The sequence below is a fragment of the Pelobates fuscus genome, chromosome 12 (assembly GCF_036172605.1).
Source record: "Pelobates fuscus isolate aPelFus1 chromosome 12, aPelFus1.pri, whole genome shotgun sequence".
Classification (NCBI taxonomy): Eukaryota; Metazoa; Chordata; class Amphibia; order Anura; family Pelobatidae; genus Pelobates; species Pelobates fuscus.
The window spans coordinates 5,814,816-5,886,904 of NC_086328.1; the positions used below are offsets into that span (position 1 = coordinate 5,814,816).

General features: G+C 41.2%; 1 protein-coding gene across 1 annotated transcript; it reads right to left on the bottom strand.

Moving 5' to 3' along the window:
- Nucleotides 1-11,640: 11,640 nt before the first annotated feature.
- Nucleotides 11,641-23,940, bottom strand: PSMD7 (proteasome 26S subunit, non-ATPase 7). Its single transcript, XM_063438408.1, has 7 exons — nt 23,814-23,940; nt 17,450-17,541; nt 16,129-16,221; nt 14,169-14,266; nt 13,776-13,856; nt 13,110-13,201; nt 11,641-12,561 (listed from the first exon to the last, which is right to left on the bottom strand). The coding sequence occupies exons 1-7, from the start codon at nt 23,885-23,887 to the stop codon at nt 12,129-12,131; spliced, it is 963 nt and encodes a 320-aa protein (XP_063294478.1). The 5' UTR covers nt 23,888-23,940; the 3' UTR covers nt 11,641-12,128.
- Nucleotides 23,941-72,089: the final 48,149 nt, after the last annotated feature.

Sequence of the window (72,089 nt, forward strand, 5' to 3'; positions counted from 1 at the left end):
CAGTAGGACCGTCTACAAAGAGATCAGAGAGCAATTAGAAAACATTTATTTATACTCCCCAGCCCCACCGGACATTGCCAGCCCTTACCTGTAGAGGGAGTGCTCTCTCTCTCTGACCCTTTCTGCTGAACTACACAGGGCAGTGGTGACGGACCTTGGGTTGGTAGATCCCCATTTTCTCCCATGCTGTTGTGTAGTGCATGAAAAGTGTTTCATTGCTGAATGTATGCGGCACTTGATCTTCAGAGAGAAAGAGCTGCATGGATTCTTTAGTGAATTCCGAGCTGTGGCACTTCTACCCTGTGAAGAGCAATGTCCATTGGCATGTAGTGACCTGTGTCCAGGAAGACACAGTGGTGATGGTAACTGTGCTGGCTCCATTTTAAATTGCTGTACGTGTAGCTGATAAACCCACAGTGGGCAGAGCGATGATACGCCTAGTAGGTAGAGCTGCTCAGAGAGATATGTATTAACATTATAGAATCAATTAGAACCCCTACACACAGGCTTGTATATCCATAATTAAACTCGCTTAGATAGGCCTAAATAACTGAAACTGATTGTTTTGCCTGTAATTAAGCAGGTTATCCTAAAATCCAAGCTGTATTATTGGATTCCATGTAATGACACATTGGCAGGGTTTCTGAGCTTAATGGGAGTTTGGCTTGCAGAGCATTGTGGGAATTTTTTTATGCATTGGATTATACCAGAGATAGCCAAACAATAAATCCCATGCCTTTGCCACACTATAACTCCCATGGTGCTTTTGTCTGAATTCGGTCACAGCTGGCCTGGCTCAGTCAGGTATTTCATGATTAAACGTCGAGGTGCCTTCTACACGTACGCCAGGTTTCTAAACGTTTACTCTGACCGTCTGAAGTTGATTTACGTGTGCCAAGGATCAGCGGTTCTTAGCGCCTCCTTGTTTAAGACGGCTAAAATAAGAAATTGTGGTTTGTGTATTTTGCAACCATTTATCAGCCGAGAAATTTAATGCAAACCTCAGGTCAGCTCGCCAAATTCTCTGAGTATTCCTTGCTTCCTGTGCCAGCTCACCGCAGTTTCTAACACGCACAGTCTCCCTTTGTTTAACTTTTTCCTTTTTTAACCATTAGAATTAAAGAGAGATACTGACCTAAAGATAAGAAAATAAAAATATATAGTCTACTTAGTGATTTGACCACACGCACAGGACAGCCCTGGCTTTAAAAACATATTTTTTCAACGCCATTTTATTCTGTGAAAAATCCCCAAATTTTGTGTTTAATACATCTGCTTATCCTACTCAACCTCGGTTTTATCACCATGATGTTTTTTATAGTCCCTCTACAATTGGGCTAATAAACTGAGGATCCTGGGTAGATGACCTAAACTTCGTCTTTGACTATTTTCTTATTACCCAGAGAAGTGTGGTCAGACCAATTCACAGGCGTCTAACCACTATGCTGTTTCTTTTGTTAATATGGTGACATTTGGCCAGGGACAAGACAAGTCTTACCACTGACTGGCCTGATACATCATAACGTTACATAATGGAGAACACTTGTGTTGGAATTTGATGCAACATTCCACCCCAAACAAGAAAACATAATATGTAAAAGCTAAATTTACTCTTACTCACAACCAATGTTCTGATGTCTGGGGACAGTCAATGTCAGCCTGTAGCTGTAGTAAGGTCCATTCTGCGAGGATAGGCAGATGGTACCAAACAATGTGTTCTTCTTCACCTCTCTAACTGGGATCCACCAGTTATTAATCTGCCACCTACAGAGACAAAACGTAAAATATATATATATATATATATATATATATATATATACACGTGTGTGTGTGTGTGTGTGTATTGTATTTATTTATTATTTTTTCCCCATTACTTGAATATACATCAAATAAAATAAAACGTATCTAGCAAGTTGTTGTGAAAAGATATACTCGAAATGAAGACAGGTGGGCTAAGGAGAGGTCCAGATGCAAAGATCTTCTTTAAAGCACACTCCAAACAACTAAAGTGCTTTATTTTGCTGAAGTGCTCTATGTGTGAAGAGTAATTCTTTTTTTTTCATTTGACAAAAATAGCAGATTTCATTATAAAGTAACTAGCTGCTTACTGTTATCTCCTGATTTATGAATAAGGCAGGTTTTTTTTTTGGGTGGGAGGATATATTCACTTACTACCCCAACAACCAGTTAACTGTGCCTTCATATCGAGCCATTAAAATTAATAAGTAGTGATGTCCCGAACTGTTCGCTGGCGAATAGTTCCTGGCGAACATCGCTTGTTCGCGTTCGCCACGGACGGCGAACACATGCGCTGTTCGGTCCGCCCCCTATTCGTCATCATTGAGTAAACTTTGACCCTGCCTGTACCTCACAGTCAGCAGACACATTCCAACCAATCAGCAGCAGACCCTCCCTCCCAGACCCTCCCACCTCCTGGACAGCATCCATTTTACATTAATTGTGAAGCTGCATTCTTAGTGAGAGTAGGGACAGTGTAGCTGCTGCTGATTTGATAGGGAAATTGATAGCTAGGCTAGTGTATTCAGTGTCCACTACAGTCCTGAAGGACTCATCTGATCTCTGCTGTAAGGACAGCACCCCAAAAAGCCCTTTTTAGGGCTAGAACATCGGTCTGCTTTTTTTTTCTGTGTGTGTGTAATGTAATTGCAGTTGCCTGCCTGCCTGCCAGCATATACTGTGCCCACTTGCCCAGTGCCACCACTCATTTACTGATGTCACAATAGCTTGCATTTAAAAAAAACCAAAACCTTTTTGACTGTAATATAATAGCAGTCAGTTTCCTTCACTAGTGTGCGTTTCAGGGCCTACCCAGTGCCACCACTCACTCACTGGTGTCACAATAGCTTGCATTTAACAAAAAAAAACTTTTTGGACTGTAATATAATAGCAGTCAGTTTCCTTCACGAGTGTGTGTTTCAGGGCCTGCCCAGTGCCACCACTCACTCATATCTGGTGTCCCAATAGCTTGCATTTAAAAAAAACTAAACTTTTTTGACTGTAATATAATAGCAGTCAGTTTCCTTCACGAGTGTGCGTTTCAGGGCCTGCCAGGGCACAGTGTCACACCAGTGCCACTCATATCTGTTGTCACAGTAGCTTGCACGCATAGTACCACTAATCAAAAAAAAAATGACAGGCAGAGCAGGCCACCCCGCAGGGGCCGTTGTGGTCGTGGTGCTGTGATTCCCTTTGGCCCTAGAATAATGCCCAGTGTTCAGAGGCCACGTACCCTGAACTTGAAAAGTTCTGAGGACATAGTTGACTGGCTAACACAGGACACCCAATCTTCTACAGCTTCCGCTCAGAATCTTGACGCACCATCCTCCTCCAGCTTAGCTTCGGGCACCTCTCAAGTTACCACTCGCCCGCCTGCCGCCACCACCAACACTAGCACCACAGCCTCTTCACTTGATCTGTCAGAGGAGTTATTTACACATCAGTTGGAAGAAATGAGTGATGCGCAACCATTATTGCCAGAGGATGTAGATAACAGGGATATGTCCCAGTCAGGCAGCATTACACACGTACGGTGTGATGATGATGTTGTACCCGCTGCTGCTTCCTTTGCTGAGTTGTCAGATACAAGTGAAGCGGTTGATGATGACGATGCCTCTGTGGATGTCACGTGGGTGCCCGCTAGAAGAGAAGAAGAACAGGGGGAAAGTTCAGATGGGGAGACAGAGAGGAGGAGGAGGAGACTAGTTGGAAGCAGGGGGAGGTCGTCGCAAGGAGCTAGTGGCACAGTCAGACAGCATGCATCGGCACCCGGGGTCAGCCAGACAGCACGCCAATCAACGCATGCTGTTGCCACCACCAGAATGCCGCCATTGCAGAGCTCAGCAGTGTGGCATTTTTTTTGTGTGTCTGCCTCTGACAACAGCGATGCCATTTGCAACCTGTGCCAAAAGAAACTGAGTCGTGGGAAGTCCAACACCCACCTAGGTACAACTGCTTTGCGAAGGCACATGATCGCACATCACAAACGCCTATGGGATCAACACATGAGTACAAGCAGCACACAAACTCAAAGCCGCCATCCTCCTCCTGGTCCAGCATCTTCAGCCACGTTAACCACTGCTGTCCTCCTTGCCCCCTCTCAACCATCCGCCCCTCCGTCTCTCGCCTTGAGCAGTTCCTGCTCATCTGCCCACAGTCAGGTGTCTGTCAAGGACATGTTTGAGCGCAAGAAGCCAATGTCACAAAGTCACCCCCTTGCCCGGCGTCTGACAGCTGGCTTGACTGATCTCTTAGTCCGCCAGCTTTTACCATACAAGCTGGTGGAGTCTGAGGCGTTCAAAAAATTTGTAGCAATCGGGACACCGCAGTGGAAGTTACCCGGCCGAAATTTCTTTGCACAAAAGGCAATCCCCAACCTGTACTCGATTGTGCAAAAGGAAGTAATGGCATGTCTGGCACACAGTGTTGGGGCAAGGGTCCATCTGACCACTGATACCTGGTCTGCAAAGCATGGTCAGGGCAGGTATATCATCTACACTGCGCATTGGGTAAACCTGCTGACGGCTGCCAAGCATGGAATGCGTGGCTCTGCAGAGGAGTTGGTGACACCGCCACGACTTGCAGGCAGGCCTGCTGCCACCTCCTCTACTCCTCCTACTCCATCCTCTTCCATAACCTCCTCGGCTGAGTCCTCTTCTGCTGCTGCGTCTTGCTCCACATCAACGGCACCCCCCCACTCCCCAGGTACTGTTCCACATCCCGGATACGGCAGTGTCACGCCGTCTTGGGGTTGACTTGTCTGAAAGCAGAAAGTCACACCGGACCAGCACTCCTGTCCGCCATGAACGCACAGGTGGATCAGTGGCTGACTCCGCACCAACTGGAGATCGGCAAAGTGGTTTGTGACAACGGAAGAAATTTGTTGGCGGCATTGCAATTGGGCAAGTTGACACATGTGCCGTGCATGGCACATGTGTGTAATCTGATCGTACAACGCTTTGTGCATAAATACCCAGGCTTACAGGACGTCCTTAAGCAGGCCAGGAAGGTGTGTGGCCATTTCAGGCGTTCCTACACTGCCATGGCGCACTTTTCCGATATCCAGCGGCGAAACAACATGCCAGTGAGGCGCTTGATTTGCGACAGCCCGATACGTTGGAATTCAACACTCCTAATGTTCGACCGCCTGCTCCAACAAGAAAAAGCTGTTAACGAGTATTTGTATGACCGGGGTGCTAGGACAGCCTCTGCGGAGCTGGGAATTTTTTTGCCACGTTACTGGACGCTCATGCGCAATGCCGTAGGCTCATGCGTCCTTTTGAGGAGGTGACAAACCTAGTCAGTCGCACCGAAGGCACCATCAGCGACATCATACCATTTGTTTTCTTCCTGGAGCGTGCCCTGCGAAGAGTGCTGTCTCAGGCCGTAGATGAGCGTGAAGAAGAAGAGTTGTGGTCACCATCACCACCAGAAACAGCCTTATCAGCATCGCTTGCTGGACCTGCGGCAACGCTGGAAGAGGATTGTGAGGAAGAGGAGTCAGAGGAGGAATGTGGCTTTGAGGAGGAGGAGGAAGACCAACCACAACAGGCATCCCAGGGTGCTCGTCGTCACCTATCTGGTACCCGTGGTGTTGTACGTGGCTGGGGGGAAGAACATACCTTCAGAGAGATCACTGAAGACGAGGAACAGGACATGAGTAGCTCGGCATCCAACCTTGTGCAAATGGGGTCTTTCATGCTGTCGTGCCTGTTGAGGGACCCTCGTATAAAAAGGCTGAAGGAGAACGACCTGTACTGGGTGTCCATGCTACTAGACCCCCGGTATAAGCAGAAAGTGCCTGAAATGTTACCGAATTACGGCAAGTCGGAAAGGATGCAGCAGTTCCAAAATCAATGTCACAGCACAACGGGAATCTAACAGGGGAAGAGGTGAAAGTAATTCTCCCACGACCACGCCGGCAAGGACAGGACGCTTTACAGACGTGTTGTTGATGGAGGACATGCAGAGCTTTTCAAGTCCTACGCGTCGCCACAGCCCTTCGGGGTCCACCCTCAGAGAACGACTCGACCGACAGGTAGCAGACTACCTTGCCTTAACTGCAGATATCGACACTCTGAGGAGCGATGAACCCCTTGACTACTGGGTGTGCAGGCTTGACCTGTGGCCTGAGCTATCCCAATTTGTGATAGAACTTCTGGCCTGCCCCGCTTCAAGTGTCCTGTCAGAAAGGACCTTCAGTGCAGCAGGAAGTATTGTCACTGAGAAGAGAAGTCGCCTAGGTCAAAAAAGTCTAGATTACCTCACCTTTATTAAAATAAATGAGGAATGGATCCCGAAGGGACTGACAGTGGGCCATACATTCGACTTAAAAAGGCCTGATGAGGGGGACTACTTAACACACCACTTCTATCTGGTGGCACATTAGATTGCACGTGCAGTGCCCCAAATTTGAAGTAGGAGGACCGACCAAGCATCTTTTTCCATCTCCCGCTTCCTAAAATCGATGCCTTATATACACGTCCCCTGATAGCGGACATAACAGGGATTAAACTAATAAGAATAGTACTACTTAACACACTACTCCTATCTGGTGGCACACGCGCAGTGCCCCAAATTTGAAGTAGGAGGACCGACCAAGCATCTTTTTCCATCTCCCGCTTCCTGGGTGGAGGAAGAGAGACCTTCAATGACATCAGTGAGGACAAGGAACGGGACATGGCTAGCTTGGTATCCAACCTTGTGCAAATGGGGAGTTTGCGGTTGTGCAAATGGACTGTTTGCGGTGGTTTGCGGTGCGTTAAACGGGGAGTCCGGTCTGTCACTGTGAAGCGGCGTAACCCTTACACTACCTGATCGATACAACATCATACCTGATGTTTTAAAGCACGTTATTCCAAACAATTTAGGAATGTTAGGTGATTTATGCCCTTTATGGATTAAAACCAGACTCTGCATCAACTATGTAATTTTCCATGGGAGTTTTGCCATGGATCCCCCTCCGGCATGCCACAGTCCAGGTGTTCGTCCCCTTGAAACAACTTTTCCATCACTATTGTGGCCAGAAAGAGTCCCTGTGGGTTTTAAAATTCGCCTGCCCATTGAAGTCTATGGCGGTTCGCCCGGTTCCCGAACATTTGCGGAAGTTCGCGTTTGCGAACCGAAAATTTTATGTTCGCAACATCACTATTAATAAGTAAAGTCTGTAGTATGACTTAGATTGTGGTGCAAATGTGCAACTTTAATGCTGAGGCTACTACAGACTCATATACATTTCCTGGTTTGTTCATTTCTCAGGATTAAATGGAGTTAGGTGGTTTTCAGCTGCAATTGTAGCCAGAGATTTACTATGTTTATTCCTATTAGATAGCTGTCTTCATAGAGGATAACGGCCCACTCTGTAAGAACAGGGTCCATGCCCTGGACCTCTAGCCACAAGGACTTCATGGACTGCTTTTCCTAGGACGGCATGTTGTCCACCTTGTACATGCTTCCAAGTTTAATGGCTGTGACGTTGTTTGCGTGAGTTGGCTTGGAAACTGGCTGGAAAGTTCTTCGGGACGTTGTCTCTGTCTAGACACCTGCATGAGTTCCACCCATTTTGGCTTCATATTTCTCACAGTTTGGGAATTGGATCCCACATGTGAGGATTCACAAGAACCGTTACATTACTTAGAAGAAAAAGAAAATTTAAGCTAATGAACAAATTTCCTTTTGTATGGTGACAGTCCACTTCTTCCCAGCCCCTGTAATTTGGGTGGCAGAGCCTTCATGTGTGATATAATTGGGTTTATATGAGCAACGTTCTTTCACTGTGATAGTAACTGCTGATCACTGGCTGCATTCTTATTTTCATTTTGCTTATATTAAAATATATATATATATATATATATATGAAAATTTAAAAGTTTATTATCCCTTTACAGGTATAATAGCTGAACAGGCCAAGCATTTTCTGGGTTGGGGCCTGTGGGTTTAAGGTCTTAATAGAACATAAAAAACAGCGCTTGTAACAATAAAATAGAACAGATCCTACATTGTCTAAAAATAGAGATTTCAGGAAAACACAGAACCACAAAAACAAAGCCAACGGAAAGAAAATGAAATTATATTTTCAGCTTGTGTTTGTCCGGCACAAACAGCAAATTGGGTGAAACATTTAATTGGAACGTTCAGGAAAAATGTAATTTTGCAATAAAAAAAAAAAAACTTTTCTTGCGAAGTTGTAATGTCCTTTGCTGTTTAGTGGAAAATAGATTAGGGTTCATTTGCTAAACACCAACGTGTAGTGAATGGAATTGCAAAATTCAAACAATAAATCGCTGAATATGAATAATTTAGCTGTAGTCACAGCTTGCCTGTTTTATCCTAAATTTTGCAATTTAACGGTCAATTTGCTACTAAATGCTTTAGGAAGGTGTGTATTCTAGGGACAGCAGTTCTGCCTGTCTGGATCAGGGGCAGCAGTTTCATACGCATTACTTGATGAGCTCAGCCAATCCAATGCTTTCCCATGTGTTTGTGATGCTATAATTGACCCTGACCCCCACCCACATGTGATGCAAGTCTATAGAACCTTGAGTCTGGTTACTTACTGGCCCTGCATTCAGAGGAGCTATATAATGGGATATGGTGCCAGGTATCTCATCCATGTCATTCAATTCTTGCTCATCCTACATCCATTAATCACCTGCATTTTTAGTTTGCCCTTTTCTCGTTTTAATGCAATATTTATTTTCTTAATAAAAACGTATTAATCTAATAAAAATATGGTTAAAGATCGTACAAGCCAGCTGCCCACATGTTCAATTTACCCCTTACCCACCAATCTGATGAAGGGTACGACAACTCCTATCCCATCACCCAGGGAATAGTGGAGAGAGATCTGTCAAGGTCATTGATATACATATATTGTAATCTTCGAATAGGTTAAATGTAAATTATATAGCCACCATGACCTTTTAGATGAACTACGACTGAAGGAATATGGCCATGTTACTGTAAACAGACCCAATCCATCATTAAAAAAAGTCAGTGTGTCATGAATACAATGTGATTTATAATCTGCATTCAAATGATTTTACATCCCGAGTTCTGTTTCCAACTACCTTCTATAAAAGGTCATAGGACAGCTAGTTTAGATAAATGGCTGCTACACAACTGGCGTCATGTCTTACTATATCTCCCTGTCCATCACTAGAAAACACCAAGGTTACAGGTCAGCTTCATTAAGCATTTTACCTTTAAATGATTCCCGTCCCAAAACCAGCCATCATCTTATTATCTCATGCACATGGTTTAACTGCTTACTTGTTTCATAATAAATGCCAGAGAAAAAAAAAACACTTTATAACCAGCTCCCAATAAAAGTTACCCTTCACCTCAACCTCATTTGTCAGCTCTAGATTGTAAATACCTCATTGAGAGTTTGGTGTAAAGTTAAGCCAAGGTTAGATCAGCGGGCCTGGAGCACTGCATTGGGAAACAAACAGTCCTGGAATCAGGAATGTATCAGTTCTGTTACAATGCGGATACTACTAGCGTGCCTCGAGCCTGGCTTGGGAACACGTGGCTAGGGGCCTTCATTTGGTATCTGGTTCTAGTTAATATAGTATAGTGTTACAGCTGAGCTAGCATTCATAACATAACTAGGTTTGCCATTTAACTCATACAATTATGGCTTCCAATTTGAGGCTTATTAATCTTTCATCCACTTCTGCTCTCACTAGGTGTTGCCACCACCAACACAAAATAATAAAAATGAATTACCACTAATTAAGCTCTAGATATTATTGAAGGTTTTATTCAGAGTAATAAATCTTAAATCTCTGGTTTAATAGGTCTGACAATTTGCTAATTATTTAACCATTGGTGTACTTATACTATGTGGATAAAAGACACCATACATTCACATCAATAATACAGGACATCTCTGTAAACCTATAAGAGCTGAATGCTTCATAGTATAATTACTGCAGCTTTCAGTATAGATGTAGTAATCTGCTGCCACCAAGTGGCCACTGGAGGGACTACTTCAGCTGAGCGAGAACTTCTAACATTACCTTGGATGTGAGGAAGTCAACGTTGGCACAAGGTTTAAGGAACACGTTAATGCTAGGAAAACAAATGCTTATTCCTAATGCTATAGTGCCCTATTTGCCGTGTAGGTGTCTAAACCCCCCCGTGCCAGGGTCAAAAAGTGATTTAACCCCTTAAGGACACAACTTCTGGAATAAAAGGGAATCATGACGGACTATATCCGTCATGTGTCCTTAAGGGGTTAACAGTCTTTTCTCACTTGCCTAAGATTATCAAGATTGATGAGCTCTGCAAATCCAAGGCTTTCAAAAAAAAAAAAACCATTGGGAGGCTACAGCACATGTGCAGTACAATGCTTAGCTGCGCCTGTTAGATGGTCTCTATGAGTCCGTCGGATAGAAATGGTTCACTATTTCACATAACTGCTCTTGTAGTTGTCAGCATAACAGCCACTCAAGACAGGTTAACCCTGCAATGGTAACACTGCAATGATTTTAAATGAAGGGTGAAATAGATCATTAAGATGAAGTGATCTGGGTGTCTATAGAGGCCCCTTGAAAAATTCAAGTTTTGCCACTACAAGACTGAAGTGTCCATTGCACAATCCCCAAAGGCATGTTTCTACGAACCATCGCTGACTTTTCATTTGCCAATGGCTCGTGGAAATTTTGAGCTTTGCGTTGGCAGATATAAATACTATAAATGATTTGTTGTTTTCAGAACATTCCATATTAAACAGACTTAATAGGGTTCTATGTAATTTATACAGATCGAATCCTAAATAAGTTTGGTCCAGAGTCTACCATCCATGCAATGGTTGCATTAGGAGCCATCTAGGACAGAGCAACTTGCTTATCAGAACCTCTGAGCTCACCAATTCATTCACGGTTACAAGAAATATTACTTGTGCTTTTATTAACGCAATAAACTATTGTCAGCTGCTATGAAGCTGCAATTGTTTTATGGTTGTAAAGCAGAATTGACAAAATTATTTCACCATTCTTTACAATTAAACGTAAAAAAGGGAGTTAACAACAAAAATGTACTAAATATAGATAGTAAAAAAAACGAAAGATTATAAATATCGATATGTATATAAAATAATTTACATACTCTAAATGAAACGTATGCGGCAGACATTGTGTGGTATCCCTACTTACACAATATCTTAGAAAACTGATCATTTTTACACTTCCAAGCCGCCACGGTAGAATGAGGCATTCACTAACACACAAAACTAGATTTAGGCCCCCTTCTACCTCTATGGCACCAGTGAGAGGATCCACTCTGCCTCTGGGAGATATTCACATCACAGAGAAGCATTGCTGCTATATGAGAAGTGGTCAATATAAATGATGAATGGAACCGGAAGGTGTTATCAAGGAGAGTCATAAAACTGCAGATTTTTCTTGAAATCAGCTCTTTTACAACATAAGGTTGCAGGAGCACTTTACTAACCCCCTAAACATTTCAGTAAAATGAATTGAAGGGGTTTGGTGTGTTCCTTTTCAAACTATAAAGGGAGTTACTAGTATAAACGCATGACCTTGACTATCGTAGCAATTTAAAGATTAGTTAAGTCAATCCACAAACAAAAATAAATGTAAATAAAAAAATTCAAAACATGTATAAACCAGATGTTTTAATTGTTTTGTAGTAGATGACATTACAATCAGAAAGGCGCTTCCCCACAATACCCTCCAACATTAAAGGAGTATTTATTTTAACTTAAAACACTGCCTTCTCCCACAACAAAATGGAGGAAAAAAACACCCCACTACAAAAACGGTTAATGGCAAAGAATTTAAAGTAGGGAGTATTGTAGATAGTGCCATGCTTCTCTGACCCAGAACTCTCACTAACAATCCAAAGGTGCAGGCGGAAAATGATTTAGTTGATGGCCTGCTCTTAAACCCTTCAGAGGAACTGCAATGCCCAGGACAGGCGATGGACTCTGTGTGATAGACCCTCTCCCACGAGGTATAACGAGGAGAGCCAACAGTGCAGGTTACATGATTTTCCAGTAAAATGTTTACCACCCACCCTCTGCCAAAAACAGAAAGAAAAAAAATTATTAAAAAAACAAACAAACTACTAATAATGGAATATATTCATTTTTTTTCCTTTTTTTCTTCTTTTTTAGCATCACTTTTTTCTTTCTCCTTGTCGTCTTTCCTCTCCTTCTTGCTGTCCTCTTTCTCCTGCCCCTCCTTTTTTTCGGCATCCCTGTTGGCAATCTTGTTATTGATAAGATTGTGCAGAGCCACCACAGAGCGAATCAGGGAGGCAAGATAGACCACAAGCATCTGGTCGTTAGTCTTTAGGTAGAAGGCCTTGACAAACTCCTGCAGATTAACGTCGGGCAGCAAGTTGAAGACGTCCTGTAACTGATAGATTATCTGATGATTGATGGGTAATTTGCCGGTGGCCACTTTCTCCAGATAACTCCTGATGTCCAGCAGCTTGGAGTTCAATCCTTTCAGTCCATGTACCTGGTTTGTGATGCGCTGTGACAATGTTCCCACTGTAGTGTCCTTGATGTCTCTGCGATGACAAGAAAAAAAAAAAGAAAAGAAAAAATAGGGCTTAGAACACTTTGTGGAATTATATTTGCTATCTTCAATCTAAAAAATATATTTTTGCAATCAGGACCCAATTGGGATAATCTAGTCTGACTTTTCTGAAATCCTAGATTGATACTATTTAATGATTTCGCACAAAGCACAAGCCAGAATTCCCGACTTTGGAACCCAAATCCAGGCCCCTTCAATTATTTCAGACAGAGACCATTAAGGGAGCAGGGTTTCTGTAGGCCAACACATAAAAAGTGAAATTAAATCAATCCTGGTAAAAAGTTTGGTGTCCTTTTTAAACTATATGAATACGGTGTGATTGCCGGTCTGGTACGGGCAACATGGCATTCTTGGCACCATATTCACTTCAGTTTTCTGTAGTCTTTATGGTGTTTGGATTGTTCCTTTAAGACACTAAAGCATGGCTGGTTGTAGCCTACTGTACATTTTAGCATTATTCCCTCTTTAAAATATTTGCAAGGGGAAAAAAAATCCCCCCCCCCCCCCCGAAGTGATTACCGTAACAAGTGTTCTACACCAACTTCTTCAGCCTCCTCTGCACCAATTTCACTGGTAACATGTTCAAATGTCTTGGAAGTTGGTGTTCCATCCTGTTTGAGAAAACGCGCATTAAGACAGAATACAGCAAAGAGAAAAAAAAAAAAAAAAAATCCTATCCAAACCATAAAACACACACTACTCCCCAGTAAAAGTAGACACAGTATTGACTCATTCCCCTGGTCACTGAGTAATAACTGCTTCTGGAAGGATACCACGACAAGAGATTCAGAATGGTCACAATGATCAAAATATAACCATTTCCCAAAGCAATAGATTAGAATAACCACCAGACTGCTTTATGTGGGGACCTTGAATATTAGTGCAGAGACATTAACACATTTGGGGATTTATTACTCTAAAATCGAAGTGCACTATTTGAGCTAGAGAAGCGGTGACTAGAGCTACGATAGGGATTATATTCCAATCCATGGCTTAGGGAATAACCCCCTTTACGAAACGTACTTTTCAGTGATTTACGAGTGACATCTGACAAGTGTACATATACTAGTTCTCCATAATGGCACCAGCTAAGAAATGGTCAACCATAGAAGCCAACGGCTATTTTACTACAATGAAAGCAGGAGGAGCCACGAAAGCATAAATAAATGTGACCGCCAAACGTACGTCATGAACTTCCTCTACAGAGATGTATGCCTCAGTGGGAAGGCCAAGATCCTTGGGTTTCACATCGATGATCACTAAAACCTGTAAAAAAAAAATGAAGTTACAAGCATGAATATTATCTACATGCAGCTGTATCTCCCTAAAAAAGAAAAAAAACACAATCGGAGGGTGCAGCTTATTAAAGGGTGAAATTCGGGGCGTAATATTTTGCATTACAGCAGGACTATCCACCCCCCCCCGCCCCTTGCAAAATGAGTATTTAAGAAAGGAAATCTTACCACAGTTATTTTTAAGCCACGGTCATATAGCTTATAAATGGTTTAATAAATGGCAGGCACTCAAATAACATGAAAAACTAAAACAACCGGTGCTTTTCTTTAGCAGGCAACTTACAGAGTTTGGACAATATCTCTTCATCAGTTCGTTTATAGCAATATCATTTTTATGAAGTTTGGGTCCTGTGTGATACCAGCCAACTATCCGTTCCCGTGCTGAAAGAACAGAACACAAGTAAAGTTAGAAGAATTGTGGGTTAATAATCTGAGGGAGAAAAGAAACGGTAAATCATGGTGAAATCAATGATCAATGATACAGAATAAATAATACTGTAATAATAAACATAAAATAAAACGAAACTCTGTTGAGGCAGGTCTGGCAACATGTGCCTGTGCAAGATCTGCCATATGTTCTGATTTACAACATACATGAAGTCTCACCATGGAGTGTGATGCAATGTTCTAACAATCAAGAACAAGAGTTCCCAAAACACAGCACCTCAAGCCATCAAGAATATTCACAATTTGAGAGCAGACGTGTCTGCCACGAGCTCCGGCCAAGCGGACAAAAACGGGGGGCAATATGCCCCAAAGTTCCACACGGTTGCATCACCCACGTCGGGGGTGCCCCGCTGACACGACAGACACTACCCTGGGACCCGTTTGAGCTGACAGCACGGAAATCCAGACGCGGCCTACAGGGGCAGGGGAGAGGCGGCTGCTCTCCTTGGCACCGAGGCCCTCCAGAGACCCAGCTTCAGCCTATCCCCCCCCCTTTGGACCGGTGGGGGATATTCCGGTCCCCGCTGGACGCACCGGCCGGGGCGGACGGCGGACACACTGGCCACATGACAGCCAGGGGCAACGGGCCTAAGCAACACTACCAAGATGGCCGCCCACAACGGAACTCGAGAGCAGAGCGCCCAGAACAAGCCGTCCCCACCAATGCGGGAGACTTTCGACTGGCTCTGTAAAAGTTTCTGGGGAATACTGCACGACAAAGGAGCTACTTACCGCTGTGCAGAAACCATGGTGGCCTCGTGGATCCGACCGGCGAAAAGACGCAGTCACTACGGGCACACATCAAGAGAATCAAAAGCGGCAGTCCGGCAGCGCAGATACCGGCAGTCCATAAAGCGGGAAAAAACACGATGTTTCCGAGACACAGGTACCAGCCGGCGACCACACAAAAGTGAGCCCTCCCTACAAGCGGCATCAACAATGGGCTCACCAAGCAAGCTTCCCTGCGCTCAACACAGCATGACCCAGCTCCCTGCGACCGAAGCCACAAAGCGAGAGACCGAGCGGCTGCATGGCCAGCGACCTCGCCACAGACTGGGTATTGGGTGACAAAAGGCGAAGACCTGCAATGCCTGATTGCATACCGCGGCGATGCTGCCGGCACAGAGGACATTGCAGACCATATTCAATGTGGTGGACTCCAGCTCCTAATCGACTAGTATAATCTCACGTAAATTTTTACAATTACCTAAGACGAAAACACAACCTAATAGATTACCAGTTAAGCTCATAGGCACTGTTAGATTACAAAGCGATGCTACTTTATTTACCAGCATGACATAGCAATGTTTCTTGTTCTTCAGAGCCCTGCAGCCTATGTAGGTACAGCATACCATATCTATCACTAGCCCAGCAGGTCCTACACAAGTAAGACCCACGATCACTCTGTCACAGAAAACTAGACATGCAACATAATGCTTTGTTTATACCATATACACGAAAAGTTAACCCTGTTTATTCCCATATTACTTATAAACCTGCTCAATTACAATCTTATACATGTCTGAGGGAACTACTGATTGTTTAATCTATATGCATGACCTTAATTAACTAGTGCTTATCTCACGTACTCAATCTCCATATAAACTATTCGCAATAGAACTGACCTCGCATAATAATATAAAAAGGTGCAAGTAAGCGTTGTCATATCTTTTTGCACTACAAAAATAAAGAATTTCAAAAAGAATATTCACAATTTGAAATTCTTCACATTGGAAGCTATACTCAAAAAAAACTGTTGCAAATCTTACAGCAAATAAAGGATTGCACCTACTCACCGTTTACTTTTTTGAACATCCCATACATATTCTCCAGATAGTCGTGATCCAGGAACCAGACTGAGTCATCTTTGTCATCTTCATCAAATGGAACTGTGGGAATATGTTACATTACTTAAATCCCAATTAGAAACAGAAATCAAGCATTATGCTTTATTTGTCCCTATAAGCTCCTGTGTAAGGAATCCTATACTTACCTTAGCAGTCCGCTGATCAGCTGTCCCCCCGATAGTCTCCTGGACGTCGGCTGCTGTGCGCACGCCCCTTTTTATGACGCAGCACACATGTGCCGACGTCAGGCGATATTCAGTACTATGGGCGGGATTTACAGACGCCTTTTTACATTTTGGTACTTTCAGTCCAGCCATTATAAGGATCGGTTTAGGTATTTTTAACTATACCTATTGGAGGGTTATTATTCTGTGTGTTAGGTCACTCCTTTTTGGGACACCTGCAGCATTGCAAATAAAAACAGATACAGCAATGCCTGATCCTCTGTCAGCTGTCATTCAGACAACCACTAGGGGCTCTGTACTAAAATAGATGCAATAATTGAATCTACTTTATGCTCAGTAACGGTGTGCACAGTATGCTGATTGTTGGATGTGTGTGTCAAATGCTTCTCCAAGACATTTCTATTAGTTTGAATGCTAAATGGAGTTAAATTAGTGGATTGTGGTGATGTTGCTCATATATAAATGTATATCAATCTTGATTATTTCACAGTTGGAAGATTGGGATAGGGGGCTAATGCAGAGCACATTGGGCCATCCCCATAAGAAATCATTGAATCAATAGGGATTTTACTGATGCTCGCTGTCTTCATGCACAGCGGCAGGATGTCCAGCATCAGTTAAGCGACTGAAAAAGTCGCTAGCAAGCAGGAAGTGCCTCTAATGTCAGTCTGATTGACAGCCACTAGAGGCAGTCTTAACCCTGCAATCTATATTAATAATTAACATTAGAGGGTTAAAGGGACAGGGGCATTGCACAAGTGGTGTGGGTGCCTGTAGTGTCTCTTTAATAGCTTTTTTCCTTTGGGTGAATGTGGGGGGGAGAACTAGTAAACTAACTTTAAAGAAACACACATAATAATAGGACTATTTGCATTGAATGCCAGTACTAGAAACAACTTGCATTTCAAGTAAATAAAACTTTTGCTAGTGAAAGTGACAGTTTAACATTGAAGGGGGAGGCATGGAGCTAGGGAATTCCACATACTGTAACCACTTCAGTGAGATAAAATAGTTATAGTGCCTAGGGTGTCCTTTAAATACCAATAATTTCTAAAATGTATCTGTTCGGAAATCCGATTCCTCACCTGCAAAACTGTTGGATACATCTAAGATTTTCTTGTGCCAGGAACCCAGCAGAACACCAACAACTCGCTTCTGGTTTCCAACTTTGCCTATTCTGCAAGTGACAAAGAAAAGTATGGTGAATTTCAGAAATGGCATCTGGTTTGATTTGAACCTAAAAACGGTAAACTGAATTGCGGTTTATAACATATTAAAAATGGTTTTAGAGCCGTCCCTCTGCGGCAATGAGACAGCCCTGCGCGGCAGAGATTAGCTAATGGAAACTCCCAGCAGGGGCTACTGCTTTCAGAAGAGACTGCTTACAGTGCCAACTAATCTTAACTGAAAGCAGCAGGGCACTATAACCACTTAAGTAGCTTGGAGTGTTCCTACGATGGACTGTCATACTCTTATAATTAAGCTATGCTTGTGAACAGATGTATTTCACACAAATCTATGTAACACAGCTGTCAAGTGTCCAACAACAGCTACCAGCCACAATTTCTAGGGAAACTAAAGGGTAGAACCGTTCTATATTTAATGAATAATGAGTGTACAGGCAGACCCATTCCTAATCCTGAAGAAACTCATTCCAGAAAACAAAGCCCAGCACAGCTTTATGGGTCATTCCTGACACAAAATGTGTGAACCATATTGCTTTACCATATCTTCAAATACCCGAGTTGTGATTTACTTAATGGAAATGAGCAAGTCCCTAAAAAAATGATAAGGAATGTTTATTCAAAATTGGACAACATTTATATTTAAAAAAATCAGAAGTACTCAAGGACTCAAATAATCAGTAAAACATACTAAACCCATCACCTAACAGAAGAAAACATATATAAATATGGAGTCTACTAATCCCAGTCTATGGAGTTATAAACCACAATTGATCCTTAGAAAAATAACAAATAGGACAGTTACAAAAAAATGCTACTAAATTAGTATAGATACTCACTGGGAGTCAGAATATTGGTCTGTCTTGATATAATGATACTAGAGGTAAATATATATCAATCAAGTCTAACACTTACAGTAGTAGTGATTAGGTATACATTTGACTACATAAAACAAATAGATTATGGGAAACAAGGGAATCTACTCAACATTATATCCTTGGTGGTAATTATAACACCCAAACGCTAGCTCTTGAGCAGTGTTACTGTTCTACTACATGTGAGAAAAGTTAATATATATATACACATATATATAAAATTTTAATTTCTATTTTATTAAGTTGGCAGTGCCCTGTATTATATTCTGCCAGTGTCAGGGTGCTCACCCTGTATTATATTCTGCCAGTGTCAGGGTGCTCGCCCTGTATTATATTCTGCCAGTGTCAGGGTGCTCGCCCTGTATTATATTCTGCCAGTGTCAGGGTGCTCGCCCTGTATTATATTCTGCCAGTGTCAGGGTGCTCGCCCTGTATTATATTCTGCCAGTGTCAGGGTGCTCACCCTGTATTATATTCTGCCAGTGTCATGGTGCTCGCCCTGTATTATATTCTGCCAGTGTCAGGGTGCTCGCCCTGTATTATATTCTGCCAGTGTCAGGGTGCTCAGCCTGTATTATATTCTGCCAGTGTCAGGGTGCTCACCCTGTATTATATTCTGCCAGTGTCATGGTGCTCACCCTGTATTATATTCTGCCAGTGTCATGGTGCTCACCCTGTATTATATTCTGCCAGTGTCATGGTGCTCGCCCTGTATTATATTCTGCCAGTGTCCTGGTGCTCACCCTGTATTATATTCTGCCAGTGTCAGGGTGCTCGCCCTGTATTATATTCTGCCAGTGTCAGGGTGCTCGCCCTGTATTATATTCTGCCAGTGTCATGGTGCTCACCCTGTATTATATTCTGCCAGTGTCCTGGTGCTCACCCTGTATTATATTCTGCCAGTGTCCTGGTGCTCACCCTGTATTATATTCTGCCAGTGTCATGGTGCTCACCCTGTATTATATTCTGCCAGTGTCATGGTGCTCACCCTGTATTATATTCTGCCAGTGTCAGGGTGCTCGCCCTGTATTATATTCTGCCAGTGTCAGGGTGCTCACCCTGTATTATATTCTGCCAGTGTCAGGGTGCTCACCCTGTATTATATTCTGCCAGTGTCAGGGTGCTCACCCTGTATTATATTCTGCCAGTGTCAGGGTGCTCACCCTGTATTATATTCTGCCAGTGTCATGGTGCTCACCCTGTATTATATTCTGCCAGTGTCATGGTGCTCACCCTGTATTATATTCTGCCAGTGTCATGGTGCTCGCCCTGTATTATATTCTGCCAGTGTCAGGGTGCTCACCCTGTATTATATTCTGCCAGTGTCAGGGTGCTCACCCTGTATTATATTCTGCCAGTGTCATGGTGCTCACCCTGTATTATATTCTGCCAGTGTCAGGGTGCTCACCCTGTATTATATTCTGCCAGTGTCAGGGTGCTCACCCTGTATTATATTCTGCCAGTGTCAGGGTGCTCACCCTGTATTATATTCTGCCAGTGTCAGGGTGCTCGCCCTGTATTATATTCTGCCAGTGTCAGGGTGCTCGCCCTGTATTATATTCTGCCAGTGTCAGGGTGCTCGCCCTGTATTATATTCTGCCAGTGTCAGGGTGCTCGCCCTGTATTATATTCTGCCAGTGTCAGGGTGCTCGCCCTGTATTATATTCTGCCAGTGTCAGGGTGCTCGCCCTGTATTATATTCTGCCAGTGTCAGGGTGCTCGCCCTGTATTATATTCTGCCAGTGTCAGGGTGCTCGCCCTGTATTATATTCTGCCAGTGTCAGGGTGCTCGCCCTGTATTATATTCTGCCAGTGTCAGGGTGCTCGCCCTGTATTATATTCTGCCAGTGTCAGGGTGCTCGCCCTGTATTATATTCTGCCAGTGTCAGGGTGCTCGCCCTGTATTATATTCTGCCAGTGTCAGGGTGCTCGCCCTGTATTATATTCTGCCAGTGTCAGGGTGCTCGCCCTGTATTATATTCTGCCAGTGTCAGGGTGCTCGCCCTGTATTATATTCTGCCAGTGTCAGGGTGCTCGCCCTGTATTATATTCTGCCAGTGTCATGGTGCTCGCCCTGTATTATATTCTGCCAGTGTCAGGGTGCTCACCCTGTATTATATTCTGCCAGTGTCATGATGCTCACCCTGTATTATATTCTGCCAGTGTCATGGTGCTCACCCTGTATTATATTCTGCCAGTGTCATGATGCTCACCCTGTATTATATTCTGCCAGTGTCAGGGTGCTCACCCTGTATTATATTCTGCCAGTGTCATGGTGCTCACCCTGTATTATATTCTGCCAGTGTCATGGTGCTCACCCTGTATTATATTCTGCCAGTGTCAGGGTGCTCACCCTGTATTATATTCTGCCAGTGTCATGGTGCTCGCCCTGTATTATATTCTGCCAGTGTCATGGTGCTCGCCCTGTATTATATTCTGCCAGTGTCAGGGTGCTCGCCCTGTATTATATTCTGCCAGTGTCAGGGTGCTCGCCCTGTATTATATTCTGCCAGTGTCAGGGTGCTCGCCCTGTATTATATTCTGCCAGTGTCAGGGTGCTCGCCCTGTATTATATTCTGCCAGTGTCAGGGTGCTCGCCCTGTATTATATTCTGCCAGTGTCAGGGTGCTCGCCCTGTATTATATTCTGCCAGTGTCAGGGTGCTCGCCCTGTATTATATTCTGCCAGTGTCAGGGTGCTCGCCCTGTATTATATTCTGCCAGTGTCAGGGTGCTCGCCCTGTATTATATTCTGCCAGTGTCAGGGTGCTCGCCCTGTATTATATTCTGCCAGTGTCAGGGTGCTCGCCCTGTATTATATTCTGCCAGTGTCAGGGTGCTCGCCCTGTATTATATTCTGCCAGTGTCATGGTGCTCGCCCTGTATTATATTCTGCCAGTGTCAGGGTGCTCACCCTGTATTATATTCTGCCAGTGTCATGATGCTCACCCTGTATTATATTCTGCCAGTGTCATGGTGCTCACCCTGTATTATATTCTGCCAGTGTCATGATGCTCACCCTGTATTATATTCTGCCAGTGTCAGGGTGCTCACCCTGTATTATATTCTGCCAGTGTCATGGTGCTCACCCTGTATTATATTCTGCCAGTGTCATGGTGCTCACCCTGTATTATATTCTGCCAGTGTCAGGGTGCTCACCCTGTATTATATTCTGCCAGTGTCATGGTGCTCGCCCTGTATTATATTCTGCCAGTGTCATGGTGCTCGCCCTGTATTATATTCTGCCAGTGTCAGGGTGCTCACCCTGTATTATATTCTGCCAGTGTCAGGGTGCTCACCCTGTATTATATTCTGCCAGTGTCAGGGTGCTCGCCCTGTATTATATTCTGCCAGTGTCAGGGTGCTCACCCTGTATTATATTCTGCCAGTGTCAGGGTGCTCGCCCTGTATTATATTCTGCCAGTGTCAGGGTGCTCACCCTGTATTATATTCTGCCAGTGTCAGGGTGCTCGCCCTGTATTATATTCTGCCAGTGTCAGGGTGCTCGCCCTGTATTATATTCTGCCAGTGTCAGGGTGCTCGCCCTGTATTATATTCTGCCAGTGTCAGGGTGCTCGCCCTGTATTATATTCTGCCAGTGTCAGGGTGCTCACCCTGTATTATATTCTGCCAGTGTCAGGGTGCTCACCCTGTATTATATTCTGCCAGTGTCAGGGTGCTCGCCCTGTATTATATTCTGCCAGTGTCAGGGTGCTCACCCTGTATTATATTCTGCCAGTGTCAGGGTGCTCGCCCTGTATTATATTCTGCCAGTGTCAGGGTGCTCGCCCTGTATTATATTCTGCCAGTGTCAGGGTGCTCGCCCTGTATTATATTCTGCCAGTGTCAGGGTGCTCGCCCTGTATTATATTCTGCCAGTGTCAGGGTGCTCGCCCTGTATTATATTCTGCCAGTGTCAGGGTGCTCGCCCTGTATTATATTCTGCCAGTGTCAGGGTGCTCGCCCTGTATTATATTCTGCCAGTGTCATGGTGCTCGCCCTGTATTATATTCTGCCAGTGTCAGGGTGCTCACCCTGTATTATATTCTGCCAGTGTCAGGGTGCTCACCCTGTATTATATTCTGCCAGTGTCAGGGTGCTCGCCCTGTATTATATTCTGCCAGTGTCAGGGTGCTCACCCTGTATTATATTCTGCCAGTGTCATGGTGCTCACCCTGTATTATATTCTGCCAGTGTCAGGGTGCTCACCCTGTATTATATTCTGCCAGTGTCAGGGTGCTCACCCTGTATTATATTCTGCCAGTGTCAGGGTGCTCACCCTGTATTATATTCTGCCAGTGTCATGGTGCTCACCCTGTATTATATTCTGACAGTGTCAGGGTGCTCACCCTGTATTATATTCTGCCAGTGTCAGGGTGCTCACCCTGTATTATATTCTGCCAGTGTCAGGGTGCTCACCCTGTATTATATTCTGCCAGTGTCAGGGTGCTCACCCTGTATTATATTCTGCCAGTGTCAGGGTGCTCACCCTGTATTATATTCTGCCAGTGTCAGGGTGCTCACCCTGTATTATATTCTGCCAGTGTCAGGGTGCTCACCCTGTATTATATTCTGCCAGTGTCAGGGTGCTCACCCTGTATTATATTCTGCCAGTGTCAGGGTGCTCACCCTGTATTATATTCTGCCAGTGTCAGGGTGCTCGCCCTGTATTATATTCTGCCAGTGTCAGGGTGCTCACCCTGTATTATATTCTGCCAGTGTCAGGGTGCTCGCCCTGTATTATATTCTGCCAGTGTCAGGGTGCTCACCCTGTATTATATTCTGCCAGTGTCAGGGTGCTCACCCTGTATTATATTCTGCCAGTGTCAGGGTGCTCGCCCTGTATTATATTCTGCCAGTGTCATGGTGCTCACCCTGTATTATATTCTGCCAGTGTCAGGGTGCTCACCCTGTATTATATTCTGCCAGTGTCAGGGTGCTCACCCTGTATTATATTCTGCCAGTGTCAGGGTGCTCACCCTGTATTATATTCTGCCAGTGTCAGGGTGCTCACCCTGTATTATATTCTGCCAGTGTCAGGGTGCTCACCCTGTATTATATTCTGCCAGTGTCAGGGTGCTCACCCTGTATTATATTCTGCCAGTGTCAGGGTGCTCGCCCTGTATTATATTCTGCCAGTGTCAGGGTGCTCGCCCTGTATTATATTCTGCCAGTGTCAGGGTGCTCGCCCTGTATTATATTCTGCCAGTGTCAGGGTGCTCGCCCTGTATTATATTCTGCCAGTGTCAGGGTGCTCTGTCATGGTGCTGGGAGCTCCATGGCGGCCTAGTCACAGGGTGGATCCCCAGGCTGGCAGTATGAGGCCTGTGCCGCCCATGAGTCAGCGTTTCCCCCCAGGAGCCCAGCGGAGCCCCGGGACCGGCCCCGTACCTGTTAAAATGATCCACCACACTGAGCAGCACCAGCGGGTGCACCACCACTCGGTCTACGGCCAGCTCCGGCATCTCTCCCGGCTACAATGATCAGCACACCGACACAGTTCGCACTACTTCCGGAGGAGGACTCCCAGCGGACACCGCGCGGCGGAAGTGAGAGCGTGGGCACCGTTAGACGCCATCTTTGTAGAGGCAATCAGTGACTGGAGTCCACTGGCCTTCAAAGAGTGTCATTAATATTACACAATACAGATATGTTCACCTACAGCTGCTCTCTGTCATAGTGTTTAATACAGAGTATATTTCACATTATCTCTGACTGAAATAGTGCTCTCACTGGTTTTAGTTTGATAGGCATGAAATAATCCTACTGTTTATGTTTCAGTATTACAAACGTTTAATATATTTTTCATAATAAATAAATAAATAAACACAATCTAACCTGCATTAATACAGTCTGTACAATCAGCCAGCGAGTCACATATAGACCCCACAGGATAAAATAAGGGTTGCCATGGAGATAGGTTTATCAAAAGGAGAATATGATCAATGACAATACAGTGAATATGTGAATAATGTCTTTGAAACGAAATGTTTTTTTTTTTTTTTTAATGAAAACACAATATTATTTAGTAGTAATAACACAATGCTGCTCCATTCTCCAGGTTTATTAAACATCATAGAGAGTACAATTCACAAGGGATAGGGGAATTAAAAGCCTTTCTATATGTGAACACAGAGGCTCTTCTTCTGATGTATGTCTGATAGGTAGTTTAATTCTAGCCCTTCTGCAAAACGCTGGTTGTGGCCAGCTATGGCTGTGGCCAGGTGTGGCTGTGGCCAGCTATAGCTGTGGCCAGGTGTGTTTGTGGCCAGCTATGGCTGTGGCCAGGTGTGGTTGTGGCCAGCTATGGCTGTGGCCTGCTATGGCTGTGGCCAGGTGTGGTTGTGGCCAGTTATGACTGTGGTCAGGTATTGTTGTGGGCAGCTATGGCTGTGGCCTGCTATGGCTGTGGCCAGGTGTGGTTGTGGCCAGTTATGACTGTGGTCAGGTATTGTTGTGGCCAGGTGTATTTGTGGCCAGCTAGGTGTGGTTGTGGCCAGCTATGGCTGTGGCCAGGTGTGGTTGTGGCCTGCTATGGCTGTGGCCAGGTGTGGTTGTGGCCTGCTATGGCTGTGGCCAGGTGTGGTTGTGGCCAGTTATGACTGTGGTCAGGTATTGTTGTGGCCAGCTATGGCTGTGGTCTGCTATGGCTGTGGCCAGGGGTGGTTGTGGCCAGTTATGACTGTGGTCAGGTATTGTTGTGGCCAGTTATGACTGTGGTCATGTATTGTTGTGGCCAGGTGTATTTGTGGTCAGGTATGGTTGTGACCAAGTGTGGTTGTGGTCAGGTATGGTTGTGGCCAGATGTGGTTGTGGTCAGATGGGGTTGTGTTCAGATGTGGTTGTGGTCAGGTATGGTTGAGGTAAGGTGTGGTTGTGGTCAGTTATGGTTTTCACTGGGATGTCTCACTGTGACTGGCATGTCTCAGTGTGAATGGGATGGCTTAGTGTGACTGGCATGTCTCAGTGTAAATGGGATGGCTTAGTGTGACTGGCATGTCTCACTGTGAATGGGATGGTTCAGTGTGAGTGTCAGTGTGTATGGGATGGCTTAGTGTGACTGGCATGTCTCAGTGTGTATGGGATGGCTTAGTGTGAGTGTCAGTGTGTATGGGATGGCTTAGTGTGACTGGCATGTCTCAGTGTGTATGGGATGGCTTAGTGTGAGTGTCAGTGTGAATGGGATGGCTTAGTGTGACTGGCATGTCTCAGTGTGTATGGGATGGTTCAGTGTGAGTGTCAGTGTGTATGGGATGGCTCAGTGTGAGTGTCAGTGTGTATGGGATGGCTCAGTGTGAGTGTCAGTGTGAATGGGATGGCTTAGTGTCAGCCATGTGGGTGATTTTACTAGCTGAGCTCTAGCCTTCACTGTTTTCACACCTCTGGGCTCAGCACGTGACTCCACGTGTCAGCTGTCAGTTCGCGCGCTTTCCTGCCGTGGTGCCCGCTCTCTCCCCCGCCCACCGGGAGCGCTGGAGGATTTGGCGGGAAGCAGGCCGGGCGCCATGTTGGGCGATGAACGAGGAGCCGGAGAAAAGTCGCCATTTCCTCTTCAAGGAATCCTGTCAGAGAGCTGGCGGTTCGGCTGATACATCACCAGAGAGGAGGAGGAGGTCAGGCAGCACCAGTTTAGTCAGGAGACGGCAGAAAAGGGGTGCTGCCATTACCTGAGCCAGGTATAATATTAATAATAATAATAATAGCAGCACTACACATAGACAGAAATAATAATAATAATAATAATAGCACCACTACACATAGACAGAAATAATAATAATAATAGCACCACTACACATAGACAGAAATAATAATAATTATAATAATAATAATAGCACCACTACACATAAACAGAAATAATAATAATAACATCACTACACATAGACAGAAATAATAATAATAATAATAATAGCACCACTACACATAGACAGAAATAATAATAATAACATCACTTCACATAGACAGAAATAATAATAATAATAACATCACTTCACATAGACAGAAATAATAATAATAATAATAATAATAGCACCACTACACATAGACAGAAATAATAATAATAACATCACTTCACATAGACAGAAATAATAATAATAATAACATCACTTCACATAGACAGAAATAATAATAATAATAATAATAATAGCACCACTACACATAGACAAAAATAATAATAATAATAACAATAGCACCACTACACATAGACAGAAATTATAGTATTAATAATAACACCACTACACATAGACAGAAATAATAATAATAATAATAAAAGCACCACTACACATAGACAGAAATAATAATAATAATAACATCACTACACACAGGCAGAAATAATAATAATAATAATAATAGCACCACTACACATAGACAGAAATAATAATAATAATAATAATAGCACCACTACACATAGACAGAAATAATAATAATAATAATAGCGCCACTACACATAAACAGAGATAATAATAATAATAATAACACCACTACACATAGACAGAAATAATAATAATAATAACACCACTACACATAGACAGAAATAATAATAATAATAATAGCACCACTACACATAGACAGAAATAATAATAATAATAACAATAGCACCACTACACATAGACAGAAATTATAGTATTAATAATAACACCACTACACATAGACAGAAATAATAATAATAATAATAATAATAATAGCACCACTACACATAGACAGAAATTATAGTATTAATAATAACACCACTACACATAGACAGATATAATAATATTAATAATAAAAAAATCACTATACATAGACAGAGATAATAATAATAATAATAGCACCACTACACATAGACAGAAATTATACTAATAATAACAATAGCACCACTACACATAGACAGAAATTATAATAATAACATCACTACACATAGACAGAAATTATAATAATAATAAAAAAAAATCACTATACATAGACAGAGATAATAATAATAATAACATCACTACACATCGACAGAAATTATACTAATAATAACAATAGCACCACTACACATAGACAGAAATTATAGTATTAATAATAACACCACTACACATAGACATATATAATAATAATAATAATAATAGCATCACTTGCATAAAAGGCCAGTGTGCCTCCATTAAAATTGAGTTCCTCTTTACCCTCAACTGAGTCTCTTGTGTGGAGGGGGCAGCTATATCACTACAAGGGATTGCTGTAATCTTTATATTCCGTTGGATTATAGGAATAATAATAGATCATGAGGGGCCCAGGGTGGCTAGATGGTGGTTTAAACCCAATAGGGTTAGGAATATATGTTTGTGTTCTTGACCCTATAGTGCTCCTTGAACCCCCTCTGACCGCCTTCCAGCAGAAGAGCTGGCATCAAGGCAGAGGGCCTCTGCCCTAACTGTCCCCTTACTACCGGGCAGGACTGTGCACCGGTCCCCCCAGCTGAGGTGCTGGCATCTGGACAGGGGGTCACTAGACTCTGTCCGCCCCATCCCTCTTGTCCAGAACCTGTATCCACACCGGCCAAACCAGCAGAAGGGCTGGCATCAGGGCCACTAATGACCCACAGCTCCATGCCTGGGAGCACGAAAAAGATTGGGGGTGACGGACATCCACTCAGCAACCTGGGACATACAGGACAGAGCCCGACACCAGAGGCCACCAGGTCCAGCAATTGTTTGTTGTGGGTAGGTTACTTGACTAACTCAGGCACCGGCCGACAGGAGGTAAGGTACCTGGTTAGTCTACCCTAGGGAGGGAAGATGTGTGACGAAAGAAACTTTGCCACTGGGTTTTGGAGGGGCCTGCTTGCCTGCCTCTTAGTGACTTTGGCCCCTGGGATGTATTGTGTTTAGGGACACTGTTTGGGCCCTCTTCGGCATTTGGAGTTAGCACTTTCAATTTTCAAAGTGGGACTTCGAACTGTCAAACAGGCAGACCACCCGCAAGTGCAGTGTGCTGCTCATTTAACTCCCAGAAGCTGTGGTTAACCACAGCTTAATTGTCGAACGGCTGGGTGGTCACCGTTCATATAGTCGAACATGTTGTTTAGTCGAATGTGCCCAGCTGTGTTTTGTCGTCGAAAGCATGGAACTAAAATTGGACACTCGACCGCACGAACAATGCTGGGACTTCCACCTCCAGTTAGGTTCAACTACAGTTGCACGAACAGAGAACCGTTCGGTAGAAATAATCTATTTTGGGCATGAAACCATGCATGCGGTCGGTCAAAAAGAGACTTCCAGGAATTTCCTGAACTCCTACTCTGATCTTGGTAATATGTTGTTCACCCACATCAGGGCTATCAGGGGAGGCGACTATAATGGGGATATGTTGTGTTTTGGTGTACTTATGATATATGTGTGTTTTTCTGCCTGGGAATAATTAAGTTAATGCATTATCTGCCTTAATTATCTCCCAGGCAGAGGGGAGGTATTGTGTATACTGTATGGGAGTGTCTTACTGTGTAACTCTGGTTTTATTGGTTTTATTGGTGTGTCCCTGTGCCCAACAAGGTCCGCGTGGGTGTCTCCCTTGTTGGGAAATTTGCACAAAAGGCCAGTGTGCCTCCATTAAAATTGAGTTCCTCTTCACCCTTTAACTTGAGTCTTGTCTCTTGTGTGGAGGGGGCAGCTATATCACTACAAGGGACTGCTATAATCATTATACTCCCTTGGATTCTCTGAGCTCTTGTAAGAGCTATTCCTGCTTGACTCTCTGGAGGAAGAGAGGTTCACCCACTGGAACCTGGAGCCTTGTTGTTGGTCCGGGGGGTAGGAGACGGAGATACCCCAACCAAGCTGCGGCGGTTGTAGGGTCTGCAGTGCTTATGGTGTCTAGAGGAGTGCTCAGATTCCTCGGTGAGCACTAGGAGCATCCATCGGCAGAGGCACAGGAAGCTCCGTTACAGTGGTGGCAGCGGTGGGATGGTGTCCTCGTGCGAAGAGTAGCATCCTGGAGACACCGGTAAAGTGGTGATTATAGTGAGGGCAACGCTAGCATTCGTGCAGGAGGTTTCCATCGACTTGGCGCAGACCAGTATGGCAGACTCTGAATCTTGCGAAGATTTGCTGGTCGAGGTGCAACGGCGAGTGGCCTGGTATGGCCCTAATGTGTAAATGGATACCTTCCAGGTGATCTGGAACCAGACCACCATGGAGCAACAAGCAAAGAGGGACCAAGAATTCCTGCTGGTTAAAGCAAGGAAAATAAATCTCCAGCGGAAGGAGGTTTACAGCAGCCAAATTGACTCGACATCAGAGGATGCTAGTCTCTCTTCCCAGAAGCAGCCAGAGGTACCCGAAGTAGGAGACCTCATAGACTGGTCCTGTGAGGAACCCCATACGGCAGGTGGAGATGGGACCGAAGTCTCTCCACGGGCCCTACAGATATGCTGGGCAGCCGTCCCAGATCCCCAGCTGGAGTCACAGGGAGAGGAGACAGCAAATGCTCCAGGTTTTCACCCACTGGAACCTGGAGCCTTGTCATGAGTCCAGGGTGGGTAGGAGACGGCGAGACCTCAACCAAGCTGCGGTGGTTGTGGGGTCTGCAGTGCTTATGGTGTCTGAAGGAGTGCTCAGATTCCTCGATGAGCACTAGGAACATCCATTGGCAGAGGTACCCAACTGTACAGAAAGCTCAGTTACAATAATATTATTAATAATAGCATCACTACACATAGACAGATATAATAATAATAATAGCACCACTACACCACTTTAGCTCCTGAAAGTGTGAGTGGGCATATTTTCCCTATTTTTGTACACTGCTTATTTATATCACAGTATACACTATGTGTGGTTATTTCGCCTTTTGTCTTTAAGGTACTGCATACCTCCATTGCGATTCCTATATTGAGAAATATTTTAAGGTAGAGGTATTGCTCTATATTCCGCACTTTATATCACGGGCTACATATTATCAGCGCTTCACCTTCACCTTCCTACCCAATGTTTTAAGATAAGATTTTGGTGTTATAGCGGCTGTGTTTTGCGGTGTTATACAACAACTACCCATCTTTCCATAGTAGCGCTAGTACACTCTGTTTTCTATATAGAGATAATAATAGCACCACTACACATAGACAGAGATATTAAAAATAGCACCACTACACATAGACAGAGATAATACTAATGATAATAATAGCACCACTACACATAGACAGATATAATAATAATAGCACCACTACACATAGACAGAGATAATACTAATGATAATAATAGCACCACTACACATAGACAGAGATAATAATAGCACCACTACACATAAACAGAGATAATAATAGCACCACTACACAGAGACAGAAATTATAATAATAATAATAATAATAATAACATCACTACGCATAGACAGAAATAATAATAATATCACCACTACACATAGACAGAGATAATAATAATAGCACCGCTACACATAAACAGAGATAATAATAATAGCACCACTACACATAAACAGATATAATAATAATAGCACCACTACGCATAAACAGAGATAATAATAATAGCACCACTACACATAGACAGAGATAATACTAATGATAATAATAACACCACTACACATAAACAGAGAATAATAATAGCGCCACTACACATAGACAGATATAATAATAATAGCACCACTACACATAGACAGAGTTAATAATAATAGCACCACTACACATAAACAGAGATAATAATAACAGCACAACTGCACATAGACAGAGATAATAATAATAGCACCATTGCACATAGACAGAGATAATAATAATAGCACCACTACACATAAACAGAGATAATAATAATAGCACCACTACACATAGACAGAGATAATACTAATGATAATAATAGCACCAGTACGCATAAACAGAGATAATAATAATAGCGCCACTACACATAAACAGAGAATAATAATAGCGCCACTACACATAGACAGAGATAATACTAATGATAATAATAGCACCAGTACGCATAAACAGAGATAATAATAATAATAATAGCGCCACTACACATAAACAGAGAATAATAATAGCGCCACTACACATAGACAGATATAATAATAATAGCACCACTACACATAGACAGAGTTAATAATAATAGCACCACTACACATAGACAGAGATAATACTAATGATAATAATAGCACCAGTACACATAAACAGAGATAATAATAATAATAGCGCCACTACACATAAACAGAGAATAATAATAGCGCCACTACACATAGACAGATATAATAATAATAGCACCACTACACATAGACAGAGTTAATAATAATAGCACCACTACACATAAACAGAGATAATAATAACAGCACAACTGCACATAGACAGAGATAATAATAATAGCACCATTGCACATAGACAGAGATAATAATAATAGCACCACTACACATAAACAGAGATAATAATAATAGCACCACTACACATAGACAGAGATAATACTAATGATAATAATAGCACCACTACACATAGACAGAGATAATACTAATGATAATAATAGCACCACTACACATAGACAGAGATAATACTAATGATAATAATAGCACCAGTACGCATAAACAGAGATAATAATAATAATAGCGCCACTACACATAGACAGAGTTAATAATAATAGCACCACTACACATAGACAGAGATAATACTAATGATAATAATAGCACCACTACACATAGACAGAGATAATAATAATAGCACCACTACACATAAACAGAGATAATAATAATAGCACCACTACACATAGACAGAGATAATACTAATGATAATAATAGCACCACTACGCATAGACAGAGATAATAATAATAGCGCCACTACACATAAACAGAGATAATAATAATAGCACCACTGCACATAGACAGAGATAATAATAATAATAATAATAATAGCACCACTACACATAAACAGAGATAATAATAATAATAATAGCACCACTACACATAAACAGAGATAATAATAATAATAATAATAATAATAATAGCACCACTACACATAAGCAGAGATAATAATATTAACCCCTTAAGGACTGGACTTTTTTTGCGATGTTGTACATTTGCGACCAGGCATCTTTTTGACACTTTTGTGGTGTTTGTGTTTAGCTGTAATTTTCCGCTCTCTCATTTACTGTTCCCATACAAATTATATATTGTTTTTTTCAGGACAAAAGGGGCTTTCTTTACATACCATTATTTATATAATCTCATGTAATTTAATTTTCAAAAAATTAAAAAATATGATGAAAAATTGAAAAAAATACACGTTTTTTGAATTTTATGTGAAAAATCTTTTACTCATCTACAAAAGCGAATGAAAAAAACTGCTAAATAGATTCAAAATGTTGTCCTGAGTTCAAAAATACCCAGTGTTTACATGCTTTTTGCTATTTTTTTGCATGTTATAGGGCTATAAGTACAAGTAGGATATTGCGGTTTCAAAACATACATTTTTAAAATGTATCAATAGTGACATTGTAACACTATTATCTGTCATAAATTGCTAAATAACACCCCACATGTACATATTTTTTTTAAAGTAGACAACCCAGGGTATTCAATATGGGGTATGTCCAGACTTTTTTAGTAGCCACTTAGTCGCAAACACTGGCCAAAGTTAGTGTTCATATTTGTTTGTGTGTGAAAAAAGTAAAAAACTAAATTGAACGCTAATTTTGGCCAGTGTTTGTGACTAAGTGGTTACTAAAAAAGACTGGACATAACCCAAGGTATTGCAAATGGGGTGTCTTCTTTTGCAAATGGTATGCCATCATGGGGGTAATTCTCATTCCTGGGCTACCATACGCTCTCAAAGGCAACGTAACCAACCTGGCCATTTTCAATGTAAAGATATTTGACCCATATATTTGACCCTGTAACTTTCAAAAACGCTATAAAACCTGTACATGGGGGGTCCTGTTCTACTCAGGAGACTTTGCTGAACACAAATATTAGTGTTTCAAAACTGGAAAATGTATCACAACAATTATATCATCAGTAAAAGTGCTGTTTGTGTGTGAAAAATGCAAAAAAAAGTCACTTTCACTGACAATATCATCGCTGTGATATGTTTTACTGTTTTGAATCACTAATATTTGTGTTCAGCGAAGTCTCCTGAGTAAAACAGTACCCCCCATGTACAGGTTTTAGGGTGTCGTAGAACGTTACAGGGTAAAATACAGTGATAGCAAATTAAATTCTCTGGACTTTCGGCCTGGGTTGGCAGGCAGGTCCCTTAAATTGCAATCAATAAAATAACTTAATTATGTAAAAATATTACATAAATACGCACGTAGAATTTAAATATATATGCATATTTATATATTTGAAGTCTACGTGTATATTTATATAATTATTTATGTAATTTTGTATATGGACATATGAATAGTTCGCATTCTTTTTATTTATTAATATATACATAGATATATATACAATTTCATTCTAAGTGTATTTTGATATAAATATATATATTAATATCAAAATACAGTTAGAATAAAATTTCGTATAGATATATAATTTTTTTTTAATTTTTAATTTTTTTAATTTAATTTAAATTATTTATTATTCGTATTTTATAGTAATATATATATACAATATATATAGTTATTATATATATTATATATATACACGTGTGTAAATTAATTATAAGTGTATTTTTATATTAATATATGTACATATTAATATAAAAATACACTTAGCATGACATTATATATATGATATATAGACATATATTATATAGGTATAATATATGTCTATATATCATATATATACACATATATAATAATATTTTTTTTTTTTTATTAACTTTCACTTTAAATTTATTTCTGATTTTACAGCAGCAGGGAGACTGCCTGTCAGCACAGACAGTCCCCCTGCAGGCAGAGACTAGGACACCTATTGTGACCATGTGGTCGCCCTGTTGGGCGATCACATGGCCACAGGGGTCCTAAACCGCCATGGGGAGACTGTCTGGGCTGCAGGCAGTCTCCCCACACCGGGAGCACCGCCGATCGCCGCCGGGTTTACGACGGCGATCGGGTAAGTACATTTTAAATTTAGGACGGTTCAGGACCGTCGTCGGTCGGCAAGTGAAAAATGCTGATGACGGTCCTGAACCGTCCAGCGTCCTTAAGGGGTTAATAATAGCACCACTATACCTTTACACAGAGACAGATATAATAATAGTATTACTAATAATAACATCTTTACACAGAAACAGATTTATGGGATATTTCCGGGTTAAAATGGCTCTTAGTAAGATATACCGACCTGCTCTCCCTCAGGTGATATTAGTTCAGGAGTCCAGACATGTCTCAGGAATAGCAGGTTATCCACTAAAGTGGGAATTCAAAGAGAATTTCAAATTTAAGAGTAAAATTGTTTTTTTGTTTTTGTTTTTTAAACAAATGTGCCTGCACTTTCATTATTGTGGCCTAAAAGTTGAAATTATTGCTAGCTGTAATGGATTTTGAGAAAACTGTTTGCTTTAGTAAATATAGAATCAATCCCAAGTTGACAATTTATTAGGTAATGCTTGCTAATACCCCCTTTAGCAAGCATTACCTAATAAACAAACACTCCATGAACCATATCAGCTTAATTGAAATAAAGTTATTATGGTACCAGGAGGTCCCCAGGTGCTTTCTTATCCATAGGATGTCTCCAGCACCAGATGTCTAATTCCCCCCGCAGCATCCAGCTTCTAGTGTCAGAGAGCGCTGTAGGCCTCCTGGCCCCATAACAACTTAATTTCCTTTCATTAGAATTTGCATTGGGTTGATGAGAGAGTTGCGAAATGCCAACGTTTGCCCAATAGATAATATATTCTAAAAGAATCAGTTAAAGTTAAGATAAGGCCAGGGACTATTTATTTATTTATTATTGCTATTTATAAAGCGCACACAGATTCCGCAGCGCTGTACAATTAGTTGAGAAACGTACAATATACACATACAAATACAAGGGGTAAGAGAGACTAATTCAAAGTATTTCCTATTGAGCAGACTAGATGGGCCGAATGGTTCTTATCTGCTGTCACATTCTATGTTTCTACGAATAGATGAACTGTAGAAATGTTTCATATATGCTCTTGGAGAGTTGGAGATCTTAAAAAAAATTTAGACCAAAAAGAAATGAATAGTTTTTTTTTTAAATTTAAAAACCCTGGCACCAAAAGGCCAGAATGTAGATTTTGACCTTTTTAACTTTTTATAACTTTTTAAGAATTTATCCTATTCCTTTCTATACAATACCTATTTTACCCCCCTTTATATTGTTTATTCTTAAACATATATATTCTAAGTTTAACTCTCAGTTATACACATTTTTATAAAAAAGAAAATAGCTATGATTAACTGTACATACTTTCTCAGTTGTATTGCTTTATATATTTACAGTTTTATATTTAACTGATTTTATATTTATTTTATCATCCTGTATATCCTATAAGTGTTTTTTTTTTTTTTAATTCTTTATTTTTGATATGCAAAAAAGGTCACAAATTGGCTTGCACTGCTACAACAGCATGTGTGAGCCCACAGTTGGTAAACATTTGAAAACAGGCACATAGCAGGTGAGGAACATTGCACATTTTTTTTTTTGTGTAACTATAAACTTAGATAGGTAGCGGAGCATACCAGAACATCAATTTAAGTAATGATATTGAGTGCCAGAGGTGTATCAGTGCTGTGGGCGGGACATTACTATAGTGAAAGTAGAGACCAAAGCAGGTCTAGTTTGGATGTCCTGTGAAAAAACTAAAAAAAAAAAGCAAAACCTATATCGGGAAATAGTGGGTCCTAAGCTTCGTCTGTCCCTTGTCGTTTGAAGATGAGTATTCTATTAGGGCCCTATGTGTTTCATCCCTGTCGGTTGCTCGTCTCGTGGGGTATTTGTTAGTCTCCCAGAGTGGACTTTGAGCTACAAGCGAGATTGTTATGAGGTCACCTATCTGCTGATAACTTTGTTCCCTACCGGGCGCCGGTGAGTAAGTTCTCCTAATGGTTCCCTCGCGGGGGTATGGTAGGTGGGGGGGGGGAGGGAAAGGTATGTGTAGGCCAGTTGGGATATACTAGGTCTGAGGGTTGTGAGCGGACTAGTACTTGAGTGTTTTCACGGTAGTGTGGTAAGTAGTCGGTGAGGACATGGTGACAGTTACTGGTGAAACTGTGCCGTGTAGTTACGGCGGTATGTGTAGAAAAACATAAAAACATTTAAAATATAACATGAATAAAACATTAATGCAGAGGAACAAGAGAGAGTTCTCTTAAAGGCCTGGCAGGCAGCAAACAGTCCAGCACATCAGTTGGACGTCTATGCGAACAAACCATCTCTGGCTCGGACTTCACGGGTCAGGTCGGCATCGCGTTCCGGGTCGGTCTTGGAGTAAAGTCCACAATGTTTGCAGGGTTTATGTGGAGCAGAGTCCCGCTCGCCCCATTCTGGGGGGTGGTGATGTTGAGTGACTGCAGGTGCGCTTCTAATTCTTGTAGGCTCCGTGCCTTGTAGGTATTCCCCCCATGGGTGAAGATCAGTGCTCGAGGGGTGCCCCATCTGTATGTTATGTTATTGGTGCGGAGGAGTTGAAGCTGCGGCTGTAGTGATTTCCTCCAGGATAGGGTACTTTTGGTAACGTCTGGAAAGACTAGGAGCGAGACTCCTTCAAAGTTTAAGGGGGTTTTCCCTCTTATCGCGGCTGAGAAGGTGTTCTTGTCCTGGAGGTTTTGGAAGCGGAGGATGAGGTCCGCCGGTGTTGCTTGTGGTACCTGTGCAGGCTTGGGAAGACGGAACATCCCGTCTAACTTCATGGCTTTGGCCTGTTTGGGTGTCAGCAAAACTTCAAACAGGCGTCTGATGAAATGGGGTAAGTCCTTGAGGCCTACGGTCTCCGGTATGCCTCTAATTTTTAAATTGTATCGCTGTCGTTGGTCTTCGAGTGAGTTTACTCGGTTTTCAGCAGCTAATTGCCTGTCTTGGAGGTCAATCAATGATTTCTCTACCAACGTGAGTCGGGTGTCATGGGCACTGGAGGTGGCTTCGAGTCGTGTGGTTATGGCCTTGACGCCTTCCATGGCGGTTTTGAAGTGGGCCCTGTCCGCGGCCAGATCTTTTCGCAGGTCCGCAAACATGGCTTTGAGCAGGTCTGCCGTCACCGGTTCCCCGGCTTGCAGGGGTTTATCTGCCCTCTTCAACGGTGGGTCATAGGAGGCTCCCTCCTCGAGATCTATGGAGGCCTCGTCGGATGAGTACGATAACTCGTCCCCGAGCGCCATCTTGGCCCATGCAGCCTGCTGTGAGTTACGTAGCAGTTCTCCAATATCTTTGGTAATCGGGCCCTTGTCGGCTCGGGGCTTTTTAGTCTTCCTGACCATCGTCCGCTTTTGTGTTGCGGGCACGGTATGGGGTCGGTTTTGTCCGAAAAACGCCTGTTTTACCACCGTTTCAGCTAGGTAGGGCTCGGAGCTCAGAGAGTTGCGTCCGCTCCGGTCCTCAGTTAGCTCCGCCCCCCCATAAGTGTTTTAAGTGTATATATATTATCCTGTCCTAACGTTTCTAATACCCCACCTCCTATAGTCTGTAAGCTCGTTTGAGCAGGGTCCTCTTCAACCTATTGTTCCTGTAAGTTTTCTTGTAATTGTCCTATTTATAGTTACATCCCCCCCTCTCATAATATTGTAAAGCGCTACGGAATCTGTTGGCGCTATATAAATGGCAATATTAATAGTAATAATGTATATATTTTCCTGTGCAATGTATTCTCAGCTGTTGTTAACCCCGCATATAACCACCACAATGCCTATCCTTATTCCAATTGTTTTGCTTTTGTTTGCTTTGGAGGGATGTGAGGAATTGAACTTGCGACCCTGAAGGTTTGGGCATATTCTGCTGATGTTTCTCCAGATCAAATTTACACTTGGCTACTTTTACATTGAGTGTGCCATTTTACTCTTTTTACGTCGTTATTATTCTTTTATTATTTTATTGCCTGGTATCCTGATTTTTACTCCCAGTAAGAACTACTCAAGAAATCCTTATTTGGGGATTATTCCTCCCTCGCCCTATCCATAGAGCAGTCTGCTCTGGTAAATTTGAGTAATATTCTCTTATTTATTCTTCTGGTTGATTTTATACAGTGAGCACTATTGTTGTTTCTTTTTCTTTTTTGGTCCGCACATCGTTGAAACCATTCTTCACATATCCTATAAATGGGGATTATACCACTGTACGCCTTTCATACTAGAGCTGGTTTAAAGCTCTAAAAAACATGAGTAGGACCAAATATACTTTTATTTCTATATTTTCTGGACATACTGCACCATTATCCTCTCGGACCGCATGTGACATCACAAAAAGAAGATTTTCCTTGAATAAGTTTGTGATTGCTTCTCTGGGAATTATATACCATCATCTTTTTTTGGCTTTCTATCTTGGACTGATATTTAATATTTTATTTTCTATTGATCTTATTTTATATTTGTTTGTTTTTAAGGCATCTTATGCTGGTTATAATATCCTCACCAGTTTCTTTCTAGAGTGGCGCTAATCCTCTCAACTTTTTTTATATTTTGTACTTGCCTCACTACTATACGGATAGAGGGATTCTCTTTCTTTTGGAGGAAAGCTGCCTTGATTTCACTTTTCCCAGTTTGTTCAGTTCTGACCCTTTACTACTGTTTCCAAGGCTTTTCATAAGCTGGAAATGCACTCCCTTCTCTGACATTCTAAAAGGACCCATTCGAAAAATGCCTGAGAACTTTTGGAAAGTCCAAAATAATTTGACCATGCCCCTTGGAGTGTTCCTTTAATTAACAGCTCCAAAAAGCTCCTTGGGTTTTTCCTGTATGTAATTATATAATCTTATCACAACCATTCCAGCAAACCCTTTTTCTGCTAAAATTAACTCAAAGATTTCTTTATTAAGTTAATCTTTTACTATGCTCATTAATTGTGTAGCCTTCCTCTGCATTTGCCACAATAAAGTGGCCTGGGTGCAGTGGCCCTGTAGTTTTAACATGGCTCTGTCGCCTCAAATTTACCTTTCTCCTATTGTTTCCTTTTATTTTCCTCTTTCAGAATCTGTTCTTTATTTCTGTTCTATTTCTCTTAAAACATAACACAAAGTAGGGACTGCTTTATCTTTGGTATTTGTCCTAATCTTGACAATGTTTACATTGCAGGGTTAAACACACCTGTGCGCTGACCGAGTAAAATTCAATGCTTTTCTATGTGACTGAGTAAAATTCAATGCACTCACCACACATATGCATCAGTCCCCACAACTCCTTGCCGAAAATAGCTTTAGATTCGACATCAAAAAGAGAGCCGGACGACAAAGCGCGAGGAGGCAATGGCGTCAGCACTGCAGAATCTCAGTGCTGGAAAAAGGCAAATAAAAAGTATTTTTTTTCTTGCTGAGCCTACTAGTGTCCTGTTGGGTTAGACAGACTGGATTGTAGGCCCAACCAGATGGATTTGTTACCATTCAGGTATGCAAGCATTGTCATCTCTTGATTTACCCAACAGAAGACCTCTACTTCCCTTTCAGTCATTTTCATACTTACAGTCAAATCCCAGACCCCAGCTAAGAAGTCAAACTCTTCTAAAACAGTCTGACTGCTTTAAATTGGGGGGTGCTTGGGCTCTCCTGGCACCATAACCACTACAGTGCAGTAGTGGTTATGGTACAATTGCCCCTGTTGTTAAACGGTTTTACTTCCTACCTGGGGTCTGCTTGGATCCACTCCCCACCTCTACTATAGCTAGTGGAAGTTCCTGCTTAAAATCTTCTGGCTTTCAGGTGATGGCAGTAAAAACAGTGAGCTGGGCCTGATAAACTTCAAGTAAGAAGTCAGACTGCCCAAAAAGGTTTGACTACTCACAATGGGGGACGACGACAACAGAGTGCTCCTCTGGGTCCTATAATCACTTAAAGGAGCTGTAGTGGTTATAGTGGCAGTGCTCCTTTAAAGTGACAGTGTCACATCTGAGTTTCTCTTTAAGATATAATCTTCATGCAAAGCTTGTGTTTCTTTGAAATTCCAAAACAGTTGCAAGAAATACATGAGACATAGGACCGGATCTTTGTCAAATGTTGCAATGGGCAGAGTATTCCCTCATACATCCTGTCAGATCCCATCAGCCGTGGGTTGGGATGACATCATCGTTTGCAATAGATGTCTATTGCATCGTTGTAGCGGACCACAGGTAACCCGACCGGTTACCTTCGCTAGTTCCCAGACAGGAACCACTTAAAATGTACATAGACCCATTTCTTCCCCCCAGTAACTGGACGAGACCGAGTTCTGTAGGTACAACAGCACTTTATTGTCCACACACGGCTTTTATGCAAAACCCCATGCAAGTGGCGTACACCACACAATCACAGTGTCCCCTCCCCAAGTCCTCCCCCTCCCAGAGGTCTTAGCATGACACAGGAGTTCCAGTCCCTTTGTCCCCTGTTCCCGCCACCCAAGTACAGGTTTTCCCACTTCCGGTGACAGGGGGTCTTCTTCCCAAGATTCCCTTTGTCCCCTGTTCCTGCCACCCAAGTACAGGGCTTCCTACTTCCGGTGACAGGGGATCTTCTTCCGAGGATTCCCTTTTCCCCCTGTTCCAGCCACCCAAGTACAGGGTTTCCCGCTTCTGGTGACAGGGGTGCTTCTTCCCATGAGCCTCGGCACCTGGGAGTCACAGTGTGGGAAAACCACCCGCCTCTTTTACTCCCAGTTACAGAAATCCCGCCCAACCCAGCCGTTGTCCCCAAAGGATGCCCACACCAACCCCAGGGACCCACGTAACGGTACCTGTCTCGAACAGCCTTCGTTCGCGGGGTCACTGTGTGAAACCAGGCAAGGAAAGCGTCTCCCTTTGGCATACGAATGCTCCCCCTGGTTGGCGCTCATCTCTATGACGGCAGCCACCCAGGGCAGGAATTTTGCATGAACACACAGGGTGGCACACATAACTGGGGTTCCGTCACAACTGTATTGCTCATGAGTGAGATTATCCAATCTTTTTTTTTTTTCTCTCTGGAATGTGCAATAATATGTGGTTGACCTGGGTTCTGACAACCACCATTAGTTGAATTAAAATGAAGAGGGAGAAGATGGCAACACTGAGGAGAGAGTGGATCAGATGATCATAACTCCGAAAACATTCCCTTCTGAGCACCACCATACAAGTGAACAGAGGGCATGCCAAAAAAATACAAATACTCTACAAATGCCTGTGACTCTTGAGGGATTCCAAGACTTCACTAGACAGGATTGTGGTATAAAGAAAGAACATGTTCTATGTTCTATTCAGTCCATTATATTGGCATTAAAAATATTCAGTACAATAATCTGCTGCCTTACATCTTTCTTGAGTTTTTTTACATAGAGATGTAAGAGTACACCTTATTCTGGCTTATAAAGGACGTGAGTAAATCCTACAAACATTTGTCAACCCTTGCCACATGTGCTGCTCATGGACAACTAATGCCAGGTAATCACAAGAATATATTCTGTGAATCATGAACAAGTCAGGAAACTGACACTTCAAACATTTATGTCTTTGTTACAGTCAAGTCCATTGCAACATGAGACCGATAAAAATAAAGCTGCTAACAAATTGTTAATGGCACCTAATTATTATTCAGAGAAGGAAATCTCTTTATTGGATGATAAATGGAATTTATTCCCGGTAAAGTGAAATACAAGAAGATTTACCAGTCTTTTAAATAAAAAGACATATACGTTATATAAGATATTTACAACTGAGTATTGAAAACAATCTAAGCAGGAAGATTCCTTTTGGGGTTTACACCAGGAGACATTTTTTTCTTGTGGACATACGTAAAGGCCGGTCTTAATTACAGCAACTTATCAAAATGCTTTCAAATAGCAATTAAAACTATCGAAGCTTCAAGAAGTACTGTCATGGATGCTCCTGTGATGGTATTGTTGTGCTGTGTTGCTGGGGGATATCTTACTTGGAAATCATGGATATCCTCGGCACTAGGTGCATGGTTTGCCAGTGACGTGTGAGCAAGGTATGCAGCATTATAGTTTCACATGTGTAAAATGTGGGCACACACCTTCTCTCCCATAAAATCAGCACATCACACACAATGTAACTTCATAATCTCCTTCACAAACATGTTCATGGCTTGCTACCATGCTAACACCAAAGTCTATCTCGTCTCTGGTCCTCCTGAGTTACCGGCCTTTTCAGGTAGATTTAAAAACAGGGAATATGTTTTATCTTGAGCACAATTGCTTGTATGAAGCCAGCCACTGTTTATCTGCACCAATCAGTTCTTTTACGGGCAGATTTTGGTTTACCTGTAAGTTTGAACCAATGCTATGAATTGTTTGAATTACCTCCCACATTGACTGGTTTATAAGAATTGATGACTATTCTCTAATTGGATGTCACTTCAGTATATATCCTCAGATCCACGTTTCACCATAAGCCCAGGTCAAAAATCATCACTCAGGATTTTAATCTCAGTCTTGATGTTTTATCTCGTGGGGAATGCCAGCAATGTTATGATGCGTTGTGAAACACGCTAACTAACAAAGAAATACGGACTATTGATGAAAATGCAGTCATATCTACCAGTTATTCTATCTTAACTGTTTTGGTACTAATGCTGCGTGCAGAGGCAAACATTTTTGTGTATGGTTTTTAGGATTGCAAGATACCACATTTCATGGTGCTTGCATCACAGTTTTTACCAGCGTGCACACAGACTCTTCCAGGCAGTCTGACCATCAGACTCGGTTTTGAACACTTGTAGCTTGTTTTGAGTTCAGAAAGCAAGAAGTGTGTGTTATAGGTGTCCTATAGTAGAACACATGAAATTGCAAATAAGGAAAGGATTTTTTTAAAGCTTTATTGATCGTTGTAGAGGTTTTGACAAACAGGTCAACTTTAAATAATTTAATGACAGTTGTGTCAGATAATTGAAAGTGCTTGGTGAAAAATCAAGTTGGAACATGAATATAACAAACACAATGAGAAGGAAAATTAACTTGTATGTATGTATGTATGCATGCAAATAGACAATTATTATTTTTCATTTTTATACCAGTCACAAAAAATTTATGAAAATCCGCATCATTGAAAATAAAGCATATATCATGTTTATGTTTGCCTGTTCCCTCATTTCAGACCATGTTCCTGTCACATTTTATTCCCTTGTAACTTAGTGTGTGAAAGTGTAAAATTACTGCACGAATACAGTGTTAATAAAGATAGCCACATTTCCTCACAGTTAAATGGATTTTATTCATTGGGGGATAGCTTCCACTAGAGGGCGACATTGATCCTTGAGATGGAATTGTATTGCTATGCTGATTTCTTTTGTCTCTTTTATCAATATACGTATAAAACTCAATGCTCAAATTAACTAGTTCAATAAGTAATTTAGCACATTGATTTTTGGGCATATCCTAAGTGCCAGTACAAGCTACGGATACTTTAAATGCCATTACCTAATAGGAGGAATGTTTTAAGCACCCTTTATTGATTTTATTACTGCTTTATTTTGCTGTCTGGTTTAAAATCATTTTAACCACTTGGTAATCAAGAAGAAATATATTGTTGGTGAAATACAGTCAATTCCCCGAAAACCTTTGACATCGTTAAACAAGGAATTACCGTTGTTAAATTGTGTCAAGCAGTAGCTACGGTACTGAAAGATTTAACATTTGAAGCATTGAACAAGAATACCAGTAAACTGCGTTGACCTTTGCCATGCAGACTTCACATGTGACAATCACTTTCCAGCCCTCTGGTTACTTTAAACTTCACTTAGAAGATATTTCAAATCTCAGCATGCCAGGAAGGCTGTTGAAGAAAAAAAAAATGAGAGTATGATCTAGGGATAAATTAAATGCTATTATAATGGCCTACTGTGCCTTTATGTGAAAAACACACCCTCACTTCACTAATTTGAACTGGATTTTACCGTATTACATTCCCCCCCTTTTCACCAAGGGCATCAAACAGTAGATTGAAAAACAGCTCCTTCCCTTATATCATCTCACACTTATCTAGATATCTGGATATATTCTGATTTATCTCTTAACAATGACATGTCAATCCAGTCGTGATAAAATAGAATTTCTCTAACTCCCTGGTCCCTTACTGGCTAATATAGCACTTTTGTGGAAAACAAAGAGCATGCATCAGTACTTAGACATTTCTCAATACTGCTGCAAAACATTATGTCTTTGGCACAAAACTCTCCGGATCCTCGTCAGAGAATAGCAATTGATATTTTTTTGGTGAAATATGAATTTCTGGATAATTGATTGATATGGGACCTTTGACTGAATTTCGAATTGTACATCTGAAGGAAGAAGTAGATAGATAAATAGAAGGTACCATAAGGTAATCACTAGATGGTGTAGAACAGGGGTAGGCAACCTTCAGCACTCTAGATGTTGTGGACTACATCCCCCATCATGCTCTTGCACACAATGCAAAACATCATGGGAGGTGTAGTCCAAAACATCTGGAGTGCCGAAAGGTTGCCTATGCCTGGTGTAAAACTACAATCCTAAGGCCTGCAAAGTGTAATGGAGTTTTAATTCTATAACATCAGTGGATCTATTTCATTTTTATCAATCATCTAAATTTTGGTCAGTATTTTACAGGTAACCACCTTGGCTATTGTCATAGTAATTTTTCTTTCTATACATCTGATCCCACTATGCTACTCATTATGACAAGTCCTAAAGTTCTGCAAACTGCAACAGTATAAAATATGTGCCTCAGTGGATCACAGAACCTACAGATTGTGGAATTCATTTTATTACGAACACAATCTATGGGTAAACATCTAATGCAAAGAGGACAAAGTGTGTATGGACTGGAAGTGAATGTGAATTGTTTTCTCACCACAGCAACTACTAATGAAAAGTTAGTGCAGTAAAGGTAAGTATAAAACCTCAGCAGAACTACAGGCTCCTGTCGCACTCATATGTGATCGAGTATCTGTTTGGAATGTGCAATACATGCACATGGCACCATGTATGTTTGAAGACATTGATATGTGCTTGGCCTGTGCCTAGCATACAGTGTAAATAAAATGCAAAACAACACAACCCACTTCATCAAGGGACTGTTAAACATTTGTCCACAATAATCATAAAGCATATATCAAATTACACACAATAAGGATGTACATAATCATTTAAAAATAGTACTGTGTGTATTTTTTTTATATATATATTTTTATTTTAAAAAGAGCTTAAAAAGTGATATCATGTGTGACTTGTGATTTTACTTTTAGGTGAATATATAGTGTGCACTTGTGCGTAACTGTCCCTATTGTTTAGTTGTTTGACATTTATATTGTTCAAACCACAAGTATTATTTGTATAGCAGGTATAGCTGGATGCAGCAGTCCCCTGCTCTGTCCCACCATTAATTTTGCGGCTTAAAGCTGAAAGTATGTAGCCTAGTTACCAGGCAACCCATGCACACAGTGTGTCAGGGCGTACAGTCTATCACATTGCTTATCAGATTTTACAACTCCGGGAATCTTAGATAATGTAACAGGTTCAGCATAAAATATTTTAAGATTTTATACACGGTGTGTACTTTACCTTACTTATTTTCTCCATATGTACATTTCCAACATCTTTTACTTTTGACTCTCTAGAGGTTTTTCTGCTGCATCAGATACAGTTTTCAAAGCTCCACTGACAAGTATCAAACAATAGCTCCAATATCATGAAGTTTGCAGTGGTATTGCATATTGGAGGGTATTGCATATTGTATGTTTTCATCACTCTCTTCAATTATTATGAGATTGTGCCTAAAATTAAATTCTTATTTGTAACTTGCAATGTTCATGATCTCTTTGAACAAAAGAGGAAACTACTTGTAAAGTCTTGAATAGGTAAATGTATTAATTTATTGCTTAAAACATGTAATATATATCAGGAACCCCCCAAGCAACACAACTAGTACAGCCCAATGTGTTAGTTATGGTACCAGGAGTGTCCTCCTGGAGTAAATTGTTAAATGTCATGTACAGGGGAGTGAGGGTGTGTCAGGATGGACTAAAACCCAACACGCAGAACTTAAGTGAACACATATACATAAACAAATCAAAATCCTAAAGTAACATATTACCTGGCCTTAGAGTTGCCTGATTTAACAGTAATAGAATAGTAAAGAACAAACCAAGGTCAGGGAGACAGATGATATGTAATCAATAAGACAAGCCAAGATTCAAGGAATACAGAATGTTGAACAGTCTTGGGTACAAGCCGGGCCCGGTCAGTATACAATAGAATCAAATATATCAATGCGCTCTTGGATAACCTCTAAGGGAAACCACAGCAGGGCAATAATGCCAGAAAAGGCTTATATAGTCTAGGAGTGCAGTAATTGGTTGTTCACTTTAGTTACATAGCTGAAAAGAGACTTGCGTCCATCAAGTTCAGCCTTCCTCACATTTGTTTTTTGCTGTTGATCCAAAAGAAGGCAAAAAAAAAAAAAAAAAAACAAGTGTGAAGCACTTCCAATTTTGCAACAAATTAGGGGGGGAAATCCTTCTTGATCCCAGAATGGCAGTCAGATTAATCCTTGGATCAAGACGCCATTACCCTACATTGAAAAATTATATCCTTGAATATTCTGTTTTTGCAAGTATGCATCTAGTTGACATTTGAACATCTGTATGGACTCTGATAAAACCACTTCTTCAGGCAGATAATTCCACATCCTTATTGTTCTTACAGTAAAAAAGCTTACACAAAATCTTCTTTCTTCTAGTCTAAACGCATGGCCTTGTGTCCTATGTAAAGTCCGATTTGTGAATAGATTTCCACACAATGGTTTGTATTGGCCTCGGATATATTTGTATAATGTTATCATATCCCCTCTGAGGCAACATTTTTCTAAACTAAAGAGGTTTAAATTTGATAACCTTTCTTCATAGCTGATATGTTCCATTCTTTTTATTAATTTTGTAGCCCGCCTCTGCACCTTTTCTTATGCCATAATATGCCCAATGATGTGGTCTTACCAGTGATTTTTAAAGAGGATAAATGATATCTAAATCCCTCTGCAGCAAAGTAATGTGACGCCAGAACGTGTATACACAATGTTTGCATGGTGACGCACATTTGCGTTACTAATTGGGTCAAGGAAGGCAGAGCCATTAAATGGCTCAACAGTGGCCGGCATCAGCAAGAATGCCGGATGAGTGAGCCGACACACAAGAGACAGAAGCAGCACCACTGGCATGCGGGTCAATTTATAGGGCCACTCTAGGCTCTATAGACATTTGATCTCATTGATCTGGTTATAATGCCTAAAGTTTCCTAGCTCTGTCCCTCCATTTAGTAATAAGGCTTTTCAAAAATGGTTTATTACTGATTGGAGGGATAGCGCCATGAGACTCCTGGCACTGTACACTAGATCTATGGCTAAGGCAGCGAATATTATTATTATTTTATTATTTCTGTAGATTCTGTGGCGCTGTACACACTTTCTTAGCCATACCAATTCTTACTAGCAACGGACAAGTGTGGTAGCCTGTCAGCAGATACTCTCAGCTAGTCACTGTTACCTATTGCTACCCAGGCTAATGCTTTCTCATTACCCTGACCAGGGCAGAAAGGATAAGCTGCTGGGATCTCCTGTTTAAAAATGGTTTAACACAATGCAAGGACAGCACCAGAGAGCTTAATATAAGAAGTTACATTACCTACACTAGCCATTTAATCTTGAGTCATTGAACTAGATCTGTTGTGATTTATTTTATTTTCTGTTGTCTATTCAGTTAGTAAATAAAGTGTACTTCAGAGATTTAACAATTTTTTCAGCTGAATTTTACTGGTTTGGTCCTTGGTGGATAGTCTTTTTAAGGTATATTAACATAGATAGGTATCATTGACTTGCATTCAGGGCCTGCACAACTGGTAAGAGAATTAGGCAGCCGCCGATGACGCAGAAGCCCACTGAACACAGTCTCTGGGTGACCAGCAGGAGGGGAGTGCACAGCGCTCCCCTCATGCCAGTCACTGCATGTAGCATGGCCAAATCACGAACCACGGTAGAGGAGCTTCTGTATCCTCTACCGGGTCTGAAAGGAAGTGCTCTCTGAGAGTGCTGAACAGCTTCCTGTCATTCTGGGTAGAGGAAACCATAAACTCCTCTACTGCAGTCTGCAGCTCAGCCACGATACACAGGAAGGAGGTGAGCTGACAAGGAAGAGAAACCAGAAAGAGGCCGGGGGGGGGGGGGGGGGGAAACAAAGAGATATGATGGAAGAGGGGTTGGGAGACAAATAGGCACACAGAGGAGCTGGGAGGGAGATCAAAACCAACAAGGATGCTGGGTGAAATTACACACAGAGGGGCTGGGGTAGGGGTTGGAAGAGAGACACACAAAGGGGCTTGGGTAAGAAAGAGGCACACAAAGTTGCCTGTTTTTGTTTTGGGTAGGTGGGGGTACAAATAGTATTCTCGCCTTGGGCACAACATAGTCTTGCATCAGCCCTGCTTGCATTGATGACCCAAATTGAGTGACCAGGTTGTAAGTTGTTTTTGATTATAATAATGTTAAGGTATTTGAGTATTTTATTCTTTTTATGTTGCAATGAACAAATTTAATATATTCTTATCTAATCATTTGAATTCATCAACCTCCTTCATTTCTTATGTAAAAAGTAGTTTGTCCTAATTCTTCCCTCATTATTTTTGGAATACAGACCGAATAACTGTATCTATTAAGTGTTAAGTAGTGAAAACATGCTGCCATCTTCATTATCTGGAAGAAGAGTATAATTTAAAATAAAAAGAAACAAAACTTTAGTTAGTTGAACTGATTCGGTACATAATTTCCAAGTCAGAATGATTATTTTAGTAACCCTTCTTACTTGAATAAAGGATGCTGTACAAACCTGCAACCATTTCTTTATTCACGGACATGATATTTTATATGTTCGAGCAAACTTTGAAAACATTATAAAGCTTTCTTATTACCTGCTGTCAGTGTAGTGATTTACAGTGGCAATAAAAAACTATAGGGTGCTCATTTGTCATAAGGTCCTGCTCACCAGGAGCCATTTTCTGAAGCAGTATAACCAAGTGATAAAATGAGCCCTTTTGTTTCATAAGCAAGACCTATTCCCTAAACTTAAAAATCTACTTGTGCAGGATTGCAGGCTTGCCCTGGTCCAGAGAAGTACCTTCTGCTTGATGAATGAATGAATAACTGAAACACAGATGGTGGTGATTTATCCGAAGGAACAGCAGATCTTATTTAAGAGTTATCATTAATTCTTTCAAAAACCGGTATTGATAGAGGCCTTTAAGATGCATTTTTTTGGAGATTGGAGATTGAAGCACCTTTATTTTTGTTATCAAATTATATAGCATATAATACATTGTATGGTGAAACAGTATTTTATGTCTTTAGACAGCACTTCCCAGGAAGCACCTCTAGTAGGAGTAGCCAGTGGAGTTATCACTAGGCTGTAATGTAAACACTTTTCTCTGAAAAGACCGTGTTTACTCACCAGAACAAATACAATAAGCTGTACTTGTTCTGGTGACTATAGTGTTCCTTTATTGTAAATATTTGGTTCCCCCTTTAATGCTGTGATTTAAATTTTAATATGCTGTAAAATTGAACATGATAATCCTGTATGAAAATTAACAATAATTTTGGGTTGTTTTGACTTCATGAACAAATGTCACCACATCCATTTTATAATGGCTGCCACGTCTTAACTGATGATAACTCATTTTTATGTTTTGTCATACTTATTGCATTTTGGAAAAGGTTAATTCGCTTTCCAGTGTGCTTGGTAGATGATGATTATTACAAATGTAATATTATCAAATGTCCTATTGGGGTATGAAGGTAACACCACAAGGGTATACTGTAACTTGATCAAATTTGTCCTGGTAAGTTCGTTTATTAAGGTGAAGTGATTACAGCCTGCAGAGTTAATTTTAATATGCTAATATACCACAGCAAGTTGGTGACTTAAATAGAATGACACAATTAAGTAAAATTTATGTGCTGCAGAAAGGCTTAGTAAGGTCATCTGCAGATTATATTAACCCTGCATGTAGGCAGTTTGGTTTTAAGATATTTTTTTTAAATTAGTTATACATAGATGGCTTGTGGATTTCAGTGACCTTTCAGCAAGATAGTAAGTCGGCATCTCGTAGCTCTTTGCATTGGTCACTTATGGAGCAATAAAATTTAACTGTTTTCACACGCACCATTTTAGTATGATTGCTATGAGTAAGGTCTATATTTTCTCTTTGAAGCCTGTGTGGTACTGGGTGCTCATCCAGCCATTTGTCTTGCTGAGCATCATCTGAAACAGTGCCAAAGGTTAGGCATTGTTAATATGTTTGAAACCATTGATACCCCTCTCAGCTACTCTACAGCACACAGTTCTAGATAAGGAGCAAATGCCATGGTAAATCGTAAGCAGTAAGTCTGACTTAATAGGTTTAGAGGACTCAAAATGCATTGCCAAAGTATAACTAACATTCCAAAACTATGTAGCTTTGCTAGTACCTTCTTGGAAAATGTTGTCCTTAGCTGCCCAGGAGACATATAGCATTCTAGTCTTAAAAGCTCGGTCGTGTTCCTCAGACTCCATAGCCCCCCCAGCAATGTAAATGGTTAAATAACTCTCTGGATTGCAGTTGGCCTCCTCCAACATCATGCGATGGAGTGAGACCTCATACACATGCGTAACGAGTGACACACGTGCATTAGGCTTTCCCCATAGGAAAGCATTACCTCACTTTTTTCCCACTGACACTGGACGTCCTCATGCAAAGTGTGAGGATGCCCAGCGTCGTTTCACAGAGTCTAACTCTATGAAACTCCAGGAAGCACCTCTATTGCCTCTTTCACTGAGCTTAAGCAAAAGCTAATTTACCCACAATCCATTAGTCAATGGAATCCCACAGAAGGCAAACTGCAGACTAAGTGGAAAACGTTAATTTAAATGGAGACACCCAGGTATTAACAACTGGTGCAGGGAACAAAAGATAATGTATATAATTAAGGGCAAGTGGAAAAGAGGGGAGTATAATAATTAAGATACGAGGGGCATAAGTAAAGGAAAAGTGAAAAAACAATAACACGACAGGGACACTTTATATCACCTTTGTTTTTGTGTATAGCGCACTAGCCACATATTGCCTTGTTGTGACTGGTTTCATTTTCAGTCAGATCAGAGCACAGTGTGTTTACTTTAGACGTTTTTATCTCCTGCTCTGTTAATATAATTTTAATCAGACAAAAGGGACTTCTGCATCCTATTAACAGTGCAAGAGACAACAAAATCTAAATTAAATACACTATGCAATAAAGGAAGTTTAAAATGCAGATCTTTCTCTACAGGAAGTGTGTAGAGAGGCTGTATGAGGAGGTGTGACTAGGGCTGCATAAGCAAAGTGATTTAAAGGGAAACTCCAGTGCCAGGAAAATGATCCGTTTTCCTGGCACTGGAGGGTCCCTCTCCCTCCCACCCCCCAATCCCCAGTTGCTGAAGGGGTGAAAACCCCTTCAGTGACTTACCAGAGGCAGCGACAGGTCCCACGTCGCTGCTTCCTCCTCCCCCGCCGCTCCTCCTTCTGCTTACGTCGGCCGGTGGGCGAGACTGATCTCGCCCGCCGTCCGAGGAGACCTAATGCGCGTGCGCGGCAATGCCGCGCATGCGCATTAGCGCACCCCATAGGAAAGCATTGAAAATGAATTTCAATGCTTCCCTATGGGGAATAGAGCGACGCTGGAGGTCCTCACACAGCGTGAGGACGTCCAGCGACGCTCTAGCACAGAAAACCTGTGCTATAGAGCAGGAAGTGTCCTCTAGTGGCTGTCTAATAGACAGCCACTAGGGGAGGACTTAACCCTGCAAGGTAATTATTGCAGTTTAAAAAAAACTGCAATAATTACACTTGCAGGGTTAAGGGTAGTGGGAGTTGGCACCCAGACCACTCCAATGAGCAGAAGTGGTCTGGGTGCCTGGAGTGTCCCTTTAACTCCTTAATGGCAGACAATTCAGCAGTGAGATTGCAGGTGTATGATCTATACACCAAAACCACTTCTTGCCTAACGTTGCAGGTGCTTAGATTATCCATTTAAGAAAAAAAAGGGCAACAGAACCCATAAAATTAAATAAATGGTAATGGAAAGTTTAAAGGGACACTATAGTCACCAGAACAACTACTTGCTCTAGTGAGTATAGACAGTCCATGCAGGATTTATTTTTATAAACTTTTATTCATGAAAACTGGTGATATATTAACAAGAATTATGTTGCTATATTCTACACACTACCAGAATGCATTTTGCATCTTGCATTCTGGGATACCATGATATCATAAGAGTAGACGGTCAGCTCAATGTGACAGGTCTCTGCTTGAATCATTATATGATCACCAAATCAATGTACAGACAGTAATTAGCACATCATACTTCAAAATATCTCAATTGTAAAAATTCTCTTAGCTTTTTTTTCACCTGAAATTTCCAATTCCCAGCAATCCCTGCCTTAGCAAATAACCCTGCAAATATCTCCCTCTTGCACACTATTAACTGTGAATCAATATCTCAATGTATTTATATGTACTACATAAAATATTCCAAATGTGCACCATTTGTCTTAAACAGGCAACAATCTGTTTAGTGAAATTATGTAGGTTTGTTCATATGCAATGCTAGTATACTAAATAAAATAACATAAAACTTATCAATATCCTTCTGGAGATACAGTCTCCAGTATTGTGCGCAGTACTGGAGACCGTATCCCCAGAAGGATATTGATACTTTAGAGAGAGTTCAGAGAAGGGCTACTAAACTGGTTCATGGATTGCAGGATAAAACTTACCAGGAAAGGTTAAAGGATCTTAACATGTATAGCTTGGAGGAAAGACGAGACAGGGGAGATATGATAGAAACATTTAAATACATAAAGGGAATCAACACAGTAAAGGAGGAGACTCTATTTAAAAGAAGAAAAACTACCACAACAAGAGGACATAGTCTTAAATTAGAGAGGCAAAGGTTTAAAAATAATATCAGGAAGTATTACTTTACTGAGAGGGTAGTGGATGCATGAAATAGCCTTCCAGCTGAATTGGTAGAGGTTAACACAGTAAAGGAGTTTAAGCATGCGTGGGATAGGCATAAAGCTATCCTAACTATAAGACGAGGCCAGGGACTAATGAAAGTATTTGGGTTAGATAATTGGGCTGACTAGATGGGCCGAATGGTTCTTATCTGCGGTCACATTCTATGTTTCTATTATGTGGTCTGCACTCAAAATATAAGCTTTGAAATCCACAGCAATAAAATAAAAAAATAAAAATAACCAATTAAAGAAAAATGAGGAAAAAGTGCACATTTATTGGTAAGATAGCAGCAGTCATAGGCAAAAAAAAAATAGTTATGGCAAAGTTCAGAAAACTGATTACAGGATCTTCATAGATATAGGTATATCCAGCCAAATGTATGAAGTTCAGTTCAGTGACAATGAAATTGTTTCAGGCAGAGATGTGAACATTGTTGCAAACAGATGGAAAGGAAATGATAATACCTTGTAGTTGCCAAACATGAGGGAAAACATCATCACCACTACCTGTCCAAAAATGAGAGTATAACCCTGGATGTGTTTCGCACCCCCCTGGTGCTTTCTCTGTGCTATTTGTCGAGTGCTGGACCATATTTATTTAGTTATGGGTTTTATGTTATTCACTTTATGTGTGGGAAGGTCCAGTACCTTAATTTGCCTTCCATTTCCAGGATGGATTCACCTGTTACTATAATATAGCTTGGTGCTGTGGCATCGTTTTTATGTGTTTTTTTTTTCATACCACCTATAATTTTCTAATATACTAAATAAGATGGTTAAAGCTGAACATGTTTGTGGAATTTTATTTTGCCCAGCAGGGGTCAGAAGAGTCTGAATTTTATTCTTGGTGGAAAATTCATTAAAAATTAATTTTGTGATTGCCCTTGATAATGTCTCTTTGGATGTATGTGAAAGAACAACCTTATTCTTAAGGTTTAGGAGATAGCACAGTGAATGTTTTAATGGTTCGCTGAATGTTCTAGGTAGTACTGGTCATCATTTTTTCCCCTTTTGTTAAAATAGATTTGAATTGTAATTTATTATTGCTTTGTCTGCCTAAGGCATCTCATTTCAACTGAGTCAGGACTTCATGCGTTTTTCTGTATAATGTATCTAAGGTAAAGAGGAAAAAAAATACACTTTATTAGGTAGGCTTGTGGAAAGAAACCTTAGAGGTTATGCCCAAATCATGATTTCTGTTCTAGTTTTAAAAGCATTTCTAAGATATTGCAGCATAAAAACACCTCAGAGTGGTTTTAGATGTACCCGACTACCAGAACGCGTTTCAGGCTTATAAAACGTAAATTACAGAGGTAGCAAAACAAAGCCTAGTGCAGTGCAGCTTGCAAATCACAATACACAATAGCCTTAGCTATATGCTAGTACAAGATACAGGATGTGCTTAACTCAGACGGTAGGATATTTGCTTCGTCTGTACCCTAAAATGATGTACCATTTATATTACACAGTGCATTAGTCTGGATACATCACATATATATTCAGTAATTTCCTTTTAATAGTTTAAGTAAAACACCCGCACCAAATTATACTTAAATATTTTTTTTTCTTCTGTTATAACTTTATAATGATATATGACCATATGTACACTTTCAGATAAAATGCAAACATGCTAGCATACAGTTTAAAGGTGGCATTACATTAAAGCAGCAATGTCACCATATGGGGACTTTGCAGTACTTGGCCGTTAGAGGGAAGGGTGGTTTTACTTACCTGATCCTGTGCCTTGCAGACCCTGCCATCTTCTTCCTGCTGGTCCTCTTCTGAAGCGCCAGGAGCCAACATCACTGCTGTACTATCACAAATGTGCAAGAGTACAGTATTGAGGTCTATGGACAATCCTTACTTTGTCTCAGTATATCTTTTGACTGGGTTGGAATTTCAGTGAAACAGTTTAGCTAACAGTTTAACCCCTTAAGACCGCAGAACGTTCTATGCCGTCCTTATTTTGGTGGCTCTAAACGCCGCAGGACGGTATAGAACGCCCTGCAATCTTTTCTACTTACTCGGTCGCCGGCGATCCCACGTTGGCGATCGCGGTATGGGGGATTTACCTGGAAGTCCCCCTCCGTCCTCTTCGGCCCCCCAGGGCCATGTGATCGCGAGGTCCTTGCGAGGACCCCGCGATCACATGGACGGCATAGCCGTCCAAGGAATTGCCAGCAGGGGGAGTGCCTGTAATGACAGGTACTCCCCCTGCTGTCTGAAAAAAAAATGTTAAAACAGTGTAAAAATAAGATTATATATATACTTAGATCATATATATTTATTATATATATGATCTAAGTACATAGATACACATATACACACATACACATAAATATACATACACTGTCTACGTGTATTTTAATATTAATATATACATAATTATATATATATATTAATATCAAAATATACGTACAATGATATTGATTTAATATATATAATTTTCATTATATATATATTTATTTATATATAATAAAAAATAAATAAATATATAAATACGTTAAAAATGTAAATAAAAAAAATTATAAAAAAATAAATAGATAAAAAAATATATAAACATGCGTAATTTCGTTCTAACTGTATTTTAAAATTAATAAATATATATTGATATCAAAATACATGTAGAACAAAATAATATATATATCTATATACATAAGTATATACTTATATATCACTATATATATATATATATACCTATATATAAATAAAAATAATTAAAAAACATATACATATATATACACACATATATATATACACACACATATATATAATAATTCTACGTATATATTTATGTAATAATTTTACATAATTAGGTCATTTTATTAATTACAATTTGCAGGACCTGCCTGACAACCCAGGCCGAAAGTTCAGGGAATTAAATTTTCTAGCACGATATTTAACCCTGTAACTTTCCAAGACACCATAAAACCTGTACATGGCGTGTACTGTTTTACTTGGAAGACTTCACTGAACACAAATATTAGTGTTTCAAAACAGTAAAATATATTACAACGACGATATCGTCAGTGACAGTGACATTTTTTGCATTTTTCACACACAAATGGCACTTACACTGACAATATAATTGTTGTGATACGTTTTACTGTTTTGAAACACTAATATTTGTGTTCAGCGAAGTCTCCTGAGTATAACAGTACCCCTCATGTACAGGTTTTATGGTGTTTTCAAAAGTTACAGAGTCAAATATAAGGTTTGCGTTTCAGATTTTTCACATTAAAGGGACACTATAGTCACCTGAACAACTACAGCTTAATGTATTTGTTCAGGTGAGATCTATAGCTCCCTGCAGGCAATCTAATGTAAACACTGTATTTTCAGAGAAAATACAGTGTTTACATTGATTGATAGGAATACCTCCAGTGGCCTTCACTCAGACGACCACCAGAGGGACTTCCTATCATGCAGGGCCCTAAAAAGGCCCTGTACACGTCAGACGTTTGAAAATACGTCTGACATGTGCAGGAGAGAGAAGGCACTGTGTGCGCGCCTTCTCTCTCCAGCCTGTCAGAGAGGAGAGGGGGCGGGCAAAGACCACGAGCATGCGCGGTAGTGCGCTCGGACTTCAGAGGGCGGCATGAATGCCGCCCTCTGAAGTACGTGCGCATGTGCGGCGAAGCCGCGCATGCGCACAAGGGAGCAATGACGCTTCCAAATGGAAGCGTCTGATTGCTCCCTGCTCGCGCCCGCCTATTTCGTCATTTTGACGAAATAGGGGGCGCGGCTTCACGAGGCTCCCGGCGCTGGAACCAGGTGAGTAAAACTGCTTGGCTGGAGAGTCCCTTTAATATTCGCCAGGTTGCCTTTGAGACCGTATGGTAGCCCAGGAATGAAAATGATCCCCATGATGGCATACCATTTGCAATAGTAGACAACTCAGGGTATTGCAAATAGGGTATGTTCAGTTTTTTTAGTAGCCACTTAGTCACAAACACTGGCCAAAATTTGCGTTCAAATTTGTTTTTTGCATTTTCAAATATTAACACTAACTTTGGCCAGTGTTTGTGACCAAGTGGCTACTAAAAAAGACTGGACATACTCCATTTGCAATATCTTGGGTTGCCTACTTTTGCAAATGGTATGCCATCATGGGGGTAATTCTTATTCCTGGGCTACCATATGGTCTCAAAGGCAACGTAACCAATCTGGATAATTTCAATGTGAAAAAACTGAAATATGTAACCCCCCCCCCAGCCAAAGTCAACACTTAAGCAAATGCCAGAATTATAGTGTATCTGTGAACCTGGGCTACAGGCACTCCTGAATTGCAGGGTGAGTCTTTCACTGTGTCCCAGTCACATGTAGAGATCCTCCGATTCACTAGGGTAGATAGAAAGGTACAACAACTCCTCCATTCCCTAAGCCCAGGCCGGCTTACAAGCCCTCCGATCAAGCAGTAGGGCTAAAGTCCAGTACGTCCCACTAGGTTGTGGAAGGCTGAAGGGTCTGGTGACCATCTTGGCTGTCGACCCAGAAGTGGAAAAGGATGTTGGAACAGTGCAGGAGGCCTCTGTGATCATGGCTGAGGCGAGTGTAGACTCCTGCTGGTTTGCTCCAAACCCTTTAATTCAACCAGGTTGAAGGAAACCGGTCATAAGTCAGTGCTCTTAAATATAGTCAGTTCATCAAACTCATAATCCTTTGTTTTTTAGATGGTAAGGAAGACTCATTATGTAACACAGTTCTGACCAAGTATGTTCAAAATATACATTATACAGCATGCAAAGCGTAGGTAAACCTCTGTGTTATAAAGATCTGTGTAAAATATGTGGTGTTAATAGCTTACACATTATAACTGGGAGTTAAAATCACTATGAATAAAAGTGAAAAAATAAATAAAATTAATTTTAACAGAAGACAATGGCTGGAGCCAGAATTCTATGTGAAGTGAAAGGTGTCTGCTTAGTAAAGGTTCCCTATGGAGATACGCAGAGCTAAATCCTGCAGCAGGCTGTAGCCTTGCTTTACCGAAAAGCATATTTATATCTTCCAGACTGACAATTAATCACCCAGTAGGGATTTTTTTTTTTGAGAGACTTGTGCTTACAGCGGGTCTTTTAGTGCTGGCGTGAACCACAAAGCATGTGTACAATTAGAAGAGTGATTCAATTTATTACACAAAAGCATGAAATGGGAATGATTATGGGCCAGACTTAAAATAATTAATTTACTTTTTTTAATCTTTATTTTTAAACTGAAGCACATCTTGCTTTCCAAAGTGAAAAAGAGAAATCACTGAGCTCGCCTTTGTTTTAATCTTTCTTAATACATGCATGTGTTTTAATTTATGCAACCGTGCGTTTGGCATAAAAGCAGTAAAAACAAAAAACAACACACAAAAAAAAACACTTGCTTAAGTTACTGAGACAGTAAATACAATTTATAAAGGTTAAATATTGTATTATAGATAATTATAAAGAACAGATAATTTTTGTTATGTATGCCTTGGTGTTTATTCACTAAATATAGATGTAAATAAAATTGAAAACCACATTGTAAAATTCAGGCCAAAGTAGGTGATTATATTAAAGTTATAGATATTTTTCCAAACCATTCCCCCCCCCCCCCCAAATTATGCCATTTAGTGCAATTTGGGGTTTAGTAAGTAAATAATGTAAGTGACACCTTAATTCGGATTCACACAATCTAGTTAAAGGAATACTCCAAGCCCCATAACTAGTACAACTCAAAATGGTGGGGTTCACTGGGTGCAAGTGATGTCGTCCCTGTTAGAAGCTTCTGTTAGCCCCACTGATATAAGCCCTACCATGCGGAGCAGACTCATTGGCTGAGAGTGTCAGTTGAGCACTCTCAGCCAATAAGCTAAGTCCTGCTTTGCTGGGCTAAGCCCAGTGCAAGATCTTCAAAGGGCAAAGGAGTAGGTGACCCTGTAAATCTGATGTTCACCAAGTATATTGTCAAACCATTCTGAAATGTGTCACTGCAAAAATGTATGATCCTTCTGGAAAACCACCCAGGCCACTTCTTCCAGTGGTATATCTCAATAAAATGTTCTGGGTGCCATGCCCCCACTCCCCATTTTAATTCTGGAGCTGAAAACATTGATCTTCTGGAAAATGATCTCAGCCAAGGAGATGGGTCCCATGCTGCAAAGGAGAAAGGTAAGTAAAAGACAATATTCTATCTACAGGTGGGGGCTGGTCACCTTAACGGCAACCAAGATACTATAGCATTAGTAATACACTTGCATTCCTAACACTATAGTATTCCTTTAGCCTCCTATGACCTAAACCATTAACGAGGTGTAAATTGTAAAGACTGTAATGTGAAGAATCCCACGTGGGATCCCACAGCAGTCTTGAGAAGCTGGAGCCACCACTTTTTGTAATTTTGATCATGTATAATCACCCTTTTAATATTTGGTCAGACAGCAACTACACCTCTGTTTGCATACTTTATATGTTGCGCTGCAGCTAAATTATTTTGCTTTGTGTAGTTTTTCATTAAAGGAACACTATAGAGTCAGGAATACAAAAGTGTATTCCTGACCCTATATTGTCAAAAACACAATTAATCCCCCTGGCCCACTCTTGCCCACTTTAAATAAGTAGTTTACTTACCTTTTTTCCAGTGCCGAGCAGGTCCACCCCGACCTGCCTCCATGGCTGAGATCATCAGAATTGACAATCTCAGCCAATCCAATGCTTTTTCGTAGACCTTCGTAGAAAAAGCATCAGATTGGCTGAGATTGTCAATTCTGATGATCTCAGCCAAGGAGGCAGGGCAGAGCCAAATGCCACACTTGCCAAACAGCATCTCCTCATAGAGAAAGGGGAATGTTCAGTATCTCAATACAGAAACCAAAACTGAATACGATATCAAATAACAGGGTGCCACAATCTCTTCAGTTGCCAATAATGATAGGATTCCAATAAAAAAAGGAAACAATCAGTAAAAAACATAACATTTAATTTATTGATAATTAAATAAGAAAAAATTAGGCAATAGTACAACATATGTGCAATTATCGCAGTATATAAGCCAAAATTGGCAAAAAAACCTTAGGGATAGCAGCTTTAATAAAACATGACACCAGATATAGTAGTATAAAGTGCATTTGCTAAAGTGCAAATGATACTATAGGAAAGGAAAGTGCAGGGTTCTTGTCAAGCTGCTTAAATTAGCAGCTAACTCTCACTACTCCTTCACAAACTGTAGTTAAAGAAGCACATATAAGAAAAAATACAACGTACATGTAAAAAAGACTGCTTAAACCAAATAATAGAGTTCTTGATGGGGCTCTACGCATTTCGTCGATCCGACTTCCTCAAGAGCTTCTCAATGCAGAGCGTTGACAGCACTGACACAGAAGGCACCTCTAGTGGCTGTATGAGTGACTGCCACTGAAGGTGTCTCTAGGCAGCAGTGTAAACACTATCTTTTCTCTGAAAAGGCAGTGTTTATAGCAAAAGGCCTGCAGGGATAGACTATAATCAGCAGAACAACTACACAGCAATTGAGCTGTAGTTGTTCTTGTGATTATAGTGTCCTTTTAAGCAGTTGTACATAATAAAGTGGCCATTGTTTTTGATGCATTTGAATGTAGTTCTCCATAAATACCGAAATTATAATACGCAAATTGTTCAAATCAAAGATGCAAATATTAAGAGAAACCGATCTTATACCTCTTGAGTTTTCATGTGCTAACATTGACAAGTTAATGGTGCCTGAAGTCTTGTTTATCAACATCTCTAGCTGTAAAATTGGTGCAAAACTAAAATGAAGAATCCCATTAATTTCTTGTTAAACATGGAGTAGTTTGGTAGCTTGATAGCTGGGAAACTGTTAAATACCCAAAGGATAGTTTTTAGTCTGACAAGTAATTGGATTGAATTAGTTTGTTACTGCATCAAATGCTTTCACATTTTTTCCTATGTATATCAGACATGAATTGCATATTTGTTATAATGACAAGAGCAAATAATAGAAAACCTTAATTTTTTTTTGTGTGTAACTGAACGTTTCTTTATTGATACGTAGCCTTATGAAATGTGTGACTGCATTAAAAGTAAGCTATTATTCTGTTTTTAAATACATACTTTACGATTTTTTTTTTTATACATAACGATATACTACTTCATGCATACCATTCTATGGTAATAGTTATCTGAATTAAGATAATCTCTTTCAAATAGAATATATTTGACATTGTGCCGTGTGTTGAGGAGTTTGTAGCAGAAGAAAGTTCTAAGTAAGGAATGGTCCATTAACTAATGACCTCCCTATCTGTTAATCAGTTTATGTACAATTCTGTTGTTCTCTAAACTAGAGTTTTGTAAGAAAACTTTAGTGCAGCGCAGTGGTTCCCAACCTTTTTCACTAGAGTATCCTTTGATAGCCCATTTTCATAAATTGTACCCCTCACTGCCACACATGCAGATACCCAGACACAGACATACAGGTAAATGCACTGGCACAGATACATAGTCACACAGATACAAACACTGACACACACACAGATACAAACACTGACATACATACAGATACAAACACAATTAAAATCACACATATACAAACATTGACACACATGCAGATGCATAGACACAGATACAAATACTGACACACATACAGATGCACAGACACACAGATACAAACACTGACACACATACAGTTTCGCAGACATATTGATACACACACTGACACACATGCAGATACACAGATACAAACACAGACACATAAACAAACACTGCTGCACATGCAGATAAACAGACACACGGATACAAACAATGACGCATATACAGATACATACATGCAGATACAAACACACACACATGCAGAAACATAGATACAAATAATGGCACACATACAAACACTACATGCAAACAGGTCACAAATTTAGCCACCCTCCAGTTTCCTACATTTTTGGTGCAGGAGGGTGACATGGCTGGTGGGAGTTAGGGGCTTTATTCTCTGCCTGGCTCTCACATCCTTTCAGCTCTCCTTGCAGATTCGAAGGGAGCTGCTTGTGCTATTAAAATGCTGCAATGCACGACTAGGCCCCTGAAGACATATGTCCAACAGGTGGCCAAGCACACCGAGACCTGCTGACTCTGCGATTCCTAACCTGAACCGTCATTACTGAAATGTTTTTGCGTGGACTTATTTAGGGATGGGGTTGTTTATGTATTTGAAGAGTACTATCAGGCAGGCATCTTTTGAAATGCATTATTTGTTTTGTTATTTATTTATTCACGTAATCAATTGGACGTGAAGACATATACATGCGATTAGCTGCCCCATGGAGCCCTTTACTCTACCCTTTCTTTAACCCGTTAAGGACCAAACTTCTGGAATAAAAGGGAATCATGACATGTCACACACGTCATGTGTCCTTAAGGGGTTAAAGCGACTATGTCATTTTTTTTATTTCTTTCAGTTGTCCTTTCCTTATCCCCTTGCATCTTAAAGGACCACTGTTTTTCTAACACTAGTGTCCCTCTGCTTACATTTCTTTAGAGTGATGGATTGTGAGTTATTAACTTAGCAGCTGAAATCGAACTTTCCTGAAGCCCTGACTGTCACAGGTGGCGGTCCGAAGACCGGAATTCCTGTATACCTGATGATGGTAGGAATCATACTGTGGAAATGAACAGTCAGGGTCTGGTGTAGTGTAACCACACGCCTCCTGGTATTGAGCACCAAGGTTTGTGCGGCCACATACCAGGGCCCTGATGCAGTTTCTGTGGATCCTAGGAGCTAGATAAATTGCAGATATGTATCCAGTACTAGAAACAAGGCAAGACTAGAATAGACACCAAACAAGATAACAAGATAACAGACAAGACTAGAAGAACCCAAAACCGGAGCAGGACAGAAAGCACAACCCAGAACATGGACAGAGCAGGACAGGACTGTACATGAACTGAGAATACAAGAGATAAATAAAACAAGACAAGAGATGCAAAGCAAAACAAGAGGAAAAATAAACAAGTACTATATATGTAATAAACATTGAAGATTTAGACATACCTAAATGGCCAAGATGTATGCAGCCCACCAATGCACCAAAGTACTCCAATTACGGTGGGTCCTAACTGCTTAGGTATGCATGATTAAAAGTACAACAATAAAACACACACAGTACTTAACTGCAAGGAAAGGAGCAGAGGGAATGAGACCACTGCTAGTAGGAACAGACTGAAACAAAAAGGATTAATGGCAAAGGAACGGGAGTGGCAACAAAAAACAAACATTTTATGGAATCCAGGAGACTGGGAATTCCGGGAACGGAATAAAGGAATGAACCCAGAAAATCCAGCATAAAGAAAACCAGACATAGAATAAAAAAACAGAAAAAACAAGAAAACTAAACAAGAATTGTAAAAAAAGTACTGGATACCAGAAGCCAAGGCTAGAAGTGATTTGCATACAGGAACAGGATGTGACTCTGACTTTGCTCAAATTTGCAAAATTATTTAGTCAAATAAGGGGGGACCTGGTTAATAGTGTCCAATAAGGAATTAAAAATATAAAAAAGGATTATGGAGAAAATGGTTATTGTAACCTTTTAAAATACTTGTTTGATTTTCATATGTGCGAATGCTAAGTATCTCATGTAGCCAGTTTCTGTGTCGACCTTGCTTTCTCACCTGGTGAGAGGACATCAATGCATCCGATGTGTATGGTACTTTACTTGTTTTCTAACGATGACGTTGTGTCTGGTAATGAAGCCAGATACTTTAAGCAGGGCTTATGCAAATAGATACATATCATGGTAAATCACTGAATGACATGAACACAGCTGTTGTAATATTATAGAATCTGCAATTTATGTTTCAACAATAAAGTTATTTTTTTATGACTTCTAGATGATCTTATGCAGATGGAAATTCTTCACACATCCAGAGAAATTCTTATTCTTGTGATGAATATGACTACATTGAAAATGTTGAATGGCACAGTAATATGATAGACCAGGCACAGTGGAAATCAAGCTCCAGTGAATTATATTGGCTCGACTGTTAAGCAGAGTAAATGTGGACCACCTTCGATGAGAAACGGTAAATTGATTGTTTGTTATTTCCAGAACAGACGTGTGCAAAGTAGGGTTTCTGGCTAGAGAATAGTTCTCAGGATGTTGACAGCCATATCGCATATATGTTTGCCTCAGCAGCTGTCTTTATTCACCATAACAATTCTTCTGGCTTAAAAGACATGTTTAATTGAGCATATAGCATGTACTGTGTTATTGTCCCTCCTATGAGATCAATGTATGTATCTCCATGTGCACAACAGTAGCTAAGTAGGGAGGCTTAGTAAAACATTTTTATTTCTCCATTTCTAAAGTTTGATTCCCTTACCAGAAAAATAATAATTAATTTTGTCACAAAGTGTACTTAAAGGAACACTGTGGGCACCATTACAACATTAATATTGTTCGTCCATTATGCGATTTAACCCAAAGTCTTTGTTACAGTGCTGAATCTCCCTGACTCTCTGTCCTTCCTAAAAATCTCTAAACCGGAAGCCTCTTGCAGAATCAAGCAGTGGTGACGCTGATTGCCTAAGAGCACTCGGCTGACGTTCTTAACCAGCCAGTGAATCCCCATTCATAAAACTGTCTTCAAAAGAAACGTACCTGGTAAAGTCCAGTGCCGATCACAATCGGCAAGGGGACATTCATGGAGAAACGGTCAGAGTCTTTTCAGATCCTGAGGGTCTCCCAATGTTGCTGAGCAGACCTAGAATCACTGTTTCTGAGCAGGATCCCTCTGCCACAAGGATGTAAATAGATTTAAATAGTTGTATGAAGAACTCCATAATATGTACATATGACACAGTGTTTATATAAAAGAGAAAATGCATTTCTGTCTCTTGGGAGCACTGCAGAACAGTTTTAAATTCCTTTATGTGTGGGCTCCATCTTGTTTGAACACTTGGTGGGACTGTTCCTGTCCTCTCAGTTAGGTCTTAATTGAAATGTAATAGCATAAATTCTAGGAATGCACCGAAATTCGGCTGCTGAAATTTTCAGCTGAAAGTGTGCCTATCCCGTTTCAGATGATTATTTATCACAATGAAAGATAGTAATAATAACATTAAAAGTCAAGAATACTGCACTTAGCGGGGTGGAGGGGGGGACATTTGTCATGTCAAATCACTTGATATCTCAGATAATAGGGATGTACCAAAATTTATTTTGGCTGCCAAAAGTTATGGCCTTTCCCATTTTGGCAGAAAATGAGTCAAATCTGCCAAAAATTACCCCCCTTCCCCCTTATGAGAGAGCACAATCCCCGGTTAGTAGCCAGCACTATGAGAGGGCACAATGCCCAGGTAGTAGCCAGCACTACGAGAGGGCACAATTTCCAAACTTTTCTGGCTCTATTCAGACCTTCAGAAGTGTAAGAGAACACAATACACAGGGGAGGAATGAGAGGCGTGTTTATACCATGAGCCGCTGTCCCCGTGCCCTCACTGCTCCTCCTCCTCCTGCAGTTACCGGGACTCTAGTTCCGTGGCGGTCGGTGACTCAAGATCACAAAGCTTCAGCCGCCAAAGTACGCGAGACCCCAGTGTAACCCTCAGGCCGGCGATCCAAAGCACGGGAGAAACCGCATTACCACGGCGACCGCCACGCGACTGCATCCTCTTGATTCAGTCTAGAGTTAGTCAGTGAGTGTTATTGTTGAGGATAGCATCGCCCATTAGCTCGTGCCTGCTGCGGGATTGGATCAAAAAAGTTGTTTGGTGTCTTTGACCAAATCACTGACTAGTGCTATAGAGACGGTGTTTTGCAATTCCTCACCCAGGCGCCACAATTAACAATCTGGTTAATAAAAAGAAAAATAACAGCTGAAAGTTAAAGCTATAATATCCAGGTTGGAAAAATAGGTTTAGTCGAGTCATTCTCTAAATTGTCTTTTTTTTTAAAATTTATTTAAAAATGTTAATAAGTGGCGGAGCCTGGCATCCAGACTGAGCGGTTGTGCTGAACCTCAGCTCCCGCTCCAATCTACTTTTCTGGGGGTAAAACCCCAACAAAAACGGCACAACCGCACACTGGCAGGAAGTCATCATGAAGGGGACACCCGGGGGACTCACCCGACACAAAACACAAGCCTGTAACCCCCCGGGGACCCGACAACAAGCCTGGAGGCCTACCGGAGATCGAGCTTCGGGGAGGCGGCCGCTCCCCGGGCTGACTGACCTGGACACTGGTTCCTCGAGGCTGACATCTCCTACCCCGCCCCCTCTGGACCGATGGGGGTCATCTCGGTCTGCACCAAGCGACATGAGGGGCAATCGCGGGCTGGTGACACAGCTTGACACGCCGCAGCACACAGGCAGCCGAGCACATGGAGCAACCAAAATGGCGGCGGCATCCACATTCGGCGAACTAAATAGTGTACCCGCAGGGGAGACTCACAGCGACATACTGCAGCGCGTGGAAGCTACATTTGCCCGATTCTGGCGCAACTTATACAAAAAGCTGCACGCACACCCGGCAGCCCAACACACCGCCACAAAAAAAAGCAAGCCGAGTCATCCCCAGGTGAACTTGAGTAAAGTATCACTGCACCGACAGACGGAGAGAAAGCGTCGACCCACACAAGGAGGGAAGAGACGCTCCACTCCAGGCAAGGCCGCAGCCCCCAAGCTACCTGCACGACAGAGGCGGTGAGGTGGCATCAGGAAACCCGGCTGCCAAGTTTCTTACAGCGACATAGCCTCAAGACAGGGGGCCCGAGCATGCAATCTCACGAAGCCGGTCGCCGGTCCGACCCAGAACTGGGTGACCTGTGTGCCCGACTCTTATCCGGCAGAACTCCCTTTACAACTCCCACATCACCCTTACCCACCCCTGTGGACACTTCTTCGGAAAACCCGGCGGCCCCCCTGCAGAAGGGGAATTGGCTAAAGAGGACTGCCTGACCAACACCGATCCACTCCCAGCTTGGCTTACAAATGGCATCGGGTAAACTGCTCTCACGAACTGGGACTTACCACAGGTTACCGATCTCTCGCCTTCCATCTCCACGCAGTGTCTGCAGACATAGTACTCTACCAGTTTTCCCCTCCCTGGGGCCAATAACCCCAATAAGCATTATTGTTTTTACGCTGCAGCAGTATATCGTTTGAATTTATCTATGAGAATTTAAATTTGCATGTTTAAACTTTTATTTTTCATATGTATTTTTGTATATTTTTTTATTTTATTTTTTATTATAAGCACAGATGGATCAAACATACTTAAAAATGTGTGATTAATCTTTAATAGTTTATTTTTTTATTATCCTATATTTTGCAATGTGCTAGCCGTTAAGCGATTATTGCCTGCTCCTCCTCTTATTACCACAGATAGATCAAACATAGTTCAAAAAATGTGTAACTACTCTCTAACAGTTTCATATCTAATATTTTGCTATGTGCCAGCCGTTAAGCGACTATTGCCTACTCCTCCTATTATAAGCACAGCTGGATCAAACATACTCGAAAATGTGTGATTAATCTTTAATAGTTTATTTTATTTTTTTATTTTTTATTTTTTATTTATTTTTTTAAAAAAAAATTTATTATCCTATACTTTGCAATGTGCTAGCCGTTAAGCGATTATTGCCTGCTCCTCCTCTTATTAGCACAGATAGATCACACATAGTTCAAAAAATGTGTGACTACTCTCTAACAGCTTCAGATCTAATATTTTGCAATGTGCTAGCCGTTAAGCGACTATTACCTGCTCCTCCTAGTGTTAACACAGATAGATCGACCATGTTTCAGAGCCGTATACTCACGGACCCACACTTTGCATATCACTTCGGTATTATAATATCTATAAAAATGTGCAGAAATGTTACTTGCCATGTTTGAAAATGTTTGATTTTGCGTGTAACTGCTGATGTGGCAACACACGCGAGTTGATAAAACATGCACAACAAAAATAAAGAATTAAAAAAAAAAAAAAATGTTAATAAGTAACTTTCAGGGATAGTCAGCAAACTCCTGGATGTAGCAAAATTAGATCTGAATTTTGAAATAGCTGGGGGAGCCTGGGAGGTTATTTTTGGTTTTGGTTTTTGGCCAAGGGCATCCTGAATTTTCGGTTTCGGACCAGAATTTTCATTTCTGTGCATCCCTATCAGATACTATGGACTGGTTAATAAAGAGCAACATCGGGGAAAGGGCAAAATGTAACCCAAACAATGTTTCTCCATATTGCTCACCTTTCAAAACGTTGCCTCACAATTCCTCTCTATATAGTACTCACAATAAATTTTGCATAACATGGGTATGATTCACTGAAATTTAGTTTAGAATCAATGAACTTAACAGTGCTTACCTTTTTTTAACGTAAAACACTCGTTTTCCATTTCAGACTGCTTTATACATAAAACATCTAACCTTCTCGGTCCTGCTCAGTAGTAGAGGCAATGACTGTATCAAGGAAATGATAGAAAAACTGCAAAGTGGTTGCCAAGCAGTAGGACAAATAATGTGTACAAAAGGCTGGTCCACTGTTCGATCCAACGTTAATAGCAGAAAGAAAGAGTTTTTAAAAACGATCCTCACAACTGCTATCACATCTACTTGACAGAAGGAGTAAACAGAGGAAACAGCAGCATTGCAATGCCACATCCTGAAGGTAAGATTCCTCTGTACACACTTTCATGGTAACTTTGGTCCTGCCTCCTGTTATATTTAGAAAATAATCCAATTTAATTATTATCCTTCATATGACCTAATATTTTAGGCATTACAGTCTATTATAGTTTGCTGATGATTATACTTATCTGTTCTGCAACAAAGTTTTGTGAAATACATCCATTATAATCCTTAAAACAAATTGTGACCATTAGAACTAAATAAATGCCCATTGTTTATATTCAGTTGAAGGTGTTTTTTTTTTTTTTTTTTTAATTTATTTTCACATGTGTTTTGTTTCATCCAAACAATTCATTGCTGACTGAACCCCCTTTTATATCATGAAACCATAATCAAGCCAGTGGATACGTGACTCTCAATCCAAAAGTAAAATTTAGATATTAAACCCTTGCTAAAGGAAGACATGCTTCATGAACATGTCAGGTAATGTAGCTATTACAAATGTAAGCATGTCATCTCTTTAGTCATGGACGAGCACATAGTAGCCTGGTTTGCCCTGCTTTCCTCTGTATAATTTCACAGATAGTAAACACTAGATCCAACATTGTGCGTTCAATTGATTTGTTAAGGGCTCCAATCTATTTTAAAGGTTGGTTTTCTGTGACTCGTACATTGTGCTTATACTTTTCTGTACTTGGTGAACTTTAAAAAATTTGAAAAGGGTCTCAAACAGTGTGTGGATGCTGTCTGGAGTTTCCTGTGTTGTTTTTTTGGGCAGGTTGTTTCTAGCAGAAATGTTAGTGCAATACTACTCTGGATTCTTGTTTACTTCACCGATCACTACACTATTTGGTGTTCTTGTATTCTTTTTGTCTTCTCCAATGTATTGTCTTTAATGAAACAATGACAGACATAAAAAGACACACATATAACCAAACACATGGCTTTGATGGAGTGAGGTATAATCTTTCTAAAAGCTTGTGACTAGCTTCTTGGCAGCCTTTGTGAATGGGATCATGAGTAAATTGTATCTCTATATCTGCTTCCCATTTATAACAGACAGTGAGAATTTATATATTTAAATACCTCACATCTGTAGTTTTGGGCCTGTTTAAATAATGTCTGTACTAATATCATCTTCTACAAAAATGTTCTTGCGATAATAACTCAAAAAATATATATAATATATACGTGATATCCCATGGGTTTGTGGGAAGTTTCACTTACTGTGATCCTCAAACTGCACGAGTGGACCTTGAACTCTCTTCATGCGCAACAGTTTGTGATGTAATGTGGTTACTGATGATGTGATATAATGTGGTTACTAATGATGCCTTACAGCAAAAAGTTACTGTGTTACAGAAAATGATTAAAACTCTATCTACAAGTCTAGTCTGTCTGAAAGTTACAAAATATTGCCTTGTAGGCAGTGGTGTATCTTGGTTTTGTGCTGCCCTAGGCAGGACAAACCTCAGACCCCCCCCCCCCGCGCGCGTGTGCGCCACCCCCACCCAACCCTTCCCCCGCCTTCTAAATAGTTCTCCCATTCCCTAGGGGTCCAGTGGCTGCCGGGCGGGCGAGGGAGCACTTTCCTCTGAGCTATCTGCTCAGCTCCCTCGCGCGCCGCCCGCAAAGTGAGGCCGGAAGCCGGAATATGACATCATATTCCGGCTCCCAGCCTCACTCTGCGGGCGGCGCACGAGGGAGCTGAGCAGAGAGCTCAGGGGAAAGTGCTCCCTCGCCATTGCCACCCGCCCAACCAGCCGCCTGCACGCCCGGCCCGGCTTGTCATTTAGCCGCAAGGCTAACAAGGCAACTGCCCTAGGCATTTGGGGGCGGCTTTTTTTGCCGCCCCCTGGAAAATGCCGCCCAAGGCAAATGCCCTGTTTGCCTCGCGGCTAAAACGTCCCTGCTTGTAGGAAAGTGTAAGTGTTCTATAGAGAGTATGCTGATGAGCATACAAAACCACCACTACAATGAAGGAATTAAAACTGTTTATTTTATCAGAAACATCATTTGAAAGCTAGTGGCAAGAAGGCAGTGGCACTGTGAGGATATTGTGCAGCCTAGTTAAGTTTCACCTTTGTCAAAGTGTTATTTTCATGGAAGATTTGATGATTTTGTAAAGAGCAGTACACAACTGGGCTATGTATTAAAAAACAGTAATGTGCCAAAGTTGTTAAAGTGGAGCAATGGAATATTGATTGTGTTACAGCTGAGACAGTCACCACGAAAACCAATGTAATGTTCCTGCTGATTGCTGTACAACTGAAACAATCACCATCATAGGCGTGCGCAGCCTATTGCATTAGGGTGTGCACCCTAAAGCACAAACACGCCGCATGTGTATATATTTATTCTATTTTTACTATATATATATATATATATATATATATATATATATATATACACACACACATATATATATATATATATATATACACACACACATACACTGCGCTGTGTGTGTGCTGCTAGTGTGCTGTGTGAGGGTGGTGTGAGGGTGGTGTTAGTGGGATGTGTGGGTGAGGGTGCTGGTAGTGTGCTATGTGGGTGAGGGTGTTTGTGTGGGTGCTGTTTGTGTGTGAGGGTGCTGGTAGTGTGCTGTGTGAGGGTGTTTGTGTGTTTGTTAGGGTCCTGTTACTGTGCTGTGTGAGGGTGCTGTGTGTGTGAGGGTGCTGTTTGTGTGATGTGTGCGTTTGTGTGATGGTGCCGTTTGTGTGATGTGTGTGGGTGTCGTGTATTTGTGAGGGTGCTGTTTGTGTGTGTGTGTGTTTGTGAGGGTGCTGTTAGTGTGCTGTGTGTGAGGGTGTTGTGTGTTTGTAAAGGTGCCGTGTGTGTTTGTAAGGGTGCGGTTAGTGTACTGTGTGTGTGAGCGTGCTGTATGTGTCTATGTGCTGTGTGTGTGTGTGGGCTGTATGTTGGGAGGGATTGTGGAGGTGGGGGCAGATTAGTAAATATCCCCCCTCCCTACCTTATGTAGGGAGGGGGGATCCTTGCTGCCATGTGCCATC

Excerpts from the sequence above, each read along its gene's own strand:
- PSMD7 (XM_063438408.1), bottom strand. The coding sequence starts at position 23,887 with ATGCCGGAGCTGGCCGTAGACCGAGTGGTGGTGCACCCGCTGGTGCTG. Across the intron at positions 17,542-23,813 it reads GTGGTGGATCATTTTAACAG|AATAGGCAAAGTTGGAAACC; the intron begins GTACGGGGCCGG and ends TGTCACTTGCAG. Across the intron at positions 14,267-16,128 it reads GATGTTCAAAAAAGTAAACG|CACGGGAACGGATAGTTGGC; the intron begins GTGAGTAGGTGC and ends CTGTTCTTTCAG.